This window comes from Pavona decussata, unplaced genomic scaffold (genome assembly GCF_977016875.1).
Source record: "Pavona decussata unplaced genomic scaffold, jaPavDecu1.1 SCAFFOLD_227, whole genome shotgun sequence".
Taxonomy (NCBI): Eukaryota; Metazoa; Cnidaria; class Anthozoa; order Scleractinia; family Agariciidae; genus Pavona; species Pavona decussata.
Window position 1 is genome coordinate 2,519 of NW_028145632.1, and position 72,089 is coordinate 74,607.

Below are 72,089 nucleotides of genomic sequence, written 5' to 3' on the forward strand. Positions count from 1 at the left end.
AAATGGGTGACAGTTCATTAGAACACACAGACATGCACAGGAAAACAAATAGTGGAAATATTTTTTTTATTTGTTTTCTATTTATCTGCCATTTGCTACTTTTATGAGCCCAAAAGACCTTCACACCTTCCTATTATTATTGTTATTATTTTTTTTTTGCTGAAATCAAGGATCCCATCAGAGGTGAGTGTCCAAGCACCAAGATAGCTGCTTTGGACATAAAGAACCTTGTATTATTCTTAGTGTATCATCCTCTATGCATGTACAAATAATGCAATGCTCAGTACAACAATGATTATTTAAGCAGCTCATTGTGCCTTGCAAATCAAATGCAGATAATGACCTTTGTTCTTCATATCAAGAGTCAAATATTATTGGACTTGTGTATTATGTGGTTCTAATTTTCGAGTCTGTGGACTCCTATGTGTAAAATTATAACCTTTATTAACTTGTCATCAAAGAAGCAGTCGAGGGGGCATGTCCCCTAAACTTAACATAAATTTCAGGTGAAAACTTTTCAAGTGTTATGTGATAAAGGTGAATCAAGAACCACTGAAATGGAAAGCTCATCACTACCATAAAACTCTAATGGGAAACTCATAGGGACTTGCTCTGTTTGCTCACATGTTGCAAGTAACCAAACATTCTTCAGATCCCAAATCCAGATGTGGTACCTCCATTTCCCAAAAGAAATTCAAACTTCCATTTTTGAGAAAAAAACCCCCTTTAAAACAGCAAGGGTGTACTCGGTATTTTAATGTTGGACATAATTGGGCGCCTACCATTTACACGGACAGGTCTTTCTGGTTTGCTGGTATATAACCAAGACAGTAGCATGGTGTTAGGGCTAGGATGGTTCATGGTTCATTTATTTCACACTATTTACACAACATTAACATAGAAAGAAAAGTATTACAACAAATGATTACAAGATAAAAATAAATACAGTACAAATTATAAAATGTATGTGGTGGTCAAAGTAGCAAAGGCTTTCTAGCTGACCACCATCTACTTTTAAGTAAACAAAGAAATGACACTGAACTTTATTGAGATATTAGAAAATGTAGGAAATGTTTGTGTCTGGTTTGCTGGTATATAACCAAGACAGTAGCATGGTGTTAGGGCTAGGATGGTTCATGGTTCATTTATTTCACACTATTTACACAACATTAACATAGAAAGAAAAGTATTACAACAAATGATTACAAGATAAAAATAAATACAGTACAAATTATAAAATGTATGTGGTGGTCAAAGTAGCAAAGGCTTTCTAGCTGACCACCATCTACTTTTAAGTAAACAAAGAAATGACACTGAACTTTATTGAGATATTAGAAAATGTAGGAAATGTTTGTAGAGCCTAGGATGCACAAGAGAGAATTACATTTGTGTAAATTAAGGTATGTTCGAGATATACTGAACCGAGCAAGAAATCTAAACAGGACAAGCTTAATAAAAGAAGAACAAAACAATAAATAAATAAAAACAAAAAAAAGCAAAAAAACAACATACAAACAAACAAACAACAACAACAACAAACAAAAAGAAAGGAAAAGGACAACACATCATCAGCAGCAACAGCAGCGACAACAAAGATCAAAATATAAGCAGACAATTATTATTATTATTATTATTATTATTATTATTATTATTATTATTATTATTATTATTATTTTTAACTCTATTATTATTATTAGATAGTTACATACTATTATATTTCATCATTAAACAGAATATATATTATTTGATAATTTGACAAGAGATCAGGTGGGCCTTATAAAGTTTCTTAAACCAGCTGTTAAAAGTTTTTTTTTTTTTTTTTCAATGCCATGGGGACAGTTTCCCATATGACAGAAGCAGAGTACTTAAAAGTAAATTTGCCTATGTTAGTTCTAACTTGTGGTCGGTGGAAATTAAGCTTGGCAGAATTTCTGGTGTTATAGGAGTGGACAGTTGTTGTAGGTAGGAGGAGGCCCTGTTTAGCTGGTTCATATATAATTATATTATTACAGTGACCTTGAGTTGTGTCCTTTGGCCTGTAAAAGAAACCTGCCGCATTTACACAATCCATTTGGTTTGGAAATTTAAACCATTAACTTATGGAAGAAGGAGAATTTGTGTGACCAAATCAGCTGAAAGACTACAAAGAGAAGAAATAATTTTTACGTATCACTGGTAGACCACAATTTCTGAAACTTTGCAAATGAAAATATGACATAAACCATTTGACTTTCCAATGCGAAATTTAACACCAAGATGCCAATCAGTAACTCTATTGTGCCTCATCTACAACAACGACCACAAAATTGTTCTGATAAAGCTTCGACAACAAAAACTCTCTGCACTGTCTGTTGCTACCTTTACCTTGGGGTGCACAATAATTATGTGACATTTCCCTGCCTGTAAATTACAGTATCTTCAATACAGTTACCATCTAAGGCAAAAACTGGTACAGCTTACTCCGGTTGACTTGAGTCTTTTTAATTGATCGTCGATAAGCACGTTGATCTTGAGTGGAGAAAGCACAATTACGATGGATTTGTTCTTGGAACAGTTTTCATTACAAAGATGGTCTAGATGGTCACAAAGGGTAGGAGCTAATCTTAGTAAAAAAGTGATTTACCGCGCTTGTTGATTGCAATCTCTCCTGTTGCCTTTTTCGTTTTGGTTTAAGTTTCAAGTTTTGTTGTCCTCTCGACCGAAGAACGTTCCGAAGAGCACCCTCGAAAGCAAAAACCTCGCCAGGAATGATCACAGTTACGAGCAGCACGGTGGACAAAGGATGATGGGCAGGCCCGTATTCCGGGCCTCAAATCGAACTTTACCAGATCTCCCCTCCGCCTGACCGTGGGAGATCTGGGTACGAGATTAGTATCGAACTTTACCAGATCTCACATTTCGACATTCCCGAACCGACGACTGAGATCGGGGTACGAGATTATGGGGGATAGTGATTCTTAGGTTTGGCGGTTAGTTTTCTTACGTTTTAAGGTTAGTAATTCTTACGTTTTGTGGGTTAGTTTTCATACGTTTAAGGATTAGTAATTCTTACGTTTGGGGGTTAATTTTCTTACGTTAAGCTTTTAGTTTTTTTACGTTTGAGGGGTTAGTTTTCTTATGTTTAGGGGTTAGTGATTTTTATGCTTGGGGGTTAGTTTTCTTACGTTTGCGGGGTTAGTGATTCTTACGTTCGGATGGTTAATTTTCCAAGGTTTGGGGGTTAGTTATTCTTACATTTTGGAGTTAGTTTTGTTACGTTTGGAAGTTAGTAATTCTTACGTTTAAGGGTTAGTCTTCTTACGTTTGGAGGTTAGTTTTCTTACCTTTAAGGATTGATGATTCTTAGGTTCGGGGGTTTGTTTTCTTACGTTTGGGGTTAGTTTTCTTACGTTTGAGGGTTAGTGATTCGTAATTTTTGGAGTTAGTTTTTTTACGTTTGGGGATTAGTGATTCTTACGTTTGGGGGTTAGTTTTCTTACGTTTAAGGGTTAGTAATTCCTACGTTAAAGGGTTAGTTTTCTTACTTTTGTAGGTTATTATTTTTTACGTTTTGGGGTTAGTTTTCAAACGTTTAGGGGTTTGTAAATCTTACGTTTAGGGCTTGGATTTCAAACGTTTTGTGGTTACTTTTCTTTCGTTTGGAGGTTGGTAATTAATACGTTTAGTGGTTAGTTTTATTAAGTTTGGGGTTAGTGATTGTCACGTTTAGGGGTTAGTTTTCTCACGTTTTGGGGTTAGTAATTCTTACGTTTAAGGGTTAGTGATTCTTACGTTTAAGGGTTAGTTTTCTTACGTTTGGGGGTTAGTAATTCCTACGTTAGGGGGTTGGTTTTCTTACGTTTGGAGGTTAGTAATTCTTACGTTTTACGGTTAGTTTTCAAGCGTTTGGGGGTTAGTAAATCTTACTTTCGGAGGTTGGATTTCTTACGTTTGGGGGTTAGTTTTCTTGCGTTTGGGGGTTATTGATTCTTACGTTGGGGGATTAGTTTTTTTACGTTTGGGGGTTAGTAATTCTAACATTTGAAGGTTTAAGTGATTTTTATGTTTGAGGGTAAGTGCTTCTTACGTTTGGTGGTTAGATTTCTTACGTTTTGGGGTTAGTGATTCTTACGTTTGGGGGTTACTTTTCTTACGTTTGGGGGTTAGTTTTCGTACGTTTGGAGGTTAGTAATTCTTACGTTTTGGGGTTAGTTTTCTTACGTTCGAGGGTTAGTAATTGTTAGGTTTGGGGGTTAGATTTCTTACGTTTTGGGGTTACTTTTCTTACGTTTGGGGGTTAGTAATTCTTATGTTCTGGGTACGTTTTTTTACGTTTGGGGGTTATTGGTTCTTACATTCGGGGATTAGTTTTGTTACATTTGGGGGTTAGTAATTTTTACGTTTGGAAGTTTGTGATTCTCACGATTGAGGGTTAGTAATTCTTACGTTTGGTGGTTAGTTTCTTACTTTTGGGGGTTAGTGATTCTCAAGTTTGAGGGTTAGTAATTCTTACGTTTTTTGGTTAGTGATTCTTACGTCTTCGGGTTAGGTTTCTTACGTTAGGGGGTTAGTAATTCTTACGTTTGGGGATTGGTGATTCCTACGTTTGGGGGTTTATTCTCTTACTTTACAGGGTTAATAATTTTTACGTTTGCGTTTGTTACGTTTACGTTTAGGGGTTAGTTTTGTTACGTTTGGGGGCTTTTTTTCTTAACTTTACGGGTTGGTGATTCTTACGTTTTGGGGTTAGTTTTCTTACGTTTAAGAGGTTAGTAATTATTACGTTTAAGCGTTTTTTTTTTTTTAGGTTTGGAGGTCAGTGATTCCTACGTTTTGAGGTTAGTTTTCTTACGTTTGGGGGTTACTGATTGTTACGTTTTTGGGGTTATTTTTCTTAAGTTTAATTGTTAGTAATTTTTTGGTTTTGTTGGTTGGGTTTCTTACGTTTGGGGGTTAGTGATTTTTACGCTTTGGGGTTAGTTTTCTTGCGTTTGCGGGGTTAGTGATTCTTAAGTTCGGAGGTTAGTTTTCTTACCTTTAGCGGTTCATGATTTTTAGGTTTAGGGGTTTGTTTTCTTACGTTTGGTGGTTAGCGAGTCTTACATTTTAATGTTAATTTTCTTACGTTTGGGTGTTAGTTTTTATACGTTTTAAGGTTAGTGATTCGTAATTGTTTGAGTTAGTTTTTTGACGTTTGGGGGTTAGTGATTCTTACGTTTTGGGGTTAGTTTTCAATCGTTTAGGGGTTAGTAAATCTTACGTTTGGGGCTTGGATTTCAAACGTTTTGGGGTTAGTTTTCTTTCGTTTGGAGTTTAGTAATTAATACGTTTACTTGTTAGTTTTGTTAAGTTTCGAGGTTAGTGATTCTTACGTTTAGGGGTTAGTTTTCTCACGTTTTGTTGTTAGTAATTCTGATGATTGAGGGTTAGTGATTCTTACGTTTTGGGATTAGTTTTTATATGTTTGGGGGTTAGTAATTCTTACGTTTGGGGGTTAGTTTTCTTACGTTTTAAAGTTAGTAATTCTAACGTTTAGGGGTTAATTTTCTTACGTTTGGAGGTTAGTAATTCTTACGTTTAGGGGTTAGTTTTGTAACGTTCGGGGGTTAGTAATTGTTAGGTTTAGGAGTTAAATTTCTTTCGTTTTGGGTTACTATTCTTACGTTTGGGGGTAAGTGGCTCTTACGATTGGGAATTAGTTTTGTTACATTTGGGGGGTAGTAATTTTTACGTTTGGGAGTTAGTGATTTTTACGATTTAGGGTTAGTGATTCTTACGTTTGGTCGTTAGTTTTCTTACGTTTGGGGGTTAGTGATTTTCACGTTTGAGGGTTAGTAATTCTTACGTTTGGGGGTTAGTGATTCTTACCTTTTGGGGTTAGGTTTCTTACATTTGGGGGCTAGTAATTCTTACGTTTGGGGATTGGTGATTCCTACGTTTGGGGGTTTATTTTGTTACGTTTAAGGGTTACTAATTGTTACGTTTGGGGGTTAGTGATTCTCACGTTTAGGGGTTAGATTTCTTACGTTTCGAGGTTAGTAATTCTTACGTTTGGGGGTTAGTTTTCTTACGTTTGGAGGTTAGTGATTCTTGCGTTCGGTAGTTAGTTTTCTTACGTTTTGGGGTTAGTGATTCTTACGTTTGGGAGTTAGTTTCTTACGTTTCGGGATGAGTGATTCTCACGTTCAGGGGTTAGTTTTCTTACGTTTGGGGGTTATTGATTCTTACGTTTTGTGGGTAAGTCTTCTTACGTTTGGGGGTTATTTTTCTTACGTTTAGGGGTTACTGATTGTTACGTTTTGGGGTTAGTTTTCTAATGTTTGAGGGTTTGTAATTCTTACGTTTGGGGGCTAGTTTTTCTTACATTTAGGGGTTAGTTTTCTTACGTTTAGGAGTTATCATTTCTTACGTTTGCGGGTAAGTTTTCTTACGTTTGGGGGTTGGTTTTATTACGTTTGGGGTTTAGTGATTAATTACGTTCGGGGTTTAGTTTTGTTACGTTTGGGGGTTAGTGTTGCTTACGTTTTTGGGGTTAGTTTTCTTACGTCTAGGGGTTACTAATTCTTACGTTTGGGCTCTAGTTTTCTTACGTTTGGTGGTTAGTTTTCCTACGTTTAGGAGTTATTATTTCTTGCGTTTGCGGGTAAGTTTTCTTGCGTTTAGGGGTTGGTTTTATTACGTTTGGGGTTTAGTGATTGATTACGTTCGGGGGTTAGTTTTGTTACGTTTGGAGGTTAGTGATTCTTACCTTCGATGGTTAGTTTTCTTACGTTTGGAGGTTAGTGATTCTTACGTTTGGGGATTAGTGATTGTTATGTTTAGGGGTTAGTTTTCTTAAGTTTGGGGCTTAGTGATTCTTACGTTTTGTGGGTTAGTTTTCTTACTTCTCGGGGTTATTGATTTCTTACGTTTAGGCGTTAGTGTTTTTTACATTTTGGGGTTAGTTTTCTAACGTTTGGGGATTAGTAAGTCTTACGTTTAAAGGTTAGTTTTCTTAGGTTTTGCGGTTAGTTATTCTTACGTTAGGGTTCAGTTTTCTTACGTTTTGTGCTTAGTGATTTTTACATTCGGGGATTAGTTTTCTTACGTTTGGGGGTTACTAATACTTAGGTTTAGAGGTTAGTTTTCATACGTTTTGGGGTTAGTAATTCTTACGTTTGGGGATTGGTGATTCCTACGTTTGGGTAGTTTTCCTACTTTTAGGAGTTATTATTTCTTACGTTTGGGGGTTGGTTTTATTACGTTTGGGGTTTAGTGATTGATTACGTTCGGGGGTTAGTTTTTTTACGTTCGGAGGTTAGTGATTCTTACGTTCGATGGTTAGTTTTCTTACGTTTGGGGGTTAGTGATTCTTACGTTTGGGGATTAGTGATTGTTATGTTTAGGGGTTAGTTTTATTACGTTTGGGGCTTAGTAAATCTTACGTTTTGTGGGTTAGTTTTCTTACTTCTCGGGGTTAGTGATTCTTACTTTTAGGCGTTACTGTTTCTTACGTTCTGGGTTTAGTTTTCTTACGTATGAGGGTTAGTAAGTGTTACGTTTAGGGGAACTCAGGTTAGAACACAGGATCAGTAGGAACGTAGGATAAGTAGGAACACAGGATCAGTAGGTACACAGGATCAGTAGCAACGTAGGTTCAGTAGGAACACAAGATCAGTAGGAACACAGGATCAGTAAGAACACAGGATCAGCAGGAACGTAGGATCAGTAAAAACTTAGGATCAGTAGGAACACAGGATCAGTAGGAAAACAGGAAAAGTAGGAACGTAGGATCAGTAGGAACGTAGGATTAGTAGGAACGTAGAATCAGTAGGAACACAGGATAAGTAGGAACACAGGATCAGTAGCAACGTAGGATCAGTACGAACACAGGATCAGTAGGAATTCAGGATCAGTAGGAACACTGGATCAGTAGGAACACTGGATCAGTAGGAACGTAGGATCAGTAGGAACTTAGGATCAGTAGGAACACAGGATCAGTAGGAACACAGGATCAGTAAAAACGTATGATCAGTAGGAACGTAGGATCAGTAGGAACGTAGGATTAGTAGGAAAGTAGGATCAGTAGGAACACAGGATCAGTAGGAACACAGGATCAAAAAAAACACCGGATCAGTAGGAACGTACGATCAGTAGGAACACAGGATCACTAGGAACGTACGATCAGTACGAACACAGGATCAGTAGGAACACAGGATCAGTAGGAACTTAGGATCAGTAGGAACGTAGGATTAGTAGGAACTCAGGATCAGTTGGAACACAGGATCAGAAGGAACGTAGGATCTGTGGGAACACAGAATAAGTATTAACTCAGGTAGGAACACAGGATCAGTAGTAACGTAGGATCAGTACAAACACAGGATAAGTAGGAACACAGGATCAGTCGGAACGTAGGATCAGTAGGAACACAGGATCAGTAGGAACTTAGAATCAGCAGAAACACAGGATCAGTAGGAACACCGGATCAATAGGAATGAAGGATCAGTAGGAACACAGGATCAGTATGAACTTAGGACCTGTAGAAACACATTATCAGTAAGAACACAGGATCAGTAGGAACACAGGATCAGTAGGAACACAGGATTAGTAGGAATGTAGGATCAGTAGGAACACAGGACCAGTAGGAACACATGATCACTAGCAACTTAGGATCAGTAGGAACGTTGGATAAGTAGGAACTCAGGATCAGTAGGAACACAGGTAGGAACACAGGATGATTAGGAACGTAGGATCAGTAGGAACACAGGATCAGTAGGAACACAGGATCAGAAGGAACGTAGGATCAGTAGGAACACAGGATCAGTAGGAACTCATGTAGGAACACAGGATTAGTAGGAATGTAGGATCAGTAGGAACACAGGATCAGTAGGAACACATGATCACTAGGAACTTAGGATCAGTAGGAACGTTGGATAAGTAGGAACACAGGATCAGTAGGAACACGGGTAGGAACACAGGATGATTAGGAACGTAGGATCAGTAGGAACACAGGATCAGTAGGAACACAGGATCAGTAGGAACGTAGGATCAGTAGGAACACAGGATCAGTAGAAACGTAGGATCAGTAGGAACGTAGGATCAGTAGGAACGTAGGATAAGTAGGAAACTAGGATCAGTAGGAACACAGGATCAGTAGGAACACAGGATCAGCAGGAACGTAAGATCAGTAGGAACACAGGATCAGTATTAACGTAGGATCAGTAGGAACACAGGTAAAGTAGGAACGTACGATCAGTACGAACACAGGATCAGTAAGAACACAGGATCAGTAGGAACTTAGGATCAGTAGGAACATAGGATCAGTATGAACTCAGGATCAGTTGGAACACAGGATCAGAAGGAACGTAGGATCACTAGGAACACAGGATCAGTAGGAACACAGGATCAGAAGCAACTTAGGATCAGTGGAAACACAGGATCAGTATTAACTCAGGTAGAAACACAGGATCAGTAGTAAGGTAGGATCAGTACGAACACAGGATAAGTAGGAACACAGGATAAGTCGGAACGTAGGATCAGTAGGAACACAGGATCACTAGGAACAAAGGATCAGTAGAAACGTAGGATCAGTCGGAACACAGGATCAGTAGGAACACAGGTTCAGTAGGAACTTAAGATCAGTAGGAACGTAGGATCATTAGGAACTCAGGATCAGTAGGAACGTAGGATCACTAGGAACTCAGGATCAGTAGGAACGTATGATCACTTGGAACACAGGATCAGAAGAAGCACAGGATCAGAAGGAATGTAGGATCAGTGGGAACATAGGATCAGTAGGAACTCAGGATCAGCCGAAACACAGGTAGGAACACAGGATCAATGGGAACGTAAGATTAGTAGGAACACAGGATGAGTAGGAACACAGGATCAGAAGGAACGTAGGATATGTAGGATCACAGGATCAGTAGGAACTCAGGTAGGAACACAGAATCAGTAGGAACGTAGGATCAGTAGGAAAACAGGATCAGTAGGAACACAGGATCAGTAGCAACGTAGGATCAGTAGGAACAAAGGATCAGTAGGAATTTAGGATCAGTAGGAACACTGGATCAGTAGAAACGTAGGATCAGTAGGAACGTAGGATCAGTAGGAACTTAGGATCAGTAGAACACAGGATCATTAGGAACACAGGATCAGTAGGAACGTAGGATCAGTAGGAACGTAGAATCAGTAGGAACGTAGGATTAGTAAGAACGTAGGATGGGTAGGAAAACAGGATCAGTAGGAACACAGGTTCAGTAGCAACGTAGGATCAGTACGAACACAGGATCAGTAGGAACTCAGGATCAGTAAGAACACTGGATCAGTAGGAACACAGGATCAGTAGGAACTCATGTAGGAGCACAGGATCAGTAGGAACGTAGGATCAGTAGGAACACAGGATCAGTAGGAACTCAGGATCAGTAGGAACACAGGATCAGTAGGAACACAGGATCAGTAGGAACACAGGATCAGTAGGAACACAGGAACAGAAGCAACGTAGGATCAGTGGAAACACAGGAACAGTATTAACTCAGGTAGGAACACAGGATCAGTAGGAAGGTAGGATCATTACGAACACAGGATAAGTAGGAACACAGGATCAGTCGGAAGGTAAGATCAGTAGGAACACAGGATCACTAGGAACACAGGATCAGTAGAAACGTAGGATCAGTCGGAACACAGGATCAGTAGGAACACAGGTTCAGTAGGAACTTAGGATCAGTAGGAACTTAGGATCAGTAGGAACACAGGATTAGTAGGAACACAGGATCACTAGGAACACAGGATTAGTAGAAACGTAGGATCAGTCGGAACACAGGATCAGTAGGAACACAGGATCAGTAGGAACTTAGGATCAGTAGGAACGTGTGATCAGTAGGAACTCAGGATCAGTAGGAACACAGGATCAGTAGGAACGTAGGATCAGTAAGAACACAGGATAAGTAGGAACACAGGATCAGAAGGAACGTAGGATCGGTAGGAACACAGGATCAGTAGTAACTTATGTAGGAACACATGATCAGTAAGAACACAGGATCAGTAGAAACTCAGGTACAAACACAGGATCAGTAGGAACGTAGTATCAGTAGGAACACAGAATCAGTAGGAACACAGGATCAGTAGGAACGTAGGATCAGTAGGAACACAGGATCAGTAGGAACTCAGGATCAGTAGGAACACTGGATCAGTAGGAAGACAGGATCAGTAGGAACGTAGGATCAGTAGGAACGTAGGATCAGTAGGAACTTATGATCAGTAGGAACACAGGATCAGTAGGAACGTAAGATCAGTAAGAACGTACGATCAGTAGGAACGTAGGATTAGTAGGAACGTAGGATGAGTAGGAACACAGGATCAGTAGGAACACGGGATCAGTAAGAACACAGAATCAGTAGGAACACAGGAACAGTAGGAACGTAGGATCATTAGGAACTCAGGATCAGTAGGAACGTAGGATCAGTAGGAACTCAGGATCAGTAGGAACGTATGATCAGTTGGAACACAGGATCAGTAGGAACACAGGATCAGAAGGAATGTAGGATCAGTGGGAACATAGGATCAGTAGAAACTCAGGATCAGCAGAAACACAGGTAGGAACACAGGATCAATGGGAACGTAAGATTAGTAGGAACACAGGATCAGTAGGAACACAGGATCACAAGGAACGTAGGATCAGTAGGATCACAGGATCAGTGGGAACTCAGGTAGGAACACAGAATCAGTAGGAACGTAGGATCAGTAGGAACACAGGATCAGTAGGAACACAGGATCAGTAGCAACGTAGGATCAGTAGGAACACAGGAGCAGTAGGAACTTAGGACCAGTAGAAACACAGGATCAGTAGGAACACCGGATCAGTAGGAACGTAGGATCAGTAGGAACACAGGATCAGTAGGAACACAGGATCAGTAGGAAGGTAGGATCAGTAGGAACACAGGATCAGTAGGAACTCAGGATCAGTAGGAACACAGGATCAGTAGGAACACAGGATCAGTAGGAACACAGGATCAGTAGGAACTTAGGATCAGTAGGAACACAGGATCAGTAGGAACACAGGATCAGTTGGAACACAGGATCAGTAGGAACTTAGGATCAGTAGGAACACAATATCAGTAGGAACACAGGATCAGTAGGAACACAGGATCAGTAGGAACTTAGGATCAGTTGGAACACAGGATCAGTAGGAACACAGGATAAGTAGGAACAGAGGATCAGTCGAACGTAGGATCAGTAGGAACACAAGATCAGTAGGAACTTAGGATCAGTAGAAACACAGGATCAGTAGGAACACAGGATTAGTAGGAACGTAGGATCAGTAGGAACACAGGATCAGTAGGAACTTAGGATCAGTAGGAACACAGGATCAGTAGGAACACGGGATCAGTAGGAACGTAGGATCAGTAGGAACACAGGATCATTAGCAACACAGGATCAGTAGGAACTTAGGATCAGTAGGAACGTGGGATCAGTAGGAACACAGGATGAGTAGGAACGTAGAATCAGTAGGAACACAGGATCAGTATGAACACAGGATCAGAAGGAAAGTAGGATCAGTACTGGTTTAACAGTAGCATTTCCTTTTCTCATTTTTCTTCTATAGCCATTGAAAAAGTACGGCACCAATATAACTGAAACAAACTGATCTGAAATACTAAACGTTCACTTGCAAAGCACGTTGTCATCACTGTATATTTTGCTAACATTTTTCAGTTCACGCAGATTAACCATTTTACGAAGGAATATGAGTATCCAAACCCATATATGTTACTCCTTAATTTTGAGGGTGTCTATTCACTGTCTATTAATGTGTTTCAATTGTGGTTTGGAAATGCTTAGTCAAAAAACCAGTTGTATTTGATTTGCATTTTGAAGAACTCCTCATCAATTTTTAATTTTGCTTTTGTTTCTTCTACTTTCTTTGATACAGCTGACAATGATTTAGGGTGCAGAAGAAGGTCTCGGTGTTCCAATTCGCTGCAAAACTGCACAATCCTGTGGTACTCTGAAAAGACCTTGCTTGTAGAACCATCCTGATTTGTGTTTAGCAAGTACAACAGCAAGGCGTCAAAGACAAAATATTCATCTTCCAACCAAGTTGGAGTTATGGGTTCTTCTGCTCTCTTATCCATATAGTCTTGATCTGTTTGGCAGACATCTCGTTGAAAATCTTGTTTGGCTCTTTTTTGTGGGAGTGCTTCCAGTTTGTCTCTCTCCTGAATATTTCTGCCAAAGGGGTTAACGCACGAACGGCACGAACAGAACTTGTTGCAACTTTGGAGGGCGCGGAAGCATGGACAGCGTGACTTGTATGTTTTGCAGAACTCGTTGTTCCTGGTCTTTCCAGCTGCTCCACGACCACACGAACATCGAGTTTCATCCTTGTCTGATTGCTTTGGCGGGATTACCATATTAGATACTCGCTCGTCCGACTCCTCAAGATCGTTTGCAGTAATCGGTAGAACGGTGTCTGTCATCTTTTGTTCAGCGACCAAGTTATAGTGTCCACTACCACTATGAACATAAGCGAGATATATGGGAACCTCAGACAACACGCTAGTTCTTGGAATAACATGAGAAATAGGGTAGTTTTCCATTGAAGTAAAAATTACAAGGGGTATCTGTAATATATTACTCATCGCCAGAGGAACACAGTTGCCTAATTCTGAATCAAAGTGTCCAGGGTTTTTAAATTTCCGCGCTTCTTCATCGTACGCATTGGTCGATGTCACAAGGAATGGCTTGTAGACATGGCTATTTGGACCTGTGAATTCCTCTACTATCAACTGCCTGAGAACGCTTATTTTGTCGCAGTTATTTACATGCTGGCTAAGCCCGAGAGATTGCAAATGAGATGCAAGGTTACAGTTCTGTGATTTCAGAATTGAAGTTACACTTTCAGAGATACAGTGGAAAAAGCAGTTGCCATCACCTGGCATTGGTAACGGAACAAACCCAAACGCCTTTAACACTTTCCTAAGCCTATCGTTGCAGTCTTCCGCGTCCGGCCTGTTATCACGAACGTGCGAGGAGAATAATACGAGGCTTCTCCCCTTTAAACTGAGACAGATTGACTTGCATTGTAGGTGCCTGGCATTTTGCTTGCAGGCTGTGAGCCAAGCTCTTCATATATAGGGCGTAGTCTAGAACTCGTTGGTAAGCATCTTCCTCGCTGATTTTTTCAAAAGTGTTGCCGTCATTTTCATTGCTCTCATCTTCACTACTGCTGCTATTCGAATCACTTTCATAGAAGGGACCTGGCTCAGGGCTATCTTCCAATTCTTCCTCGATGCATTTCGTTTGAAGCTCTCCAGTGCCAAACACTTCTTGGTCCTCGTGAATATCTATAGAGTCTAAATAATACGTGACTGGGGGTACTGTTGATGATCCAGTCTTGTCCGAGAGCCGTCGTTCGTTCCACCTGTATAAACAAGTCCCTATACTTGCCACAGCTACTTTAACTCCCACCCTTCTCTTCTCTACACTCTTACGAAGGCTTTTATGCATCGATTCTTGCCTGCTTGTTCCAGCCTTTGGAGGTATATCTTCCAAACAACCTTTCTCAATGTGCACTTTTAACTTATACAATTCTTTATGGGCCTTGTCTGAAAGTACTTTGTCTCCAGAAAGTTCAACATTTGTCCAGTTTTCCCGAAATCGAGCCAAGTTTTCCAGCATTACTTGGCGTGAAGGTGTTGGTTGTTTTCGTTCTTTCTCTATGTCGCCAGATTGACGAAAAACTAAACGAAAAGAATTGAGACAATTTCTTCCTAGGGGGTGTCTTTTTTTAATTTCACTGGCTATCCGTTGCACTGCATGAAACAAATCAAGTTTGATCGGAATGAGTCCAAATACCCCTTGCAATAATAACCTCCAGAAGCAGCAGTTGTCAATAGAAAATCCCCGGATGATCACCCGACGCTTATTAAACCGTTTTTGGAGTCCCATGAGTAGACTTTTTACCCTACTGAAGCCAGTGCCTCTGGTCAGTTGCCAAGCTAGAATAATTCCTTCCTCGTTCATTATGGAAAACATGGAGTCGAATTGGCGAATCCATTGTCCTTTTGCCACATACCTACATTGCCAGCGACTTTGAATGTATGGTCAGAGCATAGCCAACTGCCTGTGAAGGATGACATCCTTGCATTGTAAAGTTTTTCTTTATTGAGATAGTCGTGAGCAAAACATTGGCGAATTAGCTTTCTGTTGGGATGTAGCGGTGAAACCCTTGGTATGTTACTAATATTGAGTGTTGGTATGTGTGCTGTGGTAGTTCTTATCATAGCCAACGCTCTGATAACCATCTCTGTGTGGTAACTGTGCCACATTTGCTTTAAGAGTGATTCTACTTCCATTTACGTCATTCCTGACGCAGTTTAAACGGTTATCATTCTGTACAAATGACGCGTAATTCCATTTTTGTGTAAAAGTACAACGGGGATTAGTTCTTCCTTCGAAACTGCTTCAGAATGTGCGGGTCATGGCCGACTGTTCGGTGATCATTCTTGCACGCATAGACTCTACTCACCAGCAGAACAGTACTTTCAAGATCTGAAAGCTGCCTGGGGTTGTCGTGCTTCCAATCTCTTCCATCCTTCCAGCTCCTAGGCTTCAGAATTTGGTCACACTGGGGACAACGTAACTCTCCATTGAAATACTGAAACAACGGATCCCAAAGAATAATACCAGGAATAAAGAACGCTTCTATGCTCTGTTGGTCCTCATCATCGTGATAATAATAAATGGAGAATCTTGCAGTGAGCTCTCCTTTCTCGTACCGATCTATTAGTGTCGCTATGCCTTTTAACAACTTTGAAGGTAGCGGATTGCCATCACTGTGATATATAACAAAAACAACCACCAGGAATAAGAGTATAAGTGTGTATGACTTCCTTAAAGGAACATCCATTTATACGATAAGGCTAGGAACTGTGCGGGCTGCCTGTCATACAAAACACGTAAAGGTTCGTTAAAATGTGACAATTATAATGAATACGTTTAAGTGTATAAGGGAGAATAAAAGATTTCATGATGGCACAACCGAATAAAACAAGTGTTAATTGCCAATTAGAGGATTTCGTTGGACAGGGTGAGGTTAGCGAGGCACCAACTACATACTAGTTCCCGGCCAATGCTTTTGAAAACTGAGAATATGAAAAATATTGAGAAAAGTTCAAGGAAAGATCACAATTACGACTGCGCTCCTCGCGGACGCACTAACTGGTAAATGAGATGCTCCGCTCCAGTCACTCGATCGTTCGAAAAGCTAAGATTTGTTGTGGCAGTAGCTTTCCTAAAGCTGAAAACGTTGCTTTTACTGATAGTGAGCATAAACATTTCTTTCATATACCACACGTTTGACATTCAAATCCTAGCAGTATGCAGGATGTTTGTCCCATGAACCTAGTTTAATGGCCTTAGCTCCCACGAGTCTCCTGTAGCTCAGTGGTAGAGCATCCGAACTAGTAATCGGAAGGTCTTAGATTCGACTCCTGATAGGAGCACTCGGATTTCTTTTTTCCGAGTATGCATGCGTCACTTTCTAGAATAATCATCATTCTCATTCATTCACCAGGCTGGAAATATACCATCACATTTCTTTCATATACCACACGTTTGACATTCAAATCCTAGCAGTATGCAGGATGTTTGTCCCATGAACCTAGTTTAATGGCCTTAGCTCCCACGAGTCTCCTGTAGCTCAGTGGTAGAGCATCCGAACTAGTAATCGGAAGGTCTTAGATTCGACTCCTGATAGGAGCACTCGGATTTCTTTTTTCCGAGTATGCATGCGTCACTTTCTAGAATAATCATCATTCTCATTCATTCACCAGGCTGGAAATATACCATCACATTTCTTTCATATACCACACGTTTGACATTCAAATCCTAGCAGTGTGCAGGATGTTTGTCCCATGAACCTAGTTTAATGGCCTTAGCTCCCACGAGTCTCCTGTAGCTCAGTGGTAGAGCATCCGAACTAGTAATCGGAAGGTCTTAGATTCGACTCCTGATAGGAGCACTCGGATTTCTTTTTTCCGAGTATGCCTGCGTCACTTTCTAGAATAATCATCATTCTCATTCATTCACCAGGCTGGAAATATACCATCACATTTCTTTCATATACCACACGTTTGACATTCAAATCCTAGCAGTGTGCAGGATGTTTGTCCCATGAACCTAGTTTAATGGCCTTAGCTCCCACGAGTCTCCTGTAGCTCAGTGGTAGAGCATCCGAACTAGTAATCGGAAGGTCTTAGATTCGACTCCTGATAGGAGCACTCGGATTTCTTTTTTCCGAGTATGCCTGCGTCACTTTCTGGAATAATCATCATTCTCACCATAGCTGTAATATGTCACAATTCACAATTGCTGAAGTGAACGATTTCAATTACCGTTGATTCGCAACTTCTACTTTAGTCAAATTAACAACTTTCCAGTGTTGTTGAAATGAAAATAGCAATTATGTTGTTTATCGCTAACATTTCACAAACTTAAATTAGCTGATCATTACAATTTTCACCTTAAAGACATTCGCACCCAAAATCTTCATACGTACAGATAACTGTTAAACTTTGACTGCTGTTAGACAATGATCAGCTTGTGTCAATAAAGTAAAAAAACGTGGGGTCACCAATTCGAAAGAAAAAGCGCAGATCGTGGTACTCCTATGAACTTTGGTCATTGAAGATGATTTTGGATTCAGCAAAAATTTGAGAAAAGTGGAGAATTCTATCGAAGTTAATTGTGTTTATTTCAGCGTAAGCAAGCCTACTGAATAGATTTTTGCAAACTATGTCGTTCCTACCAGACGAATTAGCCTTAAAAAAGGATATTTCTCAGTTTCGCACACTGTATTCATGCAACAATTGATACCATGCGAATAGTAAAAGCGAAAACTTAATTAAAACTCCCCACGTACAGGTTTTTTTTTTTTTTCTGTTGTGATGAAAAGAATCAGAAAAGGAAGCGCTCTCCCGAAAAAAAAAACAATGGGGGTCACCGTGCGTCCAACAAAAAGATTCTGACACCGAGTTTACTTCTCGGCCATCACCACTACATCTTGTTCAGTTTTTTTTTTTTTTTTTTACTCGGTGTAGCACGCATGTGCCTAATAAAGAGCGTGCGCAATAAGGATGCGTATTAGGGATGGGCGAGAACGTCCTTAAATTCTCCGGACAAATCAGAAAAACAAATCGTTTCTCCAATCATTTAATTAAGGTGGCAGCACTAGCACTTAGAACAAATGTTATCATTTGTGTTTTGGACAATAGCGTCTAGAGTATCTTATTCAATTGCCTACCGATGAGGAAAAAAAATAAAAAAATCTTCCTTGTAAGAAACCCAAAAAGTGTTTCGGCCGGTTGGTTAATTACTTCAAGGGTAATTGAACCATGACGCCTAGAAAAAGCTGCCAAAATACAGGAACAGAGCTTATTTCGATTAGAATACAGTATATGTCAGAACTCTGCCTCTTCATTATCCTTATCAATTCACAATTATGTTCCCTCGTAATTAAATGCTCTCAAACAGAGTTTACGTATTCTATTTGGGTCCTTAAATTTACTCCCTTTATCTCTAGCGCGAAAAAGTCTCATAACTAATCATCGTCCCCCTCTTCAGTAATTCCATAAGTTGTCTCGAGTTCTTCCTTGTCAGGCGACTTATCGAGCATCTTATTGAAGAGCTCTCGAGAGACACAACTGATAGGCGCTCTTGCCGTGAAATGCTGACGGTACATTTCTGCGGTGACATCGTAATTCTGGAGGCCCTCTGCAGTTGCGCGAAATGGAAGAAGCTTATAAAACACATTGCTTCTATCGACCACCAAGACAGTCCCCAGTCCGTCAGTTTTTAGATTGGCCATTACTTCTAAAACTGTTGCGGCCAGTGGCCGCCTGCATCCGCTGATATAGAGCTTTGGACAGTCACAAAAGGACCACGGCACGTCAATACTTTTGTTGCGATGGTTTTTGTGTCTTCCCTACTATCGTTCCGCCCTTCTTGCTCATTTCCAACCTGCAACTAAAATTTAACAATTCAACCACATCAGTCCTACATGATACGTTTCTTAAATCCCGACAAAGCAATTCATGTGTCATACTTGGCATGCGAAAGTAACTTCGAGGCATATAGCAGATATATAGAGGATATTACATGACCGCGAGGAAATACGAAATTTCTCTGCGAGTGATGAAAAACATGCGAACGAGTAAAATAGGTATTATATAAACACCAATGAAATACCAAATCATTGCAAAAGGCGCGATTTATTATGTAACCATAGCAGCAGGTGATATTTTCACGTGTGAAAAGAACACGTGTGAAGATCTCATGTTTTCGCGCGAAAGCTCAACTGGTATTTCATTGGTGTTTATATAATAAATAAAGAATCTACAGTCTCATTGTTAATTTCATTCACCCTCCTTCTTAAATTTTCTACAGATTAGAAAAACAAATACGAGTGGCAATGGTTGAAAACTCGATATTTAAGATCCAACAATTCATAGCACAGTTTTCCCTTATCCGATTTATAACTAATCAGTAAACTTTGTCCTATAACGTCCTTTATTAACCTGGACGTGAATCCTAGATACTTAGCGTGTCCGAAATTAAAGGGGGTACTATAGGTAAGAAATATAGGGAAGGGGGAAGGAGGCAGGGTGGGTTGATTAAAATTCTTGCTACTGTTTCAAACGGTTACATTTAGCTTCTTCTTACACAGGGTTTCCTTGAGAGCTCACGGAGGAGGGTCTCGCATTTACTTTATGCATGTACATCCCTTGTTAGTAGTTAGATTGACTGTAATTGGGTGGTTTATGTTCACATTTTCCTTGGTTTAAATGATGAACGGCCCCTTAAGCTAAGGCGCGCTAAGCCAACTCAATCCATAACTTACATTACTTAATATTTGTAAGTACTTGATCAAGAACTTTTCGTTGCTTTGCGAAGTAGTGTGTCAAAGCAATGGCCCGCTTTAATGTTTCCGCACTCACAACGGAAGGTGGTGACGATGCTGGAAGACGATCTAACTTATTGAGAAGCTGCCCGTAGAACACGTGCATGACCGCCGCTAGCCTCAACACGTGCCTGTCGTCTTTTGAGACGTCTTCTGTTGCTCCGTCATTCTCCTCCCACTGCTTATTAAGCTTGTGGGTAATCTTGTCTAAAAATTGTTCAAACGCCTCATTTCCTGTTGCATCCGACGTTAATGTCATTACATCGTTTTCGTCGTGACAGAAGGTATAGGTACTTTCGTAGACAGATCTAGAGAAGACAAATAAATGACGGAAACAAGTCACAATCAGTGCAAGCAAGAAACAGAAGACAGTCTAAACTGGGGCAATAAGGTATTCCCTAGTCTCGTCATTAATTTGTTAACTATATGGAAGTACTCTTCAGAATGGCCGTGACTAAAATAGGCCAGAGGGTTTCTGATTTTTTTTTTTTTATTGCAAGCGGTTTAAATAGACTTCACGTTCTTTTGCTTAGATTTGTCTTAAGAAGACTTCAAAAATTGTGGGAGGGTCTGCGGCATATAATTGCCAACTCTCCAATAACGCTTTCACGTATTCGAAAGCCATAGTATTTGAAAATTTCTTAATTTATGGAAACTTTAATGGATCAGAAACAGTAGCTATTCCCTTTTGCCCTTATAACGAACAAGAAAGAAAGATAAAGTAAAACATGTAATAAATCAGGCGGCTTACCTCAGGTCCTTGACAGCTAATTGATTTAAGCGGCCTATGAAAGTCTTGATTTCAGCAGCTGTGAGGCGCTGTGGTTTAGGCTGATAAATAAGCATCCTATCCACGGCCCCATCTCTTCTTTCCTTTAATCGGGCGTAGATAGGGTAGAAACGTTCCGGCTGACTGTAGCCCACAATAGACACACCGGGATTCTGGATGACCTTTACAATGCAGAAGAAAACAAAGTAAATTTAGATATCAACTATGCATATCCATATCATCGATTAGTCATATCAGTGTCCTACATTTCCGTGGAAAGACGTCTGGAAATAGGAAACGTTCACCCTCCAGGGAAAACTATTTCACTTAAGTGAGTGAGAAAGCCGTGGGAAATTTGAATAATTGGAACGAAACACTACAATATTATACCCTAAAAATACCTACTTTCAAAAATATAACCGCTGACCAGTGTCCTAGAAATGTACCGTCAGCATTTCACGGCAAGGGCGCCTATCAGTTGTGTCTCTCGAGAGCTTTTCAAAAAGATGCTTAATAAGTCACGTGACAAGGATGAACTCGAGACAACCTGATGCAAGACGATGATTGGTAATGAGACTAAACATTCTGCGCTAGAGATAAAGAGAGTAAAGGACCCAAATAGAATACGCAAACTCTGTCTGAGAGCATTTAATTACGAGGAGACATAATTGTGAATTGATGAGGATAATAAAGAGGCAGAGTTTTGACATATACTGCATTCTAATCGAAACAAGCTCTGTTCCTGTTTCAGGCTCAATGAACCTTAAACTAACTAGCCAACTAAAAGAACGTGCGCTCTAAAAGTGAACCAAAGAGGGCTATCGGGGAATGCTTCCTCGGAAAATTTTGATTTTAATTCTTCTATAATCAGGGCAAAATATATTGGAAAACAAACAAAACTTTTCATTTAAATTGTTCAGTGCTGTTTCTATTGAACAAAAGCTGATAAACATTTGTTATCCGATCTTTAAAATCACTATCACTACAATCTCCTCCATTGCTAAAGTATAACTGCTAATATCAACCTTTAAAAAACCTAGAAATCCAACGATTGTAACTGAACTGGAGTTAACTCAACGCGCAACAAAGCAGAATGTAGATTATAACAAAACGTCCAGCACAGCCCATTAAGAGATAATATCAGGCAAATTATTTGAAGACACCAAACTATTCTTCCTCTGTTAATTTAGATTTTTACTACAAAATCGGTGGGAGGAAGGGGCTAAAAACCCTCAACCCCTCCCTTACAGATCCTTCTCTTCCTACCGTTGTTACCCATCCTGTTTTCGCAGTCAACTTACTGATCCTGTGTTCCTACTGATCCTGTGTTCCTACTGATCCTGGGTTCCTACTGATCCTACGTTCCTACTGATCCTACGTTCCTACTGATCCTGTGTTCCCACTGATCCTGCGTTCCTACTGATCCTACGTTCCTACTGATCCTACGTTCCTACTGATCCTGTGTTCCCACTGATCCTAAGTTCCTACTGATCCTACGTTCCTACTGATCCTGAGTTCCTACTGATCCTACGTTCCTACTGATCCTACGTTCCTACTGATCCTGTTTTCCCACTGATCCTAAGTTCCTACTGATCCTGTGTTCCTACTGATCCTGGGTTCCTACTGATCCTACGTTCCTACTGATCCTACGTTCCTACTGATCCTGTGTTCCTACTGATCCTACGTTCCTACTGATCCTGTGTTCCCACTGATCCTAAGTTCCTACTGATCCTACGTTCCTACTGATCCTGCGTTCCTACTGATCCTACGTTCCTACTGATCCTGTGTTCCCACTGATCCTAAGTTCTTACTGATCCTACGTTCCTACTGATCCTGAGTTCCTACTGATCCTACGTTCCTGCTGATCCTACGTTCCTACTGATCCTGTGTTCCCACTTATCCTAAGTTCCTACTGATCCTGTGTTCCTACTGATCCTGGGTTCCTACTGATCCTACGTTCCTACTGATCCTACGTTCCTCCTGATCCTGTGTTCCTACTGATCCTACGCTCCTACTGATCCTGTGTTCCTACTGATCCTGTGTTCCTACTGATCCTGTGTTCCCACTGATCCTAAGTTCCTACTGATCCTACGTTCCTACTGATCCTGCGTTCCTACTGATCCTACGTTCCTACTGATCCTACGTTCCTACTGATCCTGTTTTCCCACTGATCCTAAGTTCCTACTGATCCTGTGTTCCTACTGATCCTGGGTTCCTACTGATCCTACGTTCCTACTGATCCTGTGTTCCTACTGATCCTGTGTTCCTACTGATCCTGTGTTCCCACTGATCCTAAGTTCCTACTGATCCTACGTTCCTACTGATCCTGCGTTCCTACTGATCCTACGTTCCTACTGATCCTACGTTCCTACTGATCCTGTGTTCCTACTGATCCTGTTATCCTACTGATCCTGTGTTCCTACTGATCCTACGTTCCTACTGATCCTACGTTCCTACTGATCCTGTGTTCCTACTGATCCTGTGTTCCTACTGATCCTGAGTTCCTACTGATCCTACGTTCCTACTGATCCTACGTTCCTACTGATCCTGTGTTCCTACTGATCCTGTTATCCTACTGATCCTGCGTTCCTACTGATCCTACGTTCCTACTGATCCTACTGTTCCTACCGATCCTGTGTTCCTACTGATCCTGAGTTCCTACTGATCCTACGTTCCTACTGATCCTGTGTTCCTACTGATCCTGTGTTCCTACTGATCCTGAGTTTCTACTGATCCTACGTTCCTACTGATCCTACGTTCCTGCTGATCCTGTGTTCTTACTGATCCTGTGTTCCTACTGATCCTGAGTTCCTACTGATCCTACGTTCCTACTGATCCTGTGTTCCTACTGATCCTGCGTTCCTACTGATCCTACGTCCCTACTGATCCTACGTTCCTACTGATCCTACGTTCCTACTGATCCTGTGTTCCCACTGATCCTAAGCTCCTACTGATCCTACGTTCCTACTGATCCTGCGTTCCTACTGATCCTACGTTCCTACTGATCCTACGTTCCTACTGATCCTGTGTTCCCACTGATCCTGCGTTCCTACTGATCCTACGTTCCTACTGATCCTGTGTTCCTACTGATCCTGTTATCCTACTGATCCTGAGTTCCTACTGATCCTACGTTCCTACTGATCCTGAGTTCAATTCAATTCAATTCAATTTTATTTGCCATTAACAAAAAAATACAACATAAATACATTATAGACGACACACAATATTCTTACTATTACAATATTCATACTTGACTATTTACAATATTAAATCTGTTAAAGGCTAGGAAGCCTATATAGAAGCCGGGGGCTTATTAACTATAGGCTTCCTAGAACTATTGGATAAACCATAGAAGTTAAGGGTACTGATTGAAATTTCCAATTATTTTTTTTTTTTTTAAAGAAGAAAAACAAAAAAAACAAAAAAAAAAACAAAAAAAAAAAAAAAGGAAAGGAAGGAAAAAAAGAAAAGGTAAAGAAAAGGTGTGTAGCTCAACAAAGAGTCAATTTAACTTAGATACACCTGTAGAAGGAATTTTTTAAGTCTTTTGCCAAACAAACTGATACTTTCACTGTTTTGAATTTCACGACTTCGCGAGTTGAAAAACGAAGGACCTTGAAACCGAATTGAGAATTTTCGAAGATTAGTTCGACAATAAGGTATATAGAAAAGGTTGGAATTTCTTGTTTTATAAGAATGTATTTGACTTGCAAGAGTAAACATATCACGAAGATAATTTGGAAGTAAGCTTCTTTTAAAAAGATACATAAATTTACCTATTTGGTATAAATAAATGTCAGAGAATTTTAAAATCTCCTGTTCTTTAAAAAGAACACCAGTATGAGCATCAAAAGAAACTTTTGATATTATTCTAATTATCTTCTTTTGCAGAACAATAATCTGATTTAAATTAGACTGATACGTCAATCCCCACACAGAAACACAATAAATTAAGTAAGGGTAAACTAGACTATAGTACAAGGAACGTAAGGAGGTTTTGGGGAGGCAAAAACTAGACTTATAAATAATACCTATTGATTTTGATATTTTTCTAGAAACACTAAGAATGTGAGGCTTCCATGACAAATGCTCATCGAGGATAACACCTAAAAATACTGTTTCTTTCACACGTTTAATTGCATTGTTGTCAATTTGAATAGATATATCAAGTGTTTGCCTCCTTTGGGGTGGTCTAAAAACCCTAAAATTTGATTTTTTAAAGTTAATGGACAGTTTGTTTGCTCGACATCAATGAGTTAATTTAAGCATTTCAGAATTCAAGATTCCAGGAAGCAAGTTAAAATCTTTGTGGGAGAAAATATGTTTGTATCATCTGCAAAAAGAATAAAGTCCACGACCTTCGACACGTTACACAGATCATTTATATAGAGTAGGAAAAGTAGGGGACCTAGTATAGAACCCTGAGGCACCCCGCACTTAATTTCGCAATACTCCGACCTAACGCCATTAAATTCCACATATTGTTGTCTATTGCTTAGATAGCTTTTGAACCATCTAATTGGAGTGCCACAAACACCATAATGCTCTAATTTTGAAATCAAAATGTTATGATCAACGGTGTCAAAGGCCTTGGACAAGTCTATAAAAATACCAAATGTGCATTCCTTATTGTCAATGGCAGAAGAGATTTTGTCATATAAACAAGCAAGAGCATAAGCGGTGGAGTGATGCTTGCGAAAACCATACTGATTGTCAGAGAGAATGTTATGATTATTAAGAAACATTAAAAGACGATTGTACATTACTCTCTCTAGGATTTTAGAGAATGCTGGTAAAACAGACACCGGTCGGTAGTTCGTAAATATATCCTGCTCACCAGATTTAAATAAAGGAATAACTCGAGCAATTTTTAATTGTTTTGGTACAATTCCAGAAGTGATGGATAAGTTAATTATGCATGTAAGAGGTGAAATAATTAAATCGATAGATTCTTTAATTAGGCTCATAGAAATGTTGTCATAACCTACAGCAGTACCTGAACGACAAGTGCTACATATTTCAATAATTTCTTGCTCATTTACAGCATCTAGAAATATTGAATTAACTAGTTTTGGAGGTAAAAAAGAATTGTGCGACTTTTCTGATACAGGAATTTTGCTAGCTAAATTGGGGCCAATATTAGTAAAATATTTACAAAAGAAATTAGCTATATCTTTTGGATTGGAAATTTCTCGAGAATCTACCCTAAATATTGATGGCAAGCTACGCTTTCCTTTATTTCTATTAAGGATTTCATTTAGAACTTTCCAGGTAGCCTTGACATTTGATTTTAATTTTTCAATTTGTTTTTCATACTATAAACGTTTAGCAACTCGAAGAGAATGAGTAAGTTTGTTTTTGTGCGACTTATATGCATTTTCATCAGTAGTTCCTACTGATCCTGAGTTCCTACTGATCCTACGTTCCTACTGATCCTGTGTTCCTACTGATCCTGAGTTCCTACTGATCCTACGTTCCTACTGATCCTACATTCCTACTGTTCCTACTGATCCTACTTTAACACTGATCCTACATTCCTACTGATCCTACCTTCCTACTGAATCTTAATGACGTCAGTCAGGTCTTCTTAATGACTACGTTCCTACTGATTCTACATTCCTACTGTTCCTACTGATCCTACGTTCCTACTGATCCTACATTCCTACTGATCCTACGTTCCTACTGAATCTTAATGACGTCAGTCAGGTCTTCTTAATGACTACGTTCCTACTGATTCTACATTCCTACTGTTCCTACTGATCCTACGTTCCTACTGATCCTGTGTTCCTACTGATCCTGTGTTCCTACTGATCCTACGTTCCTACTGATCCTACATTCCTACTGATCCTATGTTCCTACTGAATCTTAATGACGTCAGTCAGGTCTTCTTAATGACTACGTTCCTACTGATCCTACATTCCTACTGATCCTTCGTTCCTACTGAATCTTAATGACGTCAGTCAGGTCGTCGTACACGAGCCATGAGCCATAAAAGGAGACTCAAAAAAGCCGTGTAACGGTAACAGAGTCCTACATCTCAAAAAGCGTGTTTGCCAATGCTCTTGCGAAGGCTTCGGATTTCTTTCTATTATTATTTCCATTTAGTTGGAAGTATGCTGGTATCCTATTAAGTTCTATGTTCAAGACATGGGGGCCCTCTTTCTATACCTAGACTCAACTAAGAGTGCAATTAAAGTATCTGTTCTTCGCCGGAACGGAACGAAAACGCAACGACGATCAATAAGCTAGTGCCAGACCCTCACACTTTTTTATTGCTCAAACCAGTCCCCCACCGCGCAGGCCTGTCACTATTTATAAAATAAAAACCACTGATGCTTTTGATCTTGCCGGATCTCGCCACGTCATGTTTTCGCCCGTGATATCCGGATTGGGGGAAGCCGCTAAAAACAATATGGCGCCAGGTAAATATGGCGATCGTAAAATCGTCGCTTCGTTTACTACAACTGTCCACGGGAGCTTTATGTTTTCTTTTAGAAAAAGCCCTTTTAGCTTAGAATGTCAAATGGTGATGGGACGAAAGGTTAATCACCTGCTGGCGACCAGTTCTAAATTTCTGGTCGCCAACACCTAATTTTTGGTCGCATTGGCGACCAGTCAGTCGCAATTTCAGACCCTGACTGGTTTGCTTTATCTTGCAACTCATTTATCAACTCGATTTGCGACTCTAATAGCGCGATCATTGCATGACTAATTTAAATTAATTTTACAGTGCAAGCAACACTGTACTACAACAGCAGGTGTGGAAATAATAGTTCACAGACTGTAAATGTTCAACAGAACACAGGTCTTAAACCAAACTTGTCAACAAATGATTATGCACTATTGCACATGCCTGAAAACATCCAACACAAAACAAGTCATTTCATACATGAAAGACCACCGCAGTTGTGTGTAAAAAAAAAAATGCTGACAGAGACAATTTACAGTGAGATCTTGTAACTACAAATACATGTACTCAATAACATTATATTTTTAACAGAATCTCCTTGGAGAGGTGGAGATACTGGCTGCTGTACTTACACATGGTTGCCTCTGTCAAGATGTTAATATATGTGGTAAACATCTTCACGATGTTTGTTGGCCCAGCCTCCTGGGGAGACGTAACAGAAGCAGGGCTCGCAGTAGCCATCCTGAGCTATCTGAGAAAACAAATTTAAAACAAGCATGTTTGTCTTATAAACAGAGGTAAAACAGACAAATCTAGACTTTTGACAGTGTTTTCTATTTAATTACCATAAGATTATTATTTGTTTTAACTTTATTATATGTGAATGATCAGAACCAGACACTTTGGAATCCAAAACATTCCTTCACTTGAACTAAAAGTTCTGAAAGTTGATTAGGTTTGATTGCATAGTGGATACAAAAATGTGTGATTTGCTTGTATCATGGAGTTCCAGAAAATATCCATACCCACCCCATGGAAGGTCATTGGAAATTCTGAGTGGGTGGGGGGTATCAAAGGCCAAAAGTTTTAAAGGAAAGTATGGAGGTAAACTGGAATTTCTGGAGGGGTGGGGAGAGGAGCTCAATCCAAAAAACACCTTCCATGGGGGAGGTATGGATATTTTCTGGAACAACACATTACGTCAACCATTAACATGCGATTTAATCAGTCATGCTAAGGTAAACATTTTTTAAGAAGTATCTCTCCCATTTGGAGTGCTTTCAAAATTATTTGGTGGCATTTGTTTGGGTTTGGAAGTCAAACACAATCAACTCCTCACAAAATGTTCTAGTTCAACTGCATTTGATTTCCAAACCCAATGAGCCGACGTTATCCAAATGACCTTAATTTGATTGGAGTGGGTTTGACTATTGTAGTATTTAGCATAACATTTTAAACTATGATTTAAATGAAGTTGGAAAACAAGTTCAGAAAATAAAAATGCCTTCCTGAACTTAGCAAAAAAGAGAAGTTGGGTGGAGAGATATGACACAACTTGAGGAAATATAAAGATTAAAACATTGTGATTTTCAGAGAGAAATGTGTGGTATCTGGGAAGAGGTACATGTGCGAATGTTTGACTTATCAACAAAGTTGATAACTAAAGGTAAATTGGTCACCGTAAAGAAATTAACTGCTGATATTTTTCGAGGGTTAGCCTTAAATCATCACAGTGCTCTGAAAAGGGGCTAATGCTTCAAAAGTCAGCACTCAAATCTTTTGACAGTGGCCAAGTTAGCTTTAGTTATCAACCAAAAACATTAGTGTGTACTCCCCGCCAACATAGCACTGCAGTTTCTTTAGAAACTAACCCCCTTATCTAGAGGTACATGTTTAGCTGTAGTCTCCTGATCACACAATTCTTGGTAAGAATCGAAAAAATTCAAACTTCTGTATTCCCCCATGTTTGATGCAGGTCTCTATGAAACTTCATTCTTTGCTAAATTCATCATTTTTGGTTGAATCTATCGATGGTTTGCATGTGACGTCATGTCGGCCATGTTGGTGGACAGGAACAATAAGATTTTTCCTCTCTGGGAGTTAACTATCATTTTGAGGCAAACCATGTGAGCAAATTTTCTTTTGTTTTCTCCACCAGCACGGTAGCAATGCAAACCACCTATTTTATGAATGGATTTGGTATCTTACAGCATATCATTTAAGATTGTAAGAATCAACCATGTACATTGAAAAAAAGCACAAATAAAAGATTATTAATATTTGCGCCCTTTGTACGAGCAGTTAATCTTCTTACTGGAAACTTATCTCGATTTATTTGAACGTAAAAATATAAACTTAACCGACCTATAATAACGAATGCGGGGTTATTAACAAGTCAAACAGGTTCAAGATTTTCCATTCCGGAATGTACTGCAGATCGACAAACGAGCCCCATCCCGTGAAAATCAAAAGCTATTTTGATAAGGAGCGCTTTGAATAGCCACTAAATTGATTCTACTTAACAAGAAAAATAACACAAAGAAAAAATAAGCAAGTTGTTACCTTAGTCAGGGCCGAATGGTCCAGCAACGAAGGCTTTTATCCAAGGGCTTGAAAGTATGCTTTCCTCGCCTCCCGCTTCAACTACTTTGGTGAGATTTACATGACGCAGTCATTTCACGGAGACCCTCAAAATTGAGGGTCTTGTCATGCGCTTGCTCTATGAAGACATCCGCTGTCTGATATTTCCTAGGCGTTCCAGCATGTGCTCGCATGTGAGTGAATTTGAAAAAGCCTGAAGTGGTGTGTTTTGCCATTTTCTTTGTACAAAATGGGAAAAAACAAAAGAAAGAGGAAACTCAAGGAGCAGGACTTTAAGAAAGTGAAATTAAAAGCTGGAAAGAAATTACAACCTGCTCAGAATGCGACGGAGACTTCGTTCAAATCCAGAGCGATCTGAACTCAGTTGAATAAAGACTTGGAGCCTACCAATCAAAGAAACCAAACTCTTAAGGTAACAAAAGCAGCTAAGCTGAAAGGATATGTAAAGGGCTAGGGCTATGTTGTGTTATATGATTTTTATCTGCGAAAGCTCTCGGAATCTGTGCAAATTAAGTTTTATTTATTCAATGTAAACCTATATGCAGAAGCCGTGGGGCTTTCCAAATTTTGACCGCGCCCCTCCCCACAAGGGAGGGGGGGGGGGTATAGAATTTTTTCTTCAAACGAGCTGCCAAAAGTTGGACCATCCAGATTCATTTGTCAAAGGCGCCACCAAAAATTCAACCCCTCTGATTGTTTTCTTCAAAGGGACTCACTGTTGACAAAAATTTGAATTGAGGTATCAGATTCCTACCATCCTTAGGGTGGTGTGGATAAGAAATAGAATGTTCCCATGTTCACCGGCATAATGCAGATTAGTTTTAATTATATCATTAAATTTGAAAGTTCATACAGCATGAAGCTTTATACATGTCATTCCCCAATCAACTTGTATTGTATAATGCAATATTTCTGCACCTATTTTCATTACTTTGTAAGATTTTTTACGAGAAAGATAGAAAGATATAAGGTGGAAAGATAAAATCAATTTAATCGAAGGCCAAATGGTAAAATTCAAGACTGTGTTCAAGGTGGTGACACAGGCATTTTTTCTGTGACCAAAAGACTTTCTTTGCTCTTGTAAACGACATCAAGACTGTGGGACAGCTTCACACACAAAAATGAGACAGCGAGTCCTCAGAAATTTGACTAAAATTTTGACCATGTAATGACCTTACTTTTAATTCATTTGATTATAACTTATAAGTCAAATATAAGCTTCCCCCACCCCAGAATGACTATGTTTTGCAACTATACTTACAGGTTCCTGTAATCTTGACATGATTTATGCAACCCAGTTAGGTGCCTAAGGGCCTAAGTCGACGCACTATAATCTTTGATTACTACTAGTTTTCCTTTATTTTGTATAATATGCACAATATGCATATCTTTCTGAAGTAGCCAATAACTTGCATCTAATACTGAACACGCTGATTATCTGTCATATATAGGATTTACTTGCTCAACTTGGCCATTACAGTGTGACAACGAGACAGGAGGCACTTGTTGGCCTGAAAGTTCTCTTCCAATGCCATCAGAATCTACTGCAAGAAAACTTAGGAATTGTTAGCAAGAAGGTTGCTGAGAAAATGACGGACAGTGAGCCATCAGTGAGCCAGTCACTTCTTTTGTTTCGTTGCTTTATTTTCCCAATGGTACCCCAACAAAGGATGGCTCCATTTTTGTCACTGATTATAGCTCATTTGAATTGTGCCATGACACACATTTATGATGATATTCAGCATGATTCTCTGGCCTTTCTCGAACTGTGTCTCCGTTACTTTCCAAATTTAATGGTGATGAGTTCCTCTCAGTTGATTCAAAACTTTGTAGGTATGATTTCACGTCAGAGCACTCTACATGTGAAGAAGTCAACAGGATTACAACTTAAAGTAGGAAAAAAACTTTTAGTGAACCCAAAAGGAAAGCTTTCTTCTCTCAGATCACATTTAAAAGCTCTTCAGCAGATGCTGGCATTTTTGAAAGCTCTGGAATCTTCATCAAAACCTTGGCAAGAAGAAGGCACTTTCCCTTCAGTGAGCAAATATGTTGTATCAGTTACCAAACCCATCATCAAGTTTAACAAGCTCCAACCAACACAAGTTCAGGTGTTGCAACAGTCAGTTGATGAACCAAAATTAATGCCCTTCATCAGCTTAAACAGCTCATCATCAGCAAGCACAGACAATGAGTCTAACATTTTTACTGATGAGAAAAAAGTGAAGGACTTTGCAGAGGTTATTGTGCCATTATTACTAGAATGCTGGATTGAGTGTAACCCTGCGCAAATGATGACTGGTCTTCCTGATGATGTCAAGTCATCTTCAGCCACTGATGTGATGCTTACCATAGCAGAAATTCTCAGTCATCTTCAAAGCAGCACAGAGAAACCAAAAGAATTGTAGTTTCTCTGAACAAAGCCCCGAGTTAAAGTGCTTACAAGAAATACACTTGAAAGATTTCAACCAACACTTCATGAGTTACTTTCCATTTACAGCAAGTCATGTTCCATCTGTTAAAAAAGGGAAACGAAAACTTGGAAAATCCCCTCATCATTCTGAAGAAGAGAAAAATGGTTCTTCTGTGTTAGCACTGAACCTAAGAATCTGTGAAATTATGCTCCAGTTTGTAAGAAATGATGAGACTTTCCCAAAGAATTTTGGCCCTTCATTTCAGTCACTGGAAGAGTTTGTTGTTGAATCTTTGGGGCTAAAGGCCAAAGGTGGAACCAAGGCTCAGTTGTTGCAGACAGAACATGTGGAGAGTTTAGTCACATTCGCATACAGGATTATTGTCCATCAATGCTCTTGGGGACAACAAGGTACAAGATAGTGCATTAATATTATTAAAAGTACTGGTAATTACGCGGTTCATAGAGGATATGCTGTTACTGTCAAAAGGTTTCTAAAGTGAAATAATAATAATTGAATAGAGCCAAACCCTGCCAAACCCAGCTTTATGGACACCCACTGCTTACTGTAGACAACACTAGATGGCTCCTACAACCATAGATCGATGAAAAAAAACATCCCATGAAAAACATTGTACCTTAGTTTGTGACCACTTCACGTCATCTCACTTACGATTTGAATTGGGTAAGATACAACATATTTTCTCTTGTATAAACAACCCCAACTCAGGTTGAGAATTGGATAAATGACATGCAGTAGTTAAAGGTGATAAATTATCTTTCATAAGTGAATACTTAAGATATTTATTAAATATCTATCTTTTTCCTTCCTTTTTCTTAGCACAAAGCCCTGGTATGATAAAGGAACTGCTGAATGCAGCATTTAATTTGTACCAGTCAAGTCACACAATGTCTGGGACCAAGGGGGTGCTGATGTTGTTTTTTGCCGATCTTGTTTTAGCTGCAGATCCTAATGTTTCAAGGTAAGTAACACGTAAATGTTTTTATTAATTACCCCCACCTACCTGTAGGTGTATCGTAAACTGCCACTTATAAGCCCTGCAGCTGGGCTCATACAACTTTGTAAGAGATTGTGGGGGGGGGGGGGGGGGGGGCTTATATCTAAGGGGGCTTATAACTGGGATTAAAAAAGACCGTTTCGAAATGAGCTATAGCAGTGTTGATTGAACTTTTACATTTACTGGTTTTTAATTAAGCTTTAAAATGTCAATATTTGCAACAAAATTAAAACTAACTATGGAACAAAACTAGCACGGGGCTTATAATCAGATGTATTTTTTAGTTTACAGGTAGATGGGCCTATAACAGGAAGGCCTTTAATACATGCAAGCGGCAGTTTAGGGTATGTGTGAAGGGGTTAACTTAGGCCTAACCTGCGAGCAAGCTCTCTGGCTCCTTCTTACCTCCCCCCACCCCCTTCCCCAAGAGCTTGCTCGCAGGCTATAAAAGACCTTACCCATATGAGGAGGTACAAAATTTAACTGTTTAACGCCTTTACAGCATCTGTTAGATATTTTGCTCAACCGTTTAACGGCTCAAGAACAGATTGCGCAACCGTTAAAATGCTTTTGCAATCCGTTAGGCATTGCTTATTTTCCGTTAGAACGTTAGAACAAAACGTTAAAACACTTTGGAAGCCGTTAACCATCCGTTAGCTATCCGTCCATTTTTACCCGTTTAACGGATAAGCGTTAAAGTATGTTTTCTTGTGCAAGGTCACAAATAGTAAAGGTCTCATCCACACTTAGAGAGGTACACCTCTGCTTTTATGGAAGAGGAAAAAGTCTCAATTACCAATAATAAAGAGGTTAACATGCAGTGGACATCTAGGAGATAAAATGCCCCATCCCCAACACAATGCCATAAGGTCCCACTATTATATGGGGGTTAAAAGTGCCATCCACATTTAGAGCATTAAACTTCTGCCTGTTTAGAAGTACATGTAGCTAATATTAATAGTGGACATCTTGGGGACAAATGCCCCATCCGCAATACAAGATCATCCCAATCAAACCTCTGCTTGTCTATAAGTCCCAGATACTTGAAGGGGCTATCAGTGGACATCAGTTCTGATAAATGCCTCACCCACAATAGTAGATCATAAGGTCCCACCATTATATGGTACGTGTAAAGGCCTCACACTCTTAGGGAATTAAAGCCACCCCATATTGAATATGTAAGGTTCCCAGCTACTTGGACAATGACCCTAACTGGATGAAGTCAGTAAAGTTTCCACCAATAAGTAGTGGATATGTGCCCCAAGATTCAGACCCCACCGCCGGTACCCCACCAAGGTACACACCGTATGGGAGAGGTAAAGGTTCCAGGATGTACTAAAAGTCCCAGGGAGATGAGCAGATGAAGATTCCACCCACATGTCTGGAGTAATTAAGGCCCAAGTCACTTAAACTCATAACTTAAAAAAGAGCAAGGCTGATTTCACAGTCAGGGAAGTATATTTTCCAATATTTCAAAAGGCACAGCCTATCTTTTTTAGAGTATGTTTGAGACTGACCCTGTCTCAAGAGACGTTACGATTTTTTTGCCTTTCGAAATATTGGAAAAATAATATACTTCCCTGACTGTGAAATCAGCCTTGCTCTTTTTTAGATTATTTGTTCTACAAGTTTTCGCTGATTACATGTAGATCCTTTATTACAGGATTCGATCATTGTTTTTATTTTGTCATGGCGGTCCTTGCAAACACAGTTAATTACTGGTTTTTGCTAAACTCATTATACCACATGTAGGAGTATAAGGTAAGGTATTGTAAACTGCATTGACTTTGATATGTTCTTCCATAATAGACATGAAGTGGTGCATGGATTAGTAGAGAGGTGGTTACAAGGTTTGCCAAGTTTGCTGGTGCAGTTGAAAGACAACAACCCTGGCATGACTGAACTTGTTCTTGGCATCTTGAAGAAAGCTGTGATTCAAAGTGCTCTGAACCCAGATGGAAACTTTGCTTCTCACTTGGTCACATTTTTCTGTAAGTACCTTGAAATATTGTGAGCTAGAACCTTGAAGTTAATGGGAAAAAATAATATACAAACTGCAAGTGGGTTAATATTTAATAATTGATAATAATTGTCAATAATTAATTCTTAGTTAATAATTGATAATTATCAATTAATAATAGTTGTTGGTTAAATTCCATCATAAGTGAATACTTTGCCTATACCAGCTTAGCCTGAGTATCAGGCCTTCCTAAGGGGAGGGGAGAAGGGGAGAGGGAGGGGGAGGGGAAGGGGGAGAAGAGGAAAGGAAGGCCTGACACAAAACCTTTCAGAAGTTTGTGTCGAACGTCCGAATTTTGGACGTTGGCGCTGATTGGACGAAACACAAAAGGTTACGTCACACCGCCGGAAACAAAAATTATCATGATAGACTAAACAATGCAACTGTCGCATGTTTTGTATTTTGATATCAAAGGTCATTTCTGTCATTTCTGGGTTACGAGTGCTGCGTTTGTCGCCTGTTGAGCAACCGTCGTTCTTATACCCGTTGAGGCACTTTATTTGGGTTTGGTACGTTTGGCTTGTTTCAGTGCGTCCGGTGACAGTACAGCCCCTCTAGTTACGATTTGAACTGTTTTTAAAATAATCTTTATCCGGCCGCCTATTTGTTTTCGTAGCTGAGATCTTGTGTTTCTTATCACGGCTATTTGTCTTTTGATTAGTTACGGCTGCGTTTTTGTCATCACTTCTTGCCGTTCTGAACTGTGAGATTTGTATTTTCCTCCTGTAATGAAGCTGTATTTAGTCACGAATTCTGTTCAGTGGTGCTCAACAGAAAATATTTTGTTTGGAGAGACTTTTGCAATGGAGCTGTCTGTGTAACTTCAATTCATATCTCTCACAGCGGTCATCGCTGACATGACAGTTGCATGACCGGAAGTTACTTGGATTGGCTACTATTTACGGCGAAGCGTCCTGCCCATCGAGGGGGCGGAATACTCGTCTCAATGCTTTTGTGTCAGGCTTTTCTTCCCTTTTCCCCTTCCTCTCTTCCCCCTCCCCCCCCCCCCCCTAAAAGCCTGATACTCAGGCTAATACCAGCTATCATGTAGGAAAAAGTTAGTTGAATGTGCATTTTGATTTTTTGAGGAATTAGTGCTAATTAAAATAGACAAGAAATTAGCTTATTACTAATTTTCTTTGAAACTTAAGTGACCAAGACAAAATTGGAACTGATGCTTGACATAATTTATTTTCTTTACATTTTTTAGTGTTCCATTTCAGTTGTTTCAGTTTTTAGCAAATATTTATACTTAAGGTTAATTCTTTGTATTGAATCATTTTGTTCAGAAAAGAAAGAAAGAACCAAGTTTGTAAATGATAACCAGTCTCTGTGCCAAACAGTCAGCAATGTCAACTTCAAAACAAAATAGTTGTTTACAATAAATTGAAATATTTATAATAATTTATAGTTTCGCTTAAAACCCTCCAATTGCTGATCTTTCTACAACTTTCCACCCAATTTACATGAGCAAAAGCTTGACATTTTGAGTCTTTGCTTTGAGAGGTTCAATATTATTACTAATAAAACATTTTATTAATTCTTTCTAGCCAACAGCAATGGCCCCTTTAGGAGTCTGAGTGAAGCTACTCAGAGATCAGCGATAGAGCTGCTGTTTCGCCTTCCATCAATGGATGATAATTTGTTGCAAGTCATAGTGAGCTGTTGTCAAGATAGTCAAGTTAATGGATCTGTTGTTCAGTACATCCTCCAAGTTCTCCATTACAGGTTGCTATTGTTAGTAATAAAAAGCCAAATATTACAATGAAACTGTGAAGAAGAGACTAGCCCCTACAAAAATAAGTCCGTGACCAAACGTCCTTCTGATAACATGCCAAATTAATGTACATGTATGCCCATGGACTATAAGGGTGCATGTACAGCTGTAGGTTATTTTGAGCTGTTTAAGGCTGTGTGAGCACAGCGCTTGGATCATTTTATTCTGTTGTAAGTTGTCCAACCATTTCAGAAATTCAAAATTCCCATTAGTGAGAACCCCTTTTCCCAAAAAACCACTCTCCAAAGAAGCTTGAGTGTCCTTTGAATGAGTGACTTAGCCCTGAGCTTGTGTTCACAAGGAGAGAGGTCAAGTGCTCATGCTATCTCCCTTCAGCTAACAAGTTTCAGCAATGACCACTAACATTACCACGATAAAGCTTAAAAATATGTGTTCATACATGTATGTACCCAAACATGTATGGGGAGGGCTATCGTTTAGGCTATTGTACTAAATAATGATGATAACCTTTCATGTTGAACTGTTTCCTTTGTAGGTCGCCATGTTACCAAGGATTTTTGTCTCTCCCAGCAGCATTTTCTCTTCCATTGTACCTTAGTGCTTTATACAGCATACAGTGTAGCAATAGGTAAGATCATTCTAAAGTTGACAGTCAACTTGCGAACAAAGTAGTGATACTCTAAGTCTCTTATGCTAGGTATCCCATCCAGTCAGAACTAGTGATACTCTTAGTCACTTGGCTTGCCAGTTGGGTCCTTTTGCTCACTTGCCAAGAGTCCATTTGTTTTATAATGGTAATTGAACTAAGTGGAGTGCAATTTTGTCTGAAATCATATGCATGATTTCAAAATCTAACAAGTGCACAGCTTAAGTTTGATTTCAAATCACAAGTATGATTCAAGACCAAAATCGCGCAACACAAAGTTCAATTACTACTTTATTACACCCATTTTGAAATCACACAATTTTTTTTTATATTAATATTCATTTTCTTTCTTTATTCATTCATTGATTCATTTCCATTTTGATGGGCTTAAAAAAGGATGCGATTTACAGCAAAAAATAGTGCGATTCATAGCCGGTAAATACATTTATTGCACTGTTTAGGGCCAATCAGAATGCAAGGATCACCAGTGATTTCAAAATAGGTGTAACAAATTGTGTTTCTGTCAGCATCTCGTCCTAACGGTTGTTCCAGAGGTGTGCACATATTGGGGGCACTCCTTTGACAGAGAGGCAGTCGACTTGACAGAAAGGACAGAAAGCTAGGGCTGGCCTTTTGTATGGGGACAGGTTCTCTGATATGTATAAAGGTTATCTTGAGTTCACCCTGCCAGCTAAGTTACAGGTTGTGCAATGCGTTAGCCATGCATTACTTTGTAGTTGATTTCATCATTTTTAATTTTCTATTTAGGTTCCCATTTTAGACACATCCTTTTGTTTGGGGGTTTGATGGGAAAAGAGCTTTATTTCTTTGTTTTCATTTTCACTCTTACTACTCGGAAATAAATCTCTCTACATGCTCAACAAAATGGTGTGTTTGTGTTTTTGTATCGTGGTTGCCAGTAGATATTTCAGGGCATTTGTAAATTTATGCAAATTTTGTGTTTGCGAATTTCACATCTTTCTTTTTCTTTTCCGTTTTCCCTCTTGGATAACAATATTGCAGGATTTTCTAGACACGAGTTGACTGAGTATCAGGATGCGGTGAAACAGGAGAAGACATATCAGTTTACTGAGTTCAAGTATGTTTTAAATACAGTAATAGCCCACGTATAAGAACCTGAATTTTCCAATTTAGCCTAAATAGGTTCTTATATAAATGGTACTTAAAGCAAATTTAGGCTACCAAGGTTCTTAAAATAGGTTCTTATATTTCCATATGAATTTCATGTGAACATACTATATATATTATAAATATCATCTCGTAATACAGGATAATGGCAAACACAATACACCTACAACATGGTACTTAAGCTTGAAAGAAAAAAAAGTTATGTCAAGTTACTTTTAAATAGATGATGATCTTAATTCAGCAGTTTCTACCTACACACTTTCACAGTAACCCCACTGATAAGAGCCTAACTTAAAATTTTAGCCTAAATAGATTCTTATGTGGAGGGGGCTTAAAATGAAAATTTTAGCCTAACAGGTTCTTAAAACCCAGATTCTTATACGCGGGCTATTACTGTATCTCATTTTGCTTAACTACTTACATTGAAACAGAAACAAAGGATATTGAAATAGTCTTTCTTTTGTTCCTTGTTGATAGGAAATGCAGTTTTATCATCCTGGAAGAAACCACACAGGTAAAAATAAAAAGTATTTATAACAGCATATTTAGTTGGCAAAGTGTTACTATAAGTTGTTGTTGTTTGAATTGGATGAAGTTTTGTTTGTCTTTTTTTCTTTCCAATTTATTCTGGTCAGTATCTAGAGAGAGCCCAGCTTTGTTCCTAAGCAGTCTCTCTTACGTTGTTGATTTGCAATGTTGCAAGCACCATATATCATTATTACTATATAGAAGAAAGATTCTCGCAGTTATCTACACAGCCAGACTGTAGCGAAAAAAACCTGACAAAAGTTAGGAGATCACTACACCGGCATCGTAGAGGTCATGGGTTCAAATCCCATTCAAGCCTGAATTTTTTTCAGGTTTTTTCGTAACAGTCTGGTTGCGTAGATAACTAATCTTTCATCCTTATACATGCTTCATAATCATAATTTCTGTCCATTCAAAGCCTAAAGCAGGGACTGTTTGATTGTATGTAGTGAGTGCTATTTGGTGATGTCACTATGTGGACATAGAATCCAGACGTAAAAGAGAAGGAATAGCTTAGTGACCAGGCTGGAGAGAGCTTTACTTTAAAATATCTTAAAACTGTAACTTATGTATCTGAAGACATGTACATAGCCTGTATCACGGTTCCAAACGAAAGATGGTATGCAAAGAATAAAGCACTCAACTGTGAGTGAAAAAAACTGTTGAGAGTACAACACTAACAGTATTTCTGCTGCGCATACTGCCATGATCTTCACTCCCTACAAACTTAGAGCCTGGAAATAACTTTCAATGTCATAAAAATGAAAGAATTTAATTTTCTGTGTTTCGTTTTGTTTATGTATAGGTTGAGCAAAGTGCAACCGAGTTTTCTACACGACAACAAGTTGGTACACTCAAGTTTTGGGACGACCATCAAAAGAAATTGCAGGTTTTCGTATACTGCATTTAGGTAAGGCTTAAGAGCAAGACGCGGGTAAATTGAAAACGCGAGCTTCTTTGGTGAACTTGAGAAAAACGCTATTCTAAACTGCACAATGCAAAACCTTTAACGCAACTATCACAACGCTAGAGTTTAAATACAGTCATTGCAAAGCTTGAGAACTAATTCGACTTGAGACACAAATGAACAGGTACAAGGTTTACAAAACCAAGCTGATTAAATCTTTATACGATCAGGCATTACAGAGCAACTCATCGATTCAACGTCACATTCATTGCAGCTAAAACAAAATTTACACTACACCAAGATGACTTTATGTCCGTTTCTTTTCTTTAGGCAAATGTTGAGAGTTTTCCGAACATTTTAGTGAGCGTTTTCTCCCAGAACAACAAGAAAATCAAGAAAATATTGCATTGTTCGTGGACGAAACTTTCCATGCCGAGCGAACGGGCAACGGGTAATCCCGAGCGGGCAAGATAGTTCCATTTTGCCCGCTCGGGTAGCCAACCACAGCACAGGATTTGACTCATCTTGCCCGCTTACGGAGGCAGCAATATAATAAACAGCGAATAACCGATACTGCACACTGAAGTGTCTAAAATTATATGTATTTCATAGTAAAATGTGAATTAATCTCTATTAGGCAGTTTGCCAGTGCTACGGGCAAAGTAGCCAGTCCAAGCTTCTCCTGCAGTACATGGGTTCAGCGTTGGAAACGTTTCTGGTGAGATCCCTGCAATAAAAATACTTTAAAAAATGAATAAATAAATGAATATTTAGTCAGTAAAACTAACTAATCATGAAATCACTTCATCTGTTACATGTTATATAGCTAATCTTACTGGAACAGTGAAAGCTGTAGCCTGCGAAGGCAGACATATTTCTGGCTGGCTCTTCTCGCTTCTCTTTTTCGACGGAGAGAAGCGACAGCTGGAAGTACGTCTGCGTTCGCAGGCTATGAAAGCTGAAGAAGCAAACAAAAATAAATAAATAATAATAATAATAAAAGGCTTAAGAAAATAGTTCTGAAATGGTGTGGCTTTTGCAAAAACAGGAGTCTAATGCATTTCATGGGTTTCGTTTGCCAGGGTCCTTAGGGACATATGTTTAAAAATCTTGGACAAGCACTTCATTCTCTTTTACACTAGAGACCTCCTCCATCCTCCTCACCTCCCATCCCCCTCCCCCTCCTCACCCCCTGGATATTCGGTTGAGATATTACGCAAACCGGCCTACAAGGGTTGATGTTTTTGCAAAGATTTACACTTTTGCCTTTTGACTGTAAACGTATCTGCATTTGAAAATAGCTCGTTGTTTTCAAGACCCGTTCAGTTACATTTTCTTTCACAGGAAGACTTCAAAGTTCTACCTTTGCCTGCAGTGCATAGCCTTTTGTGCATAGTAAACTGGTAAGTGTCAAAGATTGCTGTTTACAAACCCTCTGTTTTCTCATAAGATCGTCGAGCGCGGTGCAGGAAAAATTGAAACCGCGGAAGTGAAGATGACTATGGAAAGCTGAGCAGATCATACAGTAATTTCGATGTAATGTAAAAATGGGACTCAGTTAGCGTGGTCGCAGGTTAGGCACGCAATTAACAATTGCTGAGCATTTGATGATCGATCGCAGCGATCATATGGACACTAATTACTTGACTACCAAGCCCTTACTTTGAATGTTAGTTGTTACTGTTTTTGTTGTTGTTGTTGTTGTTGTTTACAGCTTGTTGGAATTAGCTTCAGCCTCGGAATCTACAGCCAGCAGTCACCGTTTATCAGCTCAAGTACACTCAAACCTCGCCAAACTGTCGCTAGTTTGTTTAAAACACTGTACAACTCTTGAATCGCACGTCGAAGATTTAGCCAGTGATGCTTTGGATGTAAAGAGGCACTTGTCTGACACAGTTGTAGAGTTGCTTCTCGCCTCGCCGGCAATCGTCACGGATATGCTATCGCTTTTGTTAAACATTCTTTCAGGTAAAACAGTCCTTGCAGCAAATCGCCGTTTACTTGCGGGTAAATGTTTTTTGTGGGGACTAATAGCATAAGAATAATTTGTATAAGCGCCATTAACCATCAGGTCCCAGTTATTCAAGAGCGGATAAGCGTATCCAATAAAATGTATAGTTGAAGTGCATTTTATTTTATTATATAGACAGAAGTGTTTTACTGGAAAATATACCACTCGTGAATTCATACAAAGGTACATCCGGGACCCCAGTGACGTATTTTCCATAGTCTCACTAGTGAGGATATTGATGACGCCATTTCCCGCTTCTTCACGGTTGTTTGTGCAAACAGTCGGTGAAATATGGAAAACGATAGATTTGTCTATATAATAAAAAGGAAATTACACGGTGGCTTGAAGGTATGAATTTTATTTTCTCGTGTTAAAAACCATATTTCACTCAATCGCTGCGCTCGTTCGTAAAATATTGTTTTTACCACTCGGAAATATAATTCATATCTTCGCGCCCCCGTGTAATATCCTGTTTATATCCGCTGAAATTTCGACTTCTCATCTGGATAATAAAGTTTTCCGCTGGTGGAAAGTTAGGGCGTTTGTCTTGAAATCCGGAAGGTCATGGATTCGTAGGCTCCGGTTTTGAGAACTCGGATTGCCTTTTTACCGAGTATGTTTGCGTCACGGACTGAAAAAGTACATCCATCGTTTATTCACCAGGCTTAAGACAAAACATGACATTTCTTTCACATGAATAAACTATATTATAAGCCATCTTTACTTTCTTGTTGTAGACAACTCACTGGAGTCTTTAAGGCAGGACTGTGCCGTTATACTCACCAAGGTTTTCAGTTGTCGAGTGAGAATGATTCTGCTTCAGTCGCCAGACGTTGTGCGGCTTGTTGTGTCTCGCATCTTGGTAAGTTAGTCACAGCAACAAAATTCTCGATGAACTGGGTTTTTTTCAGCTACTTGGGACATAACAAAAAATCCATGTTGGCCTGTGACAACAGGCTTTTTTTATCACAGCCATGGCCACTGCTTCAATTGCTGGTCAATACTAAGCTATTTGCATTTTTCTCGAACTTCATAACCTCCAGCCTCCATGTTACCAAAATGCACAAAATTTCAGCCAATCAAAATGGACTTTACTTTTACATTGTCCAATCGCAGTAAACCTCGTGGCCGCGCGTCAGACAATGGCGGCAAATTCTGAGTGTGTTGCAATTTACGAAACAGCAACTTTTCTGTGACTGAATATTAATTCTATTTTCATTTTTCAGTGCCCAGAGGATCCGTTATCTTGTCAGAAGCAATGTTTCGCTGATCTTCAATATCAGTTTTCCTTGTTTAAAGTTGAAGCCGGGATAAGTTGATAACCATCACATGTCACGTGGTCAAGGGATTTGGTTGAATCTAATCACTTGATTTTCCATTTAGGAAATACACGACTACTTTCGACCTCGCAGACGTCATGTTTATTGTAAAATGGGCAAACGTTTGGCCTGAATTCGATGTAAGAACCTTAACAGGTTATGTAAAACAGAGAAACAAAAAGGTTAAAACAAAGCAGAGAATGAGAACAAATAAAATAAATGAGAATTTCAGTAGCTTCCACAGAATGGCTCTTTCATCCGCTGTTTCCAGGTGGAATTGGAATTTGGGAATGTTGGTTTAGTAGAGGGAGGGAAAACGGTGTACCCGGTGAAAAACTTCTCGGAGTAAGGACAAGAACCAACAACAAACTAACTCCTCATATGGCGTGAACACCGGGAATAGAACCCGGGCCACAGTGGTGGCAGGCAGGGCGGACAGATGTCTATCTATCTACCCTGGTGGGAGGTGAGTGCTCCCCGCTCCCCAAACAAATAACTACAAAACAAAACAGAGAAAAACCTGTGAGAATCGCACACCAAACCCAAACGTTTGACCACACCAAATCCTCCTACTCTATTATACTTGTACCTCAGGAATTCCCGGCAGACATTGCAACGCGGAGATTACGGTTTCCGCCATTAACGTAGAGGTTTTCCTTTTGTTCTTGGGTTCTCTCTGAGTTACACGAAAGGGATGTAAGTTTTTGTTTTGCGCTCGTGTAAGGCGTACCATTTCGGTAAATTTTAACATTCAAAGCGATACCCGCGGGACATTATAAATGACCCGCGGGACGTCGTCAGTATGCGCTCTCCTTCGTCGAACGTAATTACAAAACAAAATGTAGACGAAGAGAGAACCAGGATTAATTCGTGTTGAATTTAACAAGTCGTGTGGGTTAGTGTGTAAACATTCCCTCAGAATAAGAGGATCAACTCATGAGCGATTTCAGTTGTGTTGAAAAACCGGTCGTTCCGGTGAGAAATCTAAAGCAATGACAATAACAATGGCAACGACTACACCGCAAAAAAATAGGTTTAATGAAAGAAAACAATCGCTCTGCCCTTGCGTTTTAAACTTTAAAACATTTCCTCGCCGTCCTCTGCAAAGCAACAGCTTGAAATGACCAAATTCAAGGTTTTTTGGAGAACATGAGCACACGACGGTGAATTTTTCATTCCCTTTGTTAAAGGCTGGTTTCCATATGATCGCGGATCGCTGATCGCAATAAGGTCTGCGATCGTCTGCGATCATATGGAAACCAGCCTTTAGATAGAACATGGTTCTATCTTCTGCGATCGCGATCGCAGGATCGCAGACGATCGCAGAAGTAGTTTCCATATGATCGCAGACCTTATCGCGATCTGCGATCTGCGATCCGCGATCATATGGAAACCAGCCGTAAGTGGAACGCCACGCCTACCAATTTGGTTCCTGGGTAGTTCGCTGTTTTTGTACAAGTTGAACGAGTTGAAATAATCGCGAAGTAGCACAAATAAAATGAGGTTATATTTTCAAGTGACGCTGCCGTCACCGTTTTGGTTGCTTAAAATCATTAGTGTGATGAAGCAAATAGTACAGTAATATCCCGAAAATTTCGGTAAAAACGAGACAAGAGGAATACCTCAGAAGGTTTTCCTTCTGTTTTCCGATAAATTTCCACTGTGAAGGACCGTTCCTGGCAAGTGATTTTCCACCGGAACAACCCGTTTTCCCACACAAATGAAGGTAGCCCTTGTGATATGGAAATTTTAAATCTACCATTCGGCTCTAAAAAAAATATAATCTTTCACCCCGAATCACTTAAGTTTAAAGTTTCCTCAGAGGTGAAATTCAATGGAAATTGGCACCGACGATGGATTTCGCTTTCCCTTTTTTTTTTTCCAGAAAATACCGTGTTTCTTACCCCGTTTATCATTCCCAGAACGACGAATTTTACTGCGAAAAAAAATGCTAAAATGCAGATCGGCTTTGTAATGCTTTCAATAGTGTCTACACCTGTTTCTAAGGGCTGGTTTCCATATGATCGCGGATCGCAGATCGCAATAAGGTCTGCGATCGTCTGTGATCATATGGAAACTACTTCTACGATCGTCTGCGATCGCGATCGCAGAAGATAGAACCATGCTCTATCTAAAGGGTGGTTTCCATATGATCGCAGACGATCGCAGACCTTATTGCGATCTGCGATCTGCGATCAGCGATCATATGGAAACCAGCCTTAAATGTGACCCTATTTGTGAAAACCGGTCTTAACGAAAATAGCGTTTTAATGCATTTTCAATGAATTTTAAATGCGTTGACAATGGTTCTCAACGCATTTGTAATGTTATTCCGTCCATTGTAAAAACGTTGACAATGTTAAACAAATGCTTAAGAATGGATGTAAAATGTTTCTCAACGCGTTGGCAACTTTTTCTAACGTTTGATCCAAATGCTGCACAAAACGCTGAAAACAAAGGACAACTTTTCGCCCCGTTGTAACTAAGCTAAACACATTGTCATTCACTGTCCACTGCGGGACAAAGCCGCAGCCTGACTCAAAAAAATAAAATCTACATCGTTTATATACAATCTATAATAATAATTAATATTTAAGCACTCTCACTTTTGAAGATCTTTTCTTTTGTAAGCCAATAGCTCACAAATGCTATATCTCTTCCTTTAAACTCTTTCATCTCGATCAAACACGTGTTTATAGGTCTTTACAGCTGTTAGCGACTTCGGCGCCCCCCCAAAAAAGCGATTTGAAACCTGACACTTCCGGTTCAATTTTCCCCACCCCACCCAGGCAAAGGTCAAATTCCCCACCTCCGGGAAGGCCTTACCCGTCGAATTCCCCACTCCCCGGACACAGAAAATAGTCAAATGCCCGGGGTTTGCCCGGGAAGGGGGGGGGGGGGGTGGAAGATGTTGAAGTTTCGATTTGATCGGCGCATTACTGGAAAGCTTGTCTTTTCGAAATGAGATAAATGTGACCAAGAAGAAAACAAATGGGTTTCATCGACACTCGGCGATTCGTAGTATCGTAGTTACGCGGCAAATCTAAGTAATTTATTTATTCCTGATCAAGTTTTTTGGGGGGATGTCCACGTGCGATTTACCCACTCCCCCCCCCCCCCAAAAAAAAAACCTCTAGGATAATAACCACGTTTAATTTTTTTTTTTTTATTTCTTATTTAAAATTTTTTAATTTATTTTTTCCTTAAAGTTATTTTATATATATATTTTATAATTTGGGAAAGAAAAAAGAGGAAAAATTGGTACCCTCGACTTGGAACCCTCGCCCTCGACCTGGAACCCTCGACCAAAAGACAGACATTCCGGAAACGGACGTCAATCAAACACGTTGTACGGCGGGAAATTCAGAATGAGTCAAGTCCAAGCAACAAACGTGGACGATAATCCTGCTGGTATACGTTGGATCAATTGTTGATCTGATCGGCTAAACAAATACAAATGATAAAAGAAGCAGAGACCGATACAACGTAGAATTACGGTTTAAAGGTTACTATATTTCGGCTGGCCAAACCAGCCTTCTTCAGGTACAATGAAAATTTACATTGGGACATACGCTTATATAGCTGACAAATATTTGCGCAATAGCGGAACTACGTTAAACTAAATTGATTGACAGTATAAAATATGAAGCAAATGAAATAATAATAACAAAAAATAATAAAAGGTAAAAAGCTAGTACATTTCTTTGCGAATATTGAGGCCATGAGGAAAAAGTGTTCTGCCTTTTGAGATTAAAAAGGCTTCCCTGGCCTTACGGATTGAGTCTCGGTTAGAGTAGACTTTTTCTATGGGGATTAATTGCATGTCGTTAGCGGTGTGGTTAGGAACGTTGAGGAAGTGTTCTGCGGCTGTGGTGGGTTTAGATTTAGTGTTGGGGTTATCTATGGTGCGGCGGTGTTCATTAAAGCGGTCTTTTAAGCGTCGTTTAGTCTCTCCTATGTATTGTAAATTACAGCGGTTACATTGGATCATATAGATTAGATTTTTAGTTTCACAGGTCAGGTCAGATTTGATAGGGCGTGTTTCACCAGTGGAGAAGAAGGTGTAGTTACTGAGACCATCGGAAATGTATGGGCAAGTGGCGCAATTTTTACCGCAACGATAGGAGCCGGAAGGGAGTTGTGGGTGGGGATTAGTCGAGTTAGAAAAAAGTTTGGCCGAAACCAGTAAGTCACGTAGGTTAGGAGATCGTCTGAAGGCCACAACAGCCGCTGACCACGAAAATCCATTTTCTCACTTTAGCTTTAGTTCGACTTCAGTTAGGTTCGACGTCTGAATCAACTGCCGAACTTAATTATTTGGGTCGACCTTAATAGGTATTAGGTTCGGCTCATGAAAAGTTCGACGCATGAATCGGGCCTAAGCGTAGGATACGAGCTGATAGCTTAATAGTAACAAGCCAATCAGGGTGCAAGCTTATTAATATCCAGGGGTTGTCTATATAGTAATCAATTTTCTTTTTCCTTTTATTTGTTTCGACTAAACATGACATCATAGACAACACAAAGAAAACATACTAAGTTACACAGAAGCAGGGTAACCGCAAATAATTTCTGATCCCCATGAAATTCTATTGTTCTCTCTCTGCATTAAATCAACGATTGTAGTCTTTAAGATGACAAAACAGGCTGTCTGAGGAAAACGGAGGCGGTCCGTTTTTGTCAGCAGGGAAATTATCAGGGGTAATATAATTAAACGCGCTAAATAAGCATGCTGCAATATTTAAAATATTGCAGTGTGCAGGTTACAATTGTTAAAAATATTGCAGCCCGTTTTAGGAAATTTAATGTCTAAAGTGCACAAAAACTGATAGCTTATAACATTGTCAACAGTACCGTTTGCGTTTAACTCTCGTTCATTGCGACTTAATTTTTTGTTTCGAAGTGCCACTTCTCGCATTCTAAAGCTGTAATTGGCGTTCTAAATCTTTGCTCTATGAAATTCTATTGTTGTATGGCTCTGCTGGATTTTCGATTTTAGTCGCCCGTATGTGCAAGTTTAGTCACAGGTATGTGTGATGACTGTGATGGTCATTGCTATTGCTCCTTGTTTGTGATGAATATATCGTCGATTTCAATGGTGCCGAGGGTTGTTATTGTAACTCGTTGTTATAGTTGTTCAAAACAATCCTAACGATGGAATTAATTCGTGCAAGGCGTGTAGCACTTCAAAATTGCATACCACGTTTATAAGCCAGAGAACTCAGTCATTTTACGCAGTGGCAACATGGGTTTAGAAGGACGATGGATTTGTCGGAAGAGGAAGGATTATTTATTACACAGAGCTCTACGAAGGGAGATATTTCTGCAGAAATCGAAGGTAATGTCGTGTAACGTTTGGACGTTTCTGTCAGTGCTTTAATTCTTTATCGACTTCTAAAGGCGGCGTTTCCATTTTCTGTTTTTAAATAGAGCAAAGATTTAGAACGCCAATAACAGCTTTAGAATGCGAGAAGTGGCACTTCGAAACAAAAAATTAAGTCGCAATGAACGAGAGTTAAACGCAAACGGTGCTGTTTACAATGTTGTAAGCTATCAGTTTTTGTGCACTTTATACATTAAATTTCCTAAAACGGGCTGCAATATTTTTAATAATTGTAACCTGTACACTGCAATATTTTAAATATTGCAGCCTGCACACTGCAATATTTTTAATATTGCAGCATGCTTATTCAGCACGTTCAATTATCTTACCCTGATAATTTTCCTGCTGACAAAAACGGACCTTCTCAGTTTTCCTCAGACAGTTGTTTTGTCATCTTTAAGACTACAATCGTTGATTTAATGCAGAGAGAGAACAATAGAATTTCATTCGTCCTTGACATCAGTTCACTGATGGCATAATGTGAAAACTAAACTGGTATAATTAATATTTGGTATTAACAAACAGGAACGTTTCTTCAAATTAAAATTGAAAACTCTATATACTGCAGTAAAAAATGCATTGGACTGTGTCATGGAGTAAAAGCACTGAGTTTAGTTTCCCTCCGCTGAGTCAGAAAAGAATTCGATTTCCTCTACATCGGCTGATTCATTCATGCGGTAGCACGGTAGACCATTGATGTTTATTTAACTGTCCCTGCTACAGAAATGGGCAGTGCAGTACCACATTTCACAACTGAATGGATAACTGTGTCTTTCAGCCAACGTGAGATCTCTTGCCATGCCGTTCCCATTAATTTCGTGAAAAGCACACACCGATAACCAGCGCTTAATTTTTCACTCATAAATAGCTCTGGATTTGCGAACAAGTGTTCCGTAGTGAGTCTGTCAACACTCTTCTTAAATTCTGCATTGAATGCAACATCGAGTTATTGAATCTTGCTTGTTGGGCCTGGAGCTGCAAGCCCCAATGTCGTCTGGCACTCTTACGTCAAAATGGTCTTTATTCTGTATGTTGTACTTTGAGCTCTGTGTGAATCATTTAATTTTTCATTTCGAAAAAAAGAGCTAGCGCTTAGCTTGGTTTCATGTTTTTTTTTGTTCCCCGAAAATAATGACTCCCCGAAAGTAACGAGCCCCAAAAGCTGCTAATAATGAAAGTGAAGAGGGTCGTTACTATCAGAACTTTACGGTACATCATCAAACATTCAGATCATGAGAGTAAAGGAAATGATCACCAAGAATGAAAATTGTTTTTTTTTTCTTCCCTTGGGAAAAAACACTGGTTTTGGCTGGTGGCATGACACCTAAAATGTGTTCTGGATGAAATTTCCTGTAAAGGAGGGGCATAAAAGTGCACAATATTAACGCTTTATTTATTTTTTTTATTATCAATGGGCGGTAAAGTGTACAATATTAAATTGCTTTAAATGAATGTAAATATACGAAAGATATACTTTGAACAGTGGATGAAAGATCAAATAGAAGAAAGATCCTCGCATTTAGTACGCAACTTTAAGCAGTTGTGAAAAGAAAGCCTGAAGAAAAATTCAGTCTTGAACGGGATTCAACCCATAACCAGGGTCCTTGATTAATTGAAGAAGGAACAGAAAAGGATCCTGGGAAGAAAGTCTCGGTGTTCTTACAGTATGGCTAGCAAAGTGTCAGGGGGGGGGGGGGTGGGGGGTTCTCCCATATAAAAGTAACAGGGGTGATCTTCAGAAAATTTGAAAAGACCCCTAAAAGGTACCAGAATTCTTTTTTTGTGGGCATGGTCTGAATAAATTTTTTACTCCCAAGAGGTACCAAATCAGTTGACTGATATTTACTTCCATGTCCTAGTCATATTTCTTGGCTTACTGCCCAAAAAGTTACCACCATACCTCTGATAGAAGTAATTTTAGATTTTAGCACCTTAAGGGGTAACAAACCATGAATTTTAACCCCTTAAAGGTTTGACAATCACCCCCATCACTTGGGAGGGGAGGAAAGGAGGGGAGTTCTTCCCCTCCTTTCCCCCCCTTCTGGGATGGGAGGGGGAATGACCAATACCCAGCTAGTGTTGTAGAATGAAACTCTTGGCTGAAATGGGGGAAGGGTGAGAGGGACACACAAGCCAGTTGGGAGATACGAGAACTATTCTAAACATGTTAATGCTATCTTACCATGTAACGAGTCTGGATGTGTTGTACTTAGCTTACTCAGCAGTCCTTGTACTCCAACGATTAGCCTTAAGTAAGAACAGATATAAAAACATCCAGAGCATTAGTTTTCATGGATACAACAACTGAACTTGACAGTGGCTTGCTTTATTTATGAGTCAATTTCACACCTGTTTCATGTATTTTTCCTATATGAAAAAATGAGATTCAATTATAAAATAAAGGCATAAAACCATGGTCTATTTTCTACTTCGACTTGTTCGCAATTAATCCACAAAAGCAAAGGCCATAATGTCAAGATCATAAGGTGCTAGAGTAATAAAAGAAAATAGGATAACTTAATTGACAGTGCAGCGGTGCAACTCTATGCCATTAACGATAAGCTTATATAAAATACGCTGAGAGCATATTTTTAAATCTACTCTGTAGCCATCAGTAGTTTAAGTGTGCTGGAAGATCATAGAGGCTCCCTTTATAAGCGTTTGTACTACATTTCATAACGTTATTAGGACGGTGCCTACTTTTGTTACTGCGCAAACATTCTGCGCATCTCAAAATACTTGGGTTTCAAATGGGTGATGCCTACTAATATGGGGATATTGTTGTGCGCTTTAAAACTATTTGTATCCAGAAAGAAATTGGGGGTAACCATGCATTTTTCAACAAAGCTTCAATTTAGTAAAATAACGCCATACATTACTTTGTATTTTTCTGTCTTTTAGAATAATTGTTGCTTGATTATCTCTAAAATATGCGTGGTTACTCCCAATTTTCTTTGGATTCCAGTAGCCCTTGCTGAGATCTGCTTTCCCGGAATTAAGCCATAAACCACACAAAAATACTTCTCTATTAGCATACAACGTCCTTAAATTAATTTTGTTTGGATGATACTGCATATAAAGACATGTGCTCTGGGTAGTTGTGTCAGTTGGGACGGCAATTTTAAAATCCAAGTGCAATTTTGTATGTTACGGTCTTGGCTTTATTCTCCTCAGTGGTAATGTTCCATTTATAGATTTTTGGTCACAAAATTTTATTTCATTTCATGATTTCATCATTTCCAGATTGAGAAGTCGGTATTATAAATATCTACAGTTTCCTTAAAATAAAATACTGAGCGTAACTGTACAGTAACTAAGGGAAGTTTCGGAAAAGTTTAAGTTTTCTTCCCAATGACCGAAATAACACAATAGTATAAGGCACTTTCAATAATTTTTACAGTAAGCTTTAGGCTAAAAGCTTATCGACACGTATTAAAGCAAGGATCCACAGTTCGATTTAAGCTATATATGAACAAGAACAGGGCAAAAAACTCACCGATTAGTCTCTTGATAAAGACTGTCCATGGCTGAAAAACGACTGTTTAACTTGAATTTAAATTTCCGAGCCCATCCACCAAACCGCCATTTTGTTTTCATGGACTCTTCCGGTGACACAAAACGAGACACGTCATAACACCATGCTCGAAACACCTAGCCCTGTCGCCCGATTCACTCAGATAGAGCTGGCTAACAGCGACAACAGCCGCTCAACAGTCGCAAAAATGATACCCATCGAACCGGCTATCAGCCGGTCATTTCCCTACCCCCCTTAGGTACCGTTCTACGATTCTGGTCCGACGGGAGGCACAAAACCTACCCCAAAGGAGATTTTCTTACATGCTAAATCCGTTCGAAAGAGCGTCAAAAAAACAATTGGTTGGAACACATTTTTATCAGAAATTGGCGACCTAACAAAAGCCACGCTTTGATAAGGTACTGGCTTATCCTTGAATATCATGTGAGGTACTTGACGACTACGAACATAATTATAAAGGTTACGATCATTCCTCCAAACACAATCCATTAGTCCTAATAGGAAATACAGAGAAATAAGCACATCATTAGGCTATCTCTGACGGATATAATAGTTGCATATCTAGAATTTTGCTAGAACCACAGACAAACTTTTACCCTCTCGGTAGACTGTAGTCGCTTTCCTCCCTTGAAATTCACATGCATGTGAAGAGTAAAGTGGATTCACGAAGTAAAATGCACTGAAAGTATAGATTGTGATTGCGAGATATGAACATGCGAGGCAAGAAAAAGTCCCCAGTCTCACTTTGTATTTTCTCAGTTGCACCAGACTTTCCCTTCAAAGACTGTGCATTAATACAACTTACAACGTAAAAAAATTTGCAGTCTACCGTTTTGGTCTCATTTTTTCTGAACAATGAGTGGCACCCTAGCTCCCAAGCCTCCCCAGAAGGCAATATTGTTTTAGATATCAATGCAAAATTTTATAGCATGCACAGCGGGCTCATCTTGTTTCCCTACCTTCAAAAAACGAATGCACAAGTATTTACTGAAATAATTCTGATTTGATCATGCCGCACATACGCAGCACCATTTTGTATTAATTTTTTACTGTGTTTTCGAAGTGACCTCTTTATATAAGCTTGATGGTTTCTTGAGGTCACCTTGCCAAATCGTTATAGTAATTGCTCCTTTTGTATTATTATATTATGTTTTACAGCAAATAAAATAAATAAATAAATAAATAAATAAATAGCAGTTTCCTTTATCTTTTTTGTGCTAAGCTTTTGACTTGTGATGAGTCAATGACGGGATAAAATGCTGATGCCAGGCACAAGTCTTGCAAAACTGTGGAAACTCACAATCAGCTTGACTGTTCTAAATCCTAGTATGTTTTGATTGCAAATGAAGCAATGGATAAAGCAATGGATAAAACATTGGGACAGTGTTTCCTGAAGGAATTCAAGGCCACATGCCCACATTCCTGTGAATTTGAGCTGAAACAGCAAAAAAGCAATCTGCCCCAAGCCCTTCATTTGCACCAACAAACAACAATACCTGTGTTGCCCTCTTGTCAATCAGCCTCAAAACAGTGTTAAACAAACCAAGGGTGCTGGCAATATCCAGTATTCTTTTATGAGCTCCCTGTCGAAAGACAGTTAATTGACAAATTTGCTTTGGTGGCCAGTTGGTCCAGTGCAAGAATACTATTCATTAATTAAAATAAATGTAAATAAATGACAGACAAACCTTGTTTTTTGAGAAAACTAAGCGTAAACCAGTGAATAAAACTACAGAACAAGGTTCACTAAGAAAACCAAAAACCACATGCAAAAATTCAGCCACTTATCAAGCGAAATGAAAAAAAAAAAAAAAAAAAAACAGCCTAAAATTTGGAACAAAACGGTTATGCAATCAGCCTTCAAATGTTTTTGATACAGATGGAAAAGATTGATATGGACATCAACTTCAAGTTAATGTAATATGTTCTTGATTTCCTTCCTACATAAAATTTGTAATAACTTAGTGCAGCTTGTTTGTTCTTTGAACAGATAATTGATGGGTAAAAAATGAAAAATACAGTAGATAATTAAACTACATCATAAAAAGGTGTCAAATAAGAATCAAAACTGCCTTAAAGTTTCTTCGTCAAAATACTACTCAGTGGAATGTCATGTTTAAATGAATTTATTATTAAGTTACTGGAAATTTAATGAGCAGTTCATGGTAGTATCATGATGGACGTTTTGCCACTATCCTAAAAGACAAATAACACAATCTAAACAGTCAAGTACAGCTGTTCACATCATCATCATTAACGACATCATCATCATTATTACAATCTTTGACGTCATCATTCTAAAATGAAGTAATGTTTGAAACACGAGCAGCAGTGTTTAATCGTGCTTTAAAACCACAAGGTGCAGCCGAGTGGTTTTAGGCCCGATAAAACATGTGCCGCGAGTTTTTTGAACGCCATCAAAAACATCCCTGGAAAAGTCTGTGTCAAAAGAGTTCATAACAATGATGCTTTTGTGAACGTTGTAAACTAAAATATGAGAAAAACATAAAACACCACATACTACATTACTTGCAAAAAATTTTGGACGTTAAAATTTCAGACGTTTAATTTTCGGCCACTTTTCCCCTCATTTCCGACAATTTTCGGAGAAAAATTTCGGACACTGCGCTAAAACATGCCCAAAGTAAATTTACGACTAAAAAACATGAATTAGACTGAAATAAAATCTGTGAAAATGATAGTTTTACTGTACCTTTGAGAGGTTTTACAGCCGGATACACCAACGACAAAATAACACAAACTCAATCAAGCTTATGCCTCAAGCAGTGTCTCAAATACTTACCTTTCCAAAGATAAAAAGAACGACTGAGCACAGCCGCCTAATCCGATTTTTAAACATATCATGTATATTGGCTTTGAATATGTGATGCTGTCACCCAGAAAGTACTTTTAAAGTTTTATACTATACTGTAAAAATTTCGGACGCTAAAAAAAATTCCGGACGGTTTTATTTTCGGACACTATTTTTGTCCGAAATTAACATTAATTTCCTTAATAAAAAGGTATTCAAACCTTTGCAAAATATCAACATGTATTTACTCTCCTTTCTGTTCTATGATACCCAGCTGGGAAAATTTGTTTAAATACCAGAACATGTCATCTTTTGTGATCATTTATTAGTTTCTCATGACCTGTATGTTTGAAAATGTAGTCATTAGGTAAGGAGAAATTAGATTCTGGTCACTAGATGGTTAACCTATAACCCCCAATATCATCTAGTAAGCTTAACACGGGGCAAAAGAGCATTCATAAAAATCTCTATCTGATGGCTTTCATCTGAATGGTAACACTTGGGGATTTCTTCCACTGATTCTGGAAGTAAAACCACACATCTAACATACTAAAATAATGTAGCTTACATTAGTTGTAAACCTTCTGTTTAGAAGTTCTTCTCTTTCTTTTTCTTCTTGTTCCTGCCAAAAGAATCAATGTTATCAGCTACAAAAACAACAATTTTAACACAAGGTCTTTTTATTCCAAAAGAAGAGAGGACTCTACATGGCAACAAGTTTGTCATCATATGGTTCTGCTGCTCATGAAGACTGGATGATTATTATTTTATTAGTTAAAACTAATTTCTGAGGTTAAATTTTAGTATTGGAGGCATCCTCACTGACAGATCATTGTTGTATGTTTAAATAGCCTGTCTCATATTTTACTAGCTTTTACTAAAATTTAGTGAACCAGCCAACCACCCAATGCTATGAAAAGTACACATTTTGTCAATGAAAATTCTCAGAAAACAATTTTTCAAGCCCCCAGCAGGAATCAAACCCGCAAACTTCCAGAGACTAGTTTGGATGCTCTAACCACTGAGCTATAGGTGACCTCAAGCCTGACCTGCTCACCATATGAGTGACACATAGATCAGTGATTAGAGCATCCAAACTAGTATCTGGAAGGTTCTGGGTTGGATTCCTGCTGGGGGCTCGGAAATTTTTTTTCCAAGAATTTTCATCGTGTACTTATTGTTATCTATTTCATTTCACTAAAACACAAATAATAATCAAATAGTCAAACTTAATAAGGCACTTTCAACAAAGGAAAGCCTTAACCCATCATTCGTCCTTGACATCAGTTCACTGATCATGGCATAATGTGAAAACTAAACTGGTATAATTTGGTATTAACAAACAGGAACGTTTCTTCAAATTAAAATTGAAAACTCTATATACTGCAGTATAAAACGCATTGGACTGTGTCATGGAGTAAAAGCACTGAGTTTAGTTTCCTCCCCTGAGTCAGAAAAGAATTTGATTTCCTCTACATCGGCTGATTCATTCATGCGGTAGTGCGGTAGACCATTGATGTTTATTTCACTGTCCCTGCAACCAGAAATGGGCAGTGCAGTACCAGGTTTCATGAATGAATGGATAACTGTGTCTTTCAGCCAACGTGAGATCTCTTGCCATGCCGTGCCCACCCATTTCATGAAAAGAACACACCGATAACCAGCGCTTAATTTTTCACTCATAAATAGCTCTGGATTTGCGAACAAGTGAGTCTGTCAACACTCCCCTTAAATTCTGCATTGAATGCAACATCGAGTTATTGAATCTTGCTTGTTGGGCCTGGAGCTGCAAGCCCCAATGTCGTCTGGCACTCTTACATCAGAATGGTCTTTATTCTGTATGTTGTACTTTGAGCTCTGTGTGAATCATATAATTTTTCATTTTGGAAAAAAGAGCTAGCGCTTAGCTTTGTTTCATGTCTTTTTTTGTTCCCCGAAAATAATGACTCCCCAAAAGTAACGAGCCCCAAAAGCTGCTAATAATGAAAGTGAAGAGGGTCGTTACTATCAGAACTTTATGGTACATCATCAAACATTCAGATCATGAGAGTAAAGGAAATGATCACCAAGAAAGAAAATTGTTTTTTTCTTCCCTTGGGAAAGAACCCTGGTTTTGGCTGGTGGCATGACACCTAAAATGTGTTCTGGATGAAATTTCCTGTAAAGGAGGGGCATTAAAGTGCACAATATTAACGCTTTATTAATTTTTTTATTATCAATGGGCGGTAAAGTGTACAATATTAAATTGCTTTAAATGAATGTAAATATACGAAAGATATATTTAGAACAGTGGATGAAAGATCAAATAGAAGAAATTGATCCTCGCAGTCAGTACGCAACTTTAAGCAGTTGCGAAAAGAAAGCCTGAAAAAAATTCAGGCTTGAATGGGATTCAACCCATAACCAGGGTTCTTGATTTCTTGAAGAAGGAACAGAAAAGAAAGTCTCGGTGTTCTTACAGTATGGCTAGCAAAGTGCCTGCCGGGGGGTGGGGGTACTCCCATATAAAAGTAGCAGGGGTGATCTTCAGAAATTTTGAAAAGACCCCTAAAAGGTACCAGAATTCTGTTTTGTGGGCATGGTCTGAATAAATTTTTGTCTCCCAAGAGGTACCAAATCAGTTGACTGATATCTACTTCCTCGTCATATTGCTTGGCTTAATGCCCAAAAAGGTACCACCATGCCTCCGATAGAAGTACATTTTAGATTTTAGCGCCCTAAGGGGTAACAAACCATGAATTTTAAGGTTTGATGATCACGCCCATCACTTTTTTTATGGGAGTCCTTGCCCAGTCCTTTCCCCCCCTCCTGGGATGGGAGGGGGGAATGACCAATACCCAGCTAGTGTTGTGGAATGAAACCCTTGGCAGAAATGGGGGAAGGGTGAGAGGGACACACAAGCCAGTTGGGAGATACGGGAACTATTCTAAACATGTTAATGCTCTCTTACCATGTAACGAGTCTGGATGTGTTGTACTTACATGTAGCTTACTCAACAGTCCTTGTGCTCCAACGATTAGCCTTGAGTATAAAGAACAGATATAAAAACATCCAGAACATTAGTTTTCATGGATACAATAACTGAACTTGACAGTGGCTTGCTTTATTTATGAGTCAATTTCACACCTGTTTCATGTATTTTTCCTATATGAAAAAATGAGATTCAATTATAAAATAAAGGCATAAAACTATGGTCTATTTTTTACTTCGGCTTGTTCGCAGTTAATCCACAAAAGCAAAGGCCGTAATGTCAAGATCATAGGGTGCTAGAGTAATAAAACAAAATAGGATAAATTAATTGACAGTGCAGTGGCTTATATAAAATACGCTGAGAGCATATTTCTTAAATCTACACTGTAGCCATCAGTCGTTTAAGTGTCCCATATCGTTTAATTTAAGTGTTTTGGAAGATCATAGAGGTTTCCTTTTTTTGTACTACATTTCATAAAGTTAAGGATGGTGCCTACTTTTGTTACTGCCTATTACATTCTGCAGATCTCAAAATACTTGCTTGGGTTTCCAATGGGTGATGCCTACTAATATGGGCATATTGTTGTCCGCTTTAAATCTATTTGTATGCAGAAAGAAAATTGGGGGTAACCATGCATTTTTCAAGAAAGCTTCAATTTGGAAAATAACGCCATAGTCATTACTTTTTATTTTTTTTGTTTTTTTGAATAATTATTGCTTATCTCTAAAAAATGCGTGGTTACTCCCAATTTTCTTGGTGGATTCCAGTAGCCCTTGCTGAGATCTGCTTTCCTGGCATAGCCAGAAACCACACAAAAATACTTCTCTATTAGTAGATACCGTCCTTAAATTAATTTTTCTTGGATGATACTGCATATAAACAGTGATATACAAGAGGACATGTGCTCTGGGTAGTTGTGTCAGTTGGGACGACAATTTTAAAATCCCTGCGCAATTTTGTATATTGCGGTCTTGGCTTTATTCTCCTCGGTGGTAATGTTCCATTTATAGATTTTTGGTCTCAAAATTTTATTTCATTTCATGATATAAACCATCATTACCAGATTGAGAAGTCGGTATTATAAATATCTACAGTTTCCTTAAAATAAAATACTGAGCGTAACTGTACAGTAACTAAGGGAAGTTTCGGAAAAGTTTAAGTTTTCTTTTCAATGACCGAAATAAAGCAATACTATAAGGCACTTTCAATAATTTTTACAGTAAGCTTAAAGCTTATCGACACGTAAGCTTATTATTTTAAGCTGAAGGATCCACAGTTCGATTTAAAAGAACAGGGCAAAAAACTCACCGATTAGTCTCTTGTTAAAGACTGTCCATGGCTGAAAAACAACTGTTTAACTTGATCAGGATAAAAACACTTCTCCCTAATTCTCAAAATTTTTAAATTTCCGAACCCATCCGCCAAACCGCCATTTTGTTTTCATGCACTCTTCCGCTGACACAAAACCGGAACATCTAGCCCTGTCGCCCGAGGCACTCGGATAGAACTGGCTAAGAGCGACAACAGCCGCTCAACAGTCGCAAAAATGATACCCATCGAACCGGCTATCAGCCAGTCATTTCCCTACCCCCCTTAGGTACCGTTTTATGATTCTTGTCCCACGGGAGGCACAAAACCTACCCCACCGGAGATTTTCTTACATGCTAAATCCGTTTGAAAGAGCGTCGAAAACAGTTGGTTGGGACATATTTTTATTAGAAATTGGCGACCTAACCAAAGCCGCACTTTTTCCGCAAGTCTATTTTGGGGGTGAGGAGTGGGGGTGTGGGGTGGAGGATGTGGGGTGAGGGGTTGGGGGGTTAGAGGTGAGCCAATGTTCGACAAAAAGTAAACGAAACGAAATGTAAGTAAGTGAACTTTATTTAAGACAGGGTGGCCCAATCAGCTACGGGGCTATTATCCTGAGGGGCCCTGTATACACCTAAAATCATTATAGCAAAGTAATGAATTACAATGAACGGTAGTAGTCTAAAAACTTGTGGTCTGAGAAAAAAAAATTACAATATATATGACTCTAATAAACACTTTTGGGCTAAAATATTACAAGAAAAAAAAAAAAACATTTGCAAACTAAGAAAAATCTATGCAAAATCGTGTTTCATCATAAGTCGCTTAAAAGCCGCTGCCCGTTTGTATGTTTCAGGTAATCAGTTAAATAAAATCGCTCCGGAGTATCTCAAAGTTCTCCTTCCGGGGCTAAGTTTGAGTCTTGAAGGATGAATGTCTTCACACCGACGTGTATTGTAACTAAAGTGGGCGTAAAATGAAAATCGATTTCGTGTTACGCCCACCAGAAAAATGTCTTCTGAGCTTTGAATTGTACTCAAGGAATGGTGACACTATAAAAGTACGAGACATATTTTTTAAAGGTAGTAGAGGTTGGGTTAGCCGGCGAAAGGGGCTCGATACGCTACAGACTATAAAAATGTTTGGAGGCGATTTGAGAAGTATTCTTCACAAGGTTATCCGCACTTTAATTGATCTCAGCTCATTAAAGTTACATTTCGCTAATGATGTCTCGTGTCTCAGTGTAAAAACAGGTAAAAACAACGTCTTGAGAGGCCGTGGAAACGCGCGAAAGCGATTGCGAATTTACCGGAAGTAATGTTGTGTTACTCTAGTTGACTTGCTAGTTACCAGTCTGTCACGGTAACTGTTCGCCATCTTGAAGTGGGCGTAAAAAAAAAAAATTGCCCGTGTCGGTGTAGCACAGGACTGGTAATACGAGACAGTTGTATAGGCATTTCGCTGCCTTAAGCGTTAAACATGATCGGATGCGGCCGAGTAGACCCAAGCGCTTGTTACCCTTGGTAAACACTTTACTAACATGCTCTCTCAATGAGAGGTATTCGTCAAGGGCGACCCCTAAATAGCAAAAATTTCTCACCCTTTCGATGTCACTGCCATGAAGCTGGGTCTTAAAGAGTCATTTGCAAGTTTCCGGTTTGGTACCAAAGAGCCATCCTCGGAGACCCGGGGGCAGTCAGTCGGGGGCGGGCGAAATAGCACGAAGAAAGTTTTCAAGAACGGGCGAAGGCAATCTCGTCCCCAGAGCCCGCGCACGTTTTAGGCCAGCGGTGGCCACACGTCCACGAGCTCTGGGCTAATCAGAAACCGGAAGCAAGGATCCTGCTTCCGGTTTAAAGGGGAATACTGCTGACCGAGAGGAAGACAGCCTCTGGTAAAGGGCATCAAAGGCCAAGAAAACGAGTGAAAATGGCGACAACCTCCATCCCTCCCGTTTGCCAGTGATTGTCATTTATGTGAGACTTCCTTGAAAACAAAACAACCAAAACAAAGGCTGCGTAAAATCTGGTTTTGTCGGCGATTTGCCTCTCTCGACCGCGACAAAATCATTTTGCACAATTTCAGGTCGTTTTAGAAAACCAAACATTTTCCATAGGCAGGGGCAAAAACACATATTTAGGCTATATCGGTTAGAAACCATTTGTTGGACTATACTCATTTGGAATTAAATTAATCTTGTTTTCGCCTGTAAATGCAGTTTTTAAAACTTTAAAATGGTAGTGAACTGATACGCAGTCTACGCAGTATGAGATAGCCAAGTTTTTTCATGATACCACGGTAAAGTTAATAGCGAAACGAAAATAGAGCCTGGTCGGAGGTTATACAAGCTTCAACCTAATTAACTAACACAGGGTAAAGATTTTCAAACGACATTCAAGAAACTTCAGCAAGATATCGTTCCTAACCTGATTGCCGTCGACGACAAATACCAACAGTGATGTTTACAAACGTAAGATTGATTTTTTCCGTCGTGAAATTTACAAACGATAGGTTTCACAAGATCAGATACCACGATACCACGATCCCAGAATAAATACAATAAAATGGCAGAAGGACATTTAATAGCAAGACACAATCAACTCTGTAAACGTTCAACTGAAATAACCAGCAACTTGAAAATCTAAGCTTATCAGAAAGATCGGCAATTTTTTTTTCAATTCACCCATTCAGCTTAAGCTTAAGAAACTCACCCTGAAAAAAAATATTTTACCTGCACTTGATGTGGTTTATCAGTCCTATAAGCTGCAAACTTACAAATGAACTTTTGCTCACAAATGAACTGTTGTGTAAAGAGTGACAACGATCGCTATTCCAAGCGTTAATATTTTTGTCTTTCTGTCCGTCCGCTTTCTGAACCACTTTTTGGGCCACGCATTCTTGAATACTCCGCTTTTAACGCAGTGGTGACAAAGGCCGTTGGTTTTTCTTGTTCAAGTTCAATTATGTTTCTGCTGGACTGCTGACAAAATATCTGTTCCTGTTCAACAAAGTAATCTTCAATAAATTCTGCTCCAGTTAAATCAACTCGCAGACTCCGCGGCGCGAATGGATTACAAGTTTGCTTCTTTCAGTTCCTTCAACAGCACGAGAAAGGCTGTTAAACTCTTATCCGCTTTAGAAAATGTTAAGAACGATTTTAAACGGCCAGCATCGACTATGAACCACATTTCAGAGTCGATAATTAGAGAAGTGTTTCCGAAAATTGTCAGGTCTACCGTTAACCTCGACCGTTGCAAGTGTCATACTCCTGTCATTCAGCTTTGTCAAACGCTGCAACATATCGCAAAGGTTTTCGCGCCTTTTCCGTTAAGTCATGTGATTTGACTTGTTATCTTTTTCGTGTTTACTCACTGCAAAAAAAAAGCGTATTAAATTTAGTTGCATTTCGATTCTATGGCGGCTTTTGCTCCGATATCCTTGACCGGCTGGCAGTCTATTTCATTTCTTGTTTTGAAACCTCCGATTCAAAGACACTTCCGGTAAAATGTAATATCCAATCAGATTTCGATTTACTGGATTTTGACATTGATTAGCCCAGAGGTCTTGCTTCCTTGGTGCTGACCAAAAGGAACGCAGCCTCTGGGAACGAGATTGGGGCGAAGGAGCCCCTGGGTACCGAGTGTCACCGGACCATTTCCAAACGGCTTCGCGAATCCCGGCTCCCGATTGGGCAGAAAAAAACCTTTGTATTATTCTGCCCAATCGGCGAGCAGCAACTCTCGAATCATTTTCGTGTGTTCTTACACGGCGATTGTTGTCCCGCCATACTTGTCTGGTTCGTTCACCAAGGATAAGCGTGCGAGGGAAACTTTCAGTTTGACTTTTCTAACCGGAGATGAAAGGACTAATGATGACTTAGGGAAATCGTTGCAGTTGCTAGCAGCAAAAACCTTTCCAATTTCCACCGAGAAAATTCTTTTTCTGACCGATCACAAGATGCCGTAAGTAATAGTTTATACGAAGGCGGGAAGTGATCATATCGATCGATGCTTGAAGCTCATAGCTTCTTTAACTCATTCTTACTTACCTTTCGATTTGTTAGTTTTCTGTGTAAACAACATTTGCACGGGCTTATCAAACTGAAACTTTCCCGCACGGCGTGCATTATTTTGGTGCACGAGCCAGACAAATATGCCGGGCGGCCAATGCGCGCATGCATTCGCACGGGTAAAGTATAAAAGCCTTACACTTAGTTGCATGGTACACGTGAGGTAGTGTGTCAGAAGTGTCCATTCGTGTATGTTTGTATTTAACTCATAATGAATACCTCTGGAAATTTCTGTCGTACATGTGGTTGTAAGTTTTTGGATAAAAGGAGAAAGAGGAATATAACTGGCGAATTTGCCAAGATTTTCCAGGCTGTATTCAATGAAAATGTGAGTGAAAATGATGCTCTGCCTCGTGCAGTTTGTGATCGCTGCAAATACCAAATTGAAAAGGCATGAAGACAGTCTGAAGAAGCCAAAGAATACTTGTCAGTGTTAAAAAGAAAACACCCAGTGTCCCCTTTGTCATCAAGTTGTGGTGATGAACAAACAGTGACTCGCATAGAACGTAAGAAGAAGGGTCAGAGACTTGTGTTTGAATCCAGCTGCCCTGAACAAATGTCGGTAACAGCTAATACATGTTCGACCAAAGAAAGTGTTCCTGTGTATATTCTACCCAGTTTATCAACGCCATCTGCACCAGTGGTTTCTGCCTGTGTCAGTGAAGTGTCATCAACTTTACCTCTGGTCAGAAAAATGCACAATGTTGCAACGCAGACTGCAAAATCAAACTGTCAGTGCCACCCAAGTACTAAAAAGGGTACATGTGTAAAGGTAAGCAGCCAACATGATAAATACGAAGACAGTATCTGCAAGAGCTTAATTCCCCACCCATGGGCACTTAACTAGATCTTTTGTAGAAAAGTCACAAAAATATAGAGGTTTTGTTCCTATTTGATCAAGAAAATTAATACTTCTAACAAATACCTGTAGTACATTTATTTTTACTTTGGTCCACTGGTTTTGTACCAATAAAAAAGTGCTTACATGTAATGAATGCTGTAGTACAAGGTGCATGTAGCCCCCAAACGCTTAAGCTCAGAAGGGTCAGGCAGGAATCTGTCTGGATTTGTCCTTTGGTAACGACAGGGTATTGGGTGGTGTGTTTTGCAATACCCTTTAGTTGAGTTGCAGCTGGTAATAAATCAGGACCCCTGCTGTCTTAATAGAGTACCTGAAAAGTACCTTAAAATATTATTGAGTTACTAAAAACTTTGATAAAGGCCTTGACTATCATGCTGGAATCAACTATCACTTTGAAGATCAGGGCTTGTATCGTTTTATCTGTGTGGTTTATTTTTTGGATAAATAAAAGATGCCTCATAAAGAAAAATTAATTCTATTGTCTGAATAATCAGTTCAATTATTATAATTATATTATTGTTTTCTAATCAACTGAAGGTAATTGTACACTTCAAATCCAAAACTGTGTCAAGGGAATTGCCTAAAGGTCTAAACAGTCTGGGGATTGCCCTTTGCTTAAGACGACCTAATTCAGGAATCACCTCAGCAGCTTTCAAAACCAAGAAGCTGAGAAATTCGTTCATTCATCGTATCTGCCTCCAAATCAACAAGGAGTGTCGCAAGCTGGAGAAGAAATCATTGCTAAAGAAAACAGCTGTCAGAGACCTCAAACACTTTCAGTGGAATGCAGTACTCAAGGAATGGAAGAAGGAAGCCCCTACCTTTTACGAAATCCTTAAGACTATAGCAATGCCCCCCACAATTTCCAGGAACCTAAAGAGGAAGCAGCTGCTGAAGCCCATAATTGGTTTGGCTGGTGCAATACTGCTCAAGGGACGAAATTCAAGGCTACCTGCTGTGCAACACCTTGTTGGCCTTTCACTGTTTTTAGGGCGGACACGGAAAAAGGTGAAGTAGTGTTCACTTAAGTTTATATGTGTGTTGTTGTTGTAAGACTAAGCTGATGAATGGATACCTAAAGGTGAGGTGGGGGCCTGCTTTCTGGCCAAAACAAAGTAACACATTACCTCAGTCCTGCAGGCCTCAAGTTTGGTCTAAGATAGGGGGGTGGGGGGTTTACCACTGATACCTCCTGAAAGGATTAAACACAGATTGCTTTTTGAAGTTTTTGTTTTATTGGTTTTTTTGAGATGCTGCAGCAAATTATTGATTCATGAATTCAAAGTAAACTCATCAGTTGTTTTTGGAGACAATGTTACCTTTCAAGCTGAAATATACATTGACTTGTTTATAATATTATATATACAACAGGGTTTCTCCAGACTACAGAAGCTTGGAATGACTGTTTGTAAAGCTGTAACAAATAGAAAGATTGCAGAAGTAGCGCTTGGCTACAACAAGAAAGTGAAGGCGTGGAAAGCCAGTGTTGAAAACAAAAGACAAGGGAATGGTACAGCCCCCACAAGTTCTGATCCCCAAGAAGAGGTAGTTCTGCATAAATGTTCATTGTCCGGAGTCATGAAATAGTTACACAAACAGTGCAATGCCCTTTTCAACGTAATATTGTTTGTTAGGAGAAAACAGTAATGCATGTTTTATTATTATTGTTATTATTATTATTATTATTATTATTATTATTATTATTATTATTATTATTATTATTATTATTATTATTATTTACCTTTTTTAATACTTCTTTGTTGACTTGAATTTGAATGTATGCTCAAGGCGGTGCAACAGTTGCAGCTTGCTGATGACAAAGGGGAGGAAAGTTCTGCAGTGGATACACCATCCCAAGATCCAAAGTTTGGTAATTGTCAAATCATGATTTGTAATCACCATACAGAATGTAACTTTTAATTATTAAACATTTTAGTAAACTTGGCTCACAGAATATGTTCTTCTATGCATTTGCTTTGTCTGAAGTTACCTCAGAGTACATTTTTTTAGATGTCAGCAGGAAGAGCCTACTAAATACTCCAACTGTCACTTAATGTATTTATCATTGCAAACTGAAATAATCTGTTATTTAAGAACAAACTAAAATTTGGGATAATATTAGGCATTAAAAAATTAACAAGCATAGATTTAGTTTTTAGAGTTCATGTATTTAGGTCACTAAAAGCATTTTGGTCTTACATTACGTTTAAACAGACTGTGCAGATGTCCCAGATAGCATTGATTCAAGTTCATGTGACTCCCTTGTCAGTACTGTAAATCTAGACTTGGACGACAATGATGATTCTGGCCCAGAAGAATCCACACCAGTGCAGTGTGCTAATGGTGCATGTGACTATGGCTTGAATGGGGACAATCTGGACTGGCTAAGAAGACCCTCCATCTACTCCAAGGATAAGGACACTGAATCAGTACACTGGTTCAATTTGCTGGCTTATGACAACCGGGTTGCTGACTGGATTTTGAACAATGAAGAACCTATCAGAGACATTATGGAATTACCAAATTCAAGTTTCTTGCCATCTCCAGAAGAACATACTAGACTTAAGAAAGACTTTGTGATTCTTGCATTACGCATCCTTACAAAGCATTGCAAGTTCTTCAATCAGTTTTCCCATATGGTTCCATCTCACATTCCTCACCAACACAGCAAGGAAATGAGCCAGCAGTCCCAGATTGTAGGTTTTAAATTTAATTGTTTTAATAATTATAATCTTCTCTTTATATCCATAAGTGATGCTTGTTATAAAATCTTCAGAGTTTACCAACATCGCATTTGAAAATGACAACTGGGAGTGTAGTCTTAGGTTACAAAACTGGTGCAACTTTTCAGTTGATTGTCTTAGTTTGTGTCCTATTGCTGCTGTGCAGAAATGAACTATGAAAAAAGGGCGTCGAGCAGACTACTTTATAAAGTCATTTATGTGTGTTCTGATTTTCGTCTTGTCCTACCTTGTTGTGGTTGGTTTTTTTTTAAGCCAATTTATAAGTAATATAAATTTAAGTTAATGCAAACAACCATGAAAGGGAGGTCAGAGAATTGAGATGAGCTACCCTTCTGAAACAAACTGTTTGTCACGCAATATTCCACCGTGACAAGATTCTCTTTTTCCCCTCGTGACGCGTTAGCTCTAGGCCAATCACATTCATGCTTTTCCTTCATGTCAGTCAAAGACCATGCGGCCGTATCTTCACACTGTAGTTCACTTCAAGTTCTCTGACCTCCCAGAGACTGTTTGAGAAATTGTAGCTAATTGTGAATTTTTGCCGTTATTACTCGTCTGAACTTCGCTCTAGCGGAGTTTTTTAGTGTGTTTTGGTTTGTTTCTACGAACTTCCGTTCAAGTTTACGTAAACAGACAAGGACAATGCCGCCGCTTCGTCGAAAGTCCCGCGTTCAAGAGAGGAATGTGGTCGCCGATGCCGCACTTCTGAACAGTTTTTCGGTCCAACAACTAAGAAACTTGTGCCGACAAAAGAAGATTGCTTCCACCGGCAACAGGGCCACTCTTTTGAACCGGCTAAGAGGTTCTGGTCCCCAAGTCACGGCTTCAAACGCAAATCTGCGAGAACCAAATCTACCAAACAACGTGGGGGTAAATTCCCAAGACCATGTGGTCAACGCAAATGCGAACGATGCCACCTTCTCGCAAGGACAATTAAATACAATTCGCCAACTGGTTCAGGAGTCTATCGCTGCTGCCTCGAGGGAACTCGCCAACGAAGCAGCTCTGGCCGCTGTTCAGGTTTTGCAGCCAAGTTCCTTGCAAACAGCTTCAAATCCCATTCCCGCCACACCAGCCATCGAGCCTGTCACACTACAGCAAACAGCAACTCCATCGAATGTATGTCAACATGCGGCGCCATTCCAGGACATCCCTGCGCAATACGTGAAGGATATACAGTCCGGTGAGTTCTTTGAGTTATCAAAGCTCCTTCCAAAAAGTCTAGCAGAGTTCAATGAGGATGATACTCTGGTGCTCACCCTTGACAATTCAGTTGTTCGAGTCTCAAAGAAAGGCAAAACATCCACCTCTATCACAGAAATTGATCAGTGGACCACCGCGTTCACGACGTATATGAGCGTTTTCACGCAGAAGTTCCCTCTGCGTTCCCAAGAGCTATTACAGTACCTTAGCTTGATTAGGTATGCTGCACGGGTACATAAGGGTCTAGGATGGGCAATTTATGATTATAAATTCCGCCAAAAAGCTGGTCAACATAAGACCCGTGTGTGGTCGGAAATTGATCAGCAGCTATGGCTTACGATATTTACGGTGGCACCATCTGTGCTAAAGGAGGAGTATCCTCTTTTTTCAAATGGACCCCAAACTAGTAGTGTCTCAACTGGGGCCGAGCGCAGAGGCACTTGCCATAACTTCAACCGTAGTGGGTGGTGCAACAGGGACCCCTGTAGTTTCAAACATGTCTGTAACAAGTGTGCAGGGGCACACCCGGGACGTGACTGCCCCAAACTTCCAGGGAAACTACGAGAGCCCAGGGAACACGATCGAGACACTGCAAGGGATGGACACAAGGGAACCCTTCACTCCAACCCTTCCCGGAGAAAGTGAAGCATTCACTGGGTCCTTACCCACTCCTATTAATGTCAATAACCTAGAGAGGGTGCTTATTGACCACCCAGACCATTTATTTGTCTTGAGTTTATGTAACAGTCTTAGGTATGGTGCAGATATTGGATACAAAGGGGCCCGGGTTCCAAGATTTTTCCCGAAACTTACCAACAGCATTAGTCGGCCACTTTCCGATGGCCGAATTCCATTTGCAGTCTTGTATATTCTAGATTGATTTTATGAGCTTATTTTCTTCTTATTGTTCGTCTATGGGGAATACACTTTGTGTACTTTTGGGGATGAAGTGCTCCATACAGGTCGCCCCTTTGCCCCATAGACTCACATGGTCAGTTTTGGTGGCAGAATGGGCCCCCCATATATCCTTGTTACCATGGTAACAATGAACTTCTTATCATGGTAACAATGAGCTAAACCTTTGTTGTTGTTGTGGTTGTCCCCAGGGGGCCTGGGAATTAGGATCCCAGAGAGAGGATTAGGACCTCTCTGTAGCCTGGGGACTTGATGGACTCATGAAAAAGAGGGAGAGGATTACCACCTCTCATGGCCTGGGGATTAGGACTCCAGAGAGAGGATTAGGACCTCTCTTTAGCCTGGTTGTTGTTGTGTGACAAATGTTATTATTGTGTGAGTCCTCTCGTTCCCAACCACCTTACATTGTACCTGTCTCATCTTGTAAGATTCCAATAATATTGGCAACTCGAGCACTTCATCCCCTACCCCCTTTCTCCCATACATTTGTTGTTGTTATCTTGTTCGATATTTTCATGGGTTGGGAGCATTAAAGCCAATTTATAAGTAATATAAATTTAAGTTAATGCAAACAACCATGAAAGGGAGGTCAGAGAATTGAGATGAGCTACCCTTCTGAAACAAACTGTTTGTCACGCAATATTCCACCGTGACAAGATTCTCTTTTTCCCCTCGTGACGCGTTAGCTCTAGACCAATCACATTCATGCTTTTCCTTCATGTCAGTCAAAGACCATGCGGCCGTATCTTCACACTGTAGTTCACTTCAAGTTCTCTGACCTCCCAGAGACTGTTTGAGAAATTCCCACCCACCCAACCCTCTTAGGCTTTCCAAGGGCCTTACCTTGTAAACATTTAAGTATGGCATTTACTGTATTGGAAAAAACCTACTGTTATGTAGAGGGTTCCTTTACCTATCATTCTGGTTTCAAGTATTATAGTTATCAAGCCCAGTGCTGTTGGTCTTGGGCAATGTCTTTCCTTATTGAGACATTTTTCTAATTAATATTGTTACTGTTATCGTTGGCTCTATGTGAGCGGTGTAAATTTTTAAGTAGGTATAGTTTTATCAACTAAATACTGCTAGACATAATTCATACTGCTTTGTAGTTGGTTCTATCTTTATTGGTACAAATTAATGTTCTAATTATCCAGCCCAGTGCTGTTGGACTTGAGCAGTGTGTTTGCTCATTGAGACATTCTATAATTGTTATTGTTATTGTTTCGCTCTCTGTGAGCAGTGTAATTTTTAAGTATAATGTTATCAACTATATTGGTAAAAACTGTTACTGTTAGTGTCAAGCGTAGTGCTGTTTGAACACTTGGACTCTGTTAGTAGCATTAGCTAATTCAAATATTTTGTTGTTCGCTTTTGGTTGCAATAGACATGGCCGCCCATCGGCTAGCTCACATGCCTAGAACAACATTTATAATTGTTTCTCGTTTGAAGTAAATAAACTGTGGGAAGGCGATGAAGTGCTCCATACAGGTCGCCCCTTTGCCCCATAGACTCACATGGTCAGTTTTGGTGGCAGAATGGGCCCCCCATATATCCTTGTTACCATGGTAACAATGAACTTCTTATCATGGTAACAATGAGCTAAACCTTTGTTGTTGTTGTGGTTGTCCCCAGGGGGCCTGGGAATTAGGATCCCAGAGAGAGGATTAGGACCTCTCTGTAGCCTGGGGACTTGATGGACTCATGAAAAAGAGGGAGAGGATTACCACCTCTCATGACCTGGGGATTAGGACTCCAGAGAGAGGATTAGGACCTCTCTTTAGCCCGGTTGTTGTTGTGTGACAAATGTTATTATTGTGTGAGTCCTCTCGTTCCCAACCACCTTACATTGTACCTGTCTCATCTTGTAAGATTCCAATAATATTGGCAACTCGAGCACTTCATCCCCTACCCCCTTTCTCCCATACATTTGTTGTTGTTATCTTGTTCGATATTTTCATGGGTTGGGAGCATTAACAAGTACTTCATGTTATAATTTAAAACAGTATGCCCATAATAACTGTGTAATGTATTCAAAATGATATATGAGTGTATACAATTAAGTCTGTGTTATCATGTGCTGATTTAGAAAATTGTGAAGGGGCCTAAATAACAACCAACTGGGGCATATGTAATTTTAAGGAGTGTTTGAATTCACAGGTTGCTGTAGAATATTTATTTTTTTGTTCACTAATAAGAACCTAGATTTTTCAAGTGACTTCACTTCTTAATTTTTACCTTTATAACTATCAAAAGCTATAAATTGTGGGATAGATTATTAATTTGTAATTATTTATAATATTTGAGTCAGCAAATGAACAGGGATCATTAGAGAGTAATAACTGATACATCTTTATTAATTTTAGCTTATACCTTTAATGAAATCATAGGTACACTTGGGTCTGCTGGAAAAAAATGAAAACAAGATTCCTGAAATGTTACAAATTCTGCGGCACTGTAATGAGGAGTATGTTCCCACTGATGCAGACAAGGCAAGAATTCTTCAGACCATACATCTGGGTGGTGACCATTTAACTGTTGAACGTGCCATCAGTGCTGTTAATGCAGTTGCAGATGCAGATGCACCCTATGAAAGACTCCAGGGCCTTATCCTAAAACATGAGGATTTCCACTGTGAAATGAATCTTCTACAGGTGATTATAAATACAGCAGGTTCATTTAATTTAAAACTTTGTTAGACTTCAAATCATTTTTATCCTTTAGGACAGGTTGACACTAAGACTCCTCCACTGTGTGTATTACTTCTGGAATACCCTTTCTCTTAAAAAGAATGGTGTTTTTACTGATGCAGTAACAATAATATCAGTGCGTTTAATCTATAACAA

At 39.4% G+C, this 72,089-nt stretch overlaps 2 protein-coding genes, 1 long non-coding RNA gene and 3 pseudogenes across 5 annotated transcripts in view; 2 read left to right on the forward strand and 4 right to left on the reverse strand.

Moving 5' to 3' along the window:
• Positions 1-17,689: 17,689 nt before the first annotated feature.
• On the reverse strand, positions 17,690-29,783 carry LOC146458832 (uncharacterized). Its single transcript, XM_085090240.1, has 5 exons — positions 29,659-29,783; positions 27,729-27,847; positions 20,670-20,869; positions 19,881-20,226; positions 17,690-18,984 (listed from the first exon to the last, which is right to left on the reverse strand). Exons 3-5 carry the CDS (start codon positions 20,762-20,764, stop codon positions 18,832-18,834), a joined length of 594 nt encoding a protein of 197 aa, XP_084946366.1. The 5' UTR covers positions 20,765-20,869; positions 27,729-27,847; positions 29,659-29,783; the 3' UTR covers positions 17,690-18,831.
• Positions 29,784-29,926: 143 nt separating this feature from the next.
• On the forward strand, positions 29,927-43,675 carry LOC146458833 (testis-expressed protein 10-like; annotated as a pseudogene). Its single transcript, XR_014858112.1, has 14 exons — positions 29,927-30,109; positions 31,149-32,518; positions 32,949-33,090; positions 34,936-35,117; positions 36,697-36,874; positions 37,420-37,505; positions 38,554-38,629; positions 39,157-39,193; positions 40,013-40,096; positions 40,752-40,832; positions 41,459-41,517; positions 41,829-42,082; positions 42,863-42,987; positions 43,352-43,675. The product of XR_014858112.1 is annotated as a testis-expressed protein 10-like (transcript).
• LOC146458834 (uncharacterized) lies at positions 36,697-38,514 on the reverse strand. The gene is made up of 2 exons (XR_014858113.1): positions 37,392-38,514; positions 36,697-36,878 (listed from the first exon to the last, which is right to left on the reverse strand). It is a non-coding gene; the product is annotated as an uncharacterized LOC146458834 (long non-coding RNA).
• A 7,170-nt stretch (positions 43,676-50,845) lies between the features above and the next one.
• LOC146458835 (Golgi SNAP receptor complex member 2-like) lies at positions 50,846-58,148 on the reverse strand. Its single transcript, XM_085090242.1, has 4 exons — positions 58,125-58,148; positions 55,743-55,796; positions 53,859-53,945; positions 50,846-51,074 (listed from the first exon to the last, which is right to left on the reverse strand). Exons 1-4 carry the CDS (start codon positions 58,125-58,127, stop codon positions 51,042-51,044), a joined length of 177 nt encoding a protein of 58 aa, XP_084946368.1. The 5' UTR covers positions 58,128-58,148; the 3' UTR covers positions 50,846-51,041.
• A 7,290-nt stretch (positions 58,149-65,438) lies between these two features.
• LOC146458836 (uncharacterized) overlaps positions 65,439-72,089 on the forward strand; it is an 8,109-nt pseudogene continuing 1,458 nt past the window's right edge. The window contains exons 1-4 of the transcript XR_014858114.1: positions 65,439-65,929; positions 66,173-66,254; positions 66,599-67,080; positions 71,634-71,897. The product of XR_014858114.1 is annotated as an uncharacterized LOC146458836 (transcript). The remainder of the gene's footprint in view (positions 65,930-66,172; positions 66,255-66,598; positions 67,081-71,633; positions 71,898-72,089) is intronic.
• Positions 71,217-72,089, reverse strand: part of LOC146458837 (bifunctional 3'-5' exonuclease/ATP-dependent helicase WRN-like) — a 4,141-nt pseudogene continuing 3,268 nt past the window's right edge.

What these genes read in the sequence shown, in the direction of transcription:
- LOC146458835 (XM_085090242.1), bottom strand. An exon ending in ACAGAAGGTTTACAACTAAT is followed by an intron (nt 53,946 to 55,742) that starts GTAAGCTACATT and finishes GTCTTTCGACAG; the next exon opens with GGAGCTCATAAAAGAATACT. An exon ending in TTGACAAGAGGGCAACACAG is followed by an intron (nt 51,075 to 53,858) that starts GTATTGTTGTTT and finishes TTCTTACTTAAG; the next exon opens with GCTAATCGTTGGAGTACAAG.
- LOC146458832 (XM_085090240.1), bottom strand. Translation starts at nt 20,764, where the DNA reads ATGCTTATTTATCAGCCTAAACCACAGCGCCTCACAGCTGCTGAAATC. An exon ending in TTAGCTGTCAAGGACCTGAG is followed by an intron (nt 20,227 to 20,669) that starts GTAAGCCGCCTG and finishes TGTCTTCTCTAG; the next exon opens with ATCTGTCTACGAAAGTACCT. An exon ending in AACGAAAAGTTCTTGATCAA is followed by an intron (nt 18,985 to 19,880) that starts GTACTTACAAAT and finishes GTTAAATTTTAG; the next exon opens with TTGCAGGTTGGAAATGAGCA.